Below are 72,089 nucleotides of genomic sequence, written 5' to 3'. Positions count from 1 at the left end.
ACTTCAAAACGCATCTCCTACACGTGACAAGCACATGTATACGACGTGCCTTGAAGTGGGGGCATTTGTAGACATCGAAATTTCGGTAAATAAATGTTGACCGATAAATCAAAGTGTCAACGCTCATGTATTACATAAATTTTACACGTAGCGTGTGACTCAACGAAAATTGAAATGAGTTGGAAAAGTCATCAAATAGGACACGTGTCAACACCTGGCAGAAACGACTTATTTCATCCGGGATATTATATTCAAAATTAGGCCTTGGAAAATTCTATAAATACAAGCCCATTTCATTCATTTAAGGGACCAATTCATATTACACCTTGAAGCCCTGAAGCTTTGAAACTCCGAAGCTCTCAAGCATCCAGGTTCCCGAAGAATCAAGAAAGCGTTCTTCGTTCATCGTTCATCGTTCTTCCAAGATCAAGCCCCGACGGCCCTTGGATCAACCATCCACCAATTCAAGATCAAGCCCCGACGGCCCTTGAAGAAAGCACCATCGTTCATCATCCGTTCATCCAAGATCAAGCCCCAACGGCCCTTTGGATCAACAACGTCGACAAATCCACACATCCAACCGTTCTTCAAGATCAAGCCCAAAAGCCCTTGAAGATTCGTTCATCACTGTTCTTCAAGATCAAGCCCAAAAGCCCTTGGAGATCCGTTCATCACTGTTCTTCAAAGATCAAGCCCAAAAGCCCCTTTGAAGATCCGCTCAAATCCACCTTCAAGATCAAGTCCACGGCCCTTGAAGAACGTTCATCCTTAGATCAAGCCCAACGGCTCTTTGGATCAATCACACATCCACAAATACACACCTTACGGAGATCGAATCAGAGGATCAAAATAGAGAGAGATTGTAACCCAAAATCATCAAATACCTAATATTTGTTTGTGCGCGTTCGTTCTTGTCTCTTTCGTTTCAGGAATTTTCCGTGTTCACAATAGGGTTTATATGGACAAAAAAAAAAGGATGAGGTTCTGGATAATGCCATGTGGCACTACGTAATTGGTTGAAAATCTTATTGAAATTTTGTCTAAATTATTATAAACCGGAAGTGACACGTGGCGCGTCGGGATTGGTCGAAAATATTATTGGAAATCTATCTACAAAATAGTACGTTCGGTTAATGACACGTGACATGACGTGATTGGTTGAAAATCTTATTGAAATCTTTGCTAAATTATTATAAAACAGAAGTGACACATGGCGCGTCGGGATTGGTTGAAAATCTTAGCGGAAATCTATTCACAAAATAGTACGTCCGAATAATGACACGTGACGTGACGAGATTAGTTAAAAATCCTATCCGAAGTTAAAACTATTTTATTTTTTTATTCTTTTAGAAAAAATTTAAAAGTATTTTAAATGGGCTGAATGTCAGCGCATTTTGTAGGGGTGGAGATCGTTTGTGCAAGCGCATTTTTTCATTGGGTGCCAGCGCATTTTTTTAGGGGTGAAGATGCATTGGCCTATTACTGTTCATTGGAATATGTTACTGTTCACTGGAGTGGATAAATGGGCTGGATGCTGACACAAAGTCCTTAGGGATGAACATGCTGTCAATGGAAATGGAAATAGGGAGAATCCGAATCCCAAAAAACACGAGGGTAAGGGTAAAAAATTAAAAGGAAATAATAAAACAGCTAGCTAGCCACTAGCCACTAGCCGCCGCTTGCATAGCATACGATAGCATCGCAACCCGTGGATCTGCTTCTTCTGCTCAAACCAGGAACCAACTTCAACCATGGCAACTGTCTGCACGCACCCTAAAATTTTACCAACACCGGCAGCCACCGTTTCCTCCATCAATATCCCCAAGAGCTCCCAATCCCAACTCCTCTTCCGCTCACATTTGCACAACCCCAAGACCCCCAATTTTCTAGTTTCCCCTCCCAATCTCCACACCACCTCTAACCCCCACCACCTCAAGCCCCACATTCTCTGCTCTCAAACTGACAACCCCAAACCTACTCGCCGCCCTGATTACATCCCTAACCGCATCTCCGACCCTAACTACGTCCGCATCTTCGACACCACTCTCCGCGACGGTGAGCAGTCCCCTGGTGCCTCCTTGACCTCGAAAGAGAAACTCGACATTGCTCGGCAGCTTGCAAAGCTTGGGGTTGACATAATCGAGGCGGGTTTCCCAGCCTCTTCCAAAGACGATGCCGAGGCTGTGAAGATGATTGCAAAGGAGGTTGGGAATGCAGTTGACAAGGACGGTTATGTTCCTGTCATTTGTGGATTGTCACGGTGCAATAAAAACGATATTCAGACGGCATGGGATGCTGTGAAGTACGCCAAAAGGCCAAGGATTCATACTTTTATTGCCACCAGTCCCATTCATTTGGAGTACAAACTGAGGAAGAGCAAGGAGCAGGTGATTGAAATTGCGAGGAACATGGTCAAGTTTGCCAGGGAGTTGGGATGCGATGATGTTGAGTTTAGCCCCGAAGATGCCGGGCGGTAAGCTTGTAACTTTGACTCAACCTTGGATGAGCTCATTTGAAAGTGCTTTTAAAATAGCTGAAAGCGCTTTTGGTGAAAATGTTTTTGAAACCAATTCTTAGTGTATATACAAGTTAGGTGGTTCATCACTTTAACTGCTTTTAGAACCCAAAAACGTTTTCAGTCATTTTGAACACTTCCAAATGAGCCTTATATCTTTGAGCATGTGTTTCTAGTGTATTGTAGTGTAGTTTTGGGATCTCTGTCGAGAAAGCCTACTTGGTTTGTTTGTTAGGAAAAGAAAATGGTTATATGCTTTCGTTTGCCCGTGTATGTTGATGGTATCATTTCTGCAAATTATTAAGCTTATATTTGTGTTTCTGAGTATGATTTTCCTCATCTTCCTTTTCCCATACCCTACCAGATCCGAAAGGGAATTTCTATATCAGATTTTGGGTGAAGTTATAAAGGCCGGGGCAACAACTTTGAACATTCCTGACACCGTAGGTTATAATGTGCCAGAAGAATATAGTCAGTTGATTGCTGACATAAAATCTAATACCCCTGGAATTGACAACGTTATCATTTCTACTCACTGCCAAAATGATCTTGGACTTTCTACTGCCAACACTTTAGCGGTATGCCTTTATTTATGTTTCGGTGTTCTTATTACGCTCCTAATTAATAACACAATGCACTCACATCTTATCTCATCCATGTCCAGGGGGCATGTGCAGGTGCTCGGCAATTGGAAGTAACAATCAATGGCATTGGTGAAAGGGCTGGGAATGCTTCATTAGAGGAGGTGAGGGTTACTTCTTCAGCAACATAAATTTGCATACTTTCCAGATTAATTTGTGTAGTTGAATTTGAAAATTTTATCAAATAAAGTGCTTTTGATGAACTTGATGCCAACAGTGTTCACTTAAATTTCATGTTGTTATTGGCAACAAATAACATCTCCAAGATGTCTTGCTAATTTCCTCCAAGATGTCTGGCTTAGAAATTATTGCTAAGTTGGAAGGTGGAATGTGCATCTTCATGTGGTCAGTGTATGGGAAGGAAACAGTGACTGTTTGGCAAAATGGGAAATTGGTGAGTAAAGCTAAAGAGGATGGAGGGATGGGTTTGGATTTAACGCTCAAAAATTAGTTGCTGCTTGCCAAATGGCTATGGAGAATTCCTGAGGAAAGGGATGGTTTGTGGCATAAGGTAAAAGTAAATATGGGATAGCAGAAATTGGTGGGATTTCTTATATCAAGTCTAATGGGAGCTGCCGGAATCCTTGGAAGCAACTGAAGGATATGAAGATTTTGTAGAAATTCTGAAAGTTGGCAGTTGAGAAGTCTTGGAACTGATGTTTTTGTGATTTTGGGTTTTAATTTTTATATTTTAACCTCATTTAGAAAGATTCAGATACGTGTTCGAAGATATTACAGAGTTATTCATGTCCTGTGCTGATACAATTTGAATAAGTCTTCGGGATAAGTTTCTGTGCTACATGTTTCTAGCATCTTACAACATTCTCATCCATCTTGTTACCCAACAGTATATAAGAATTCACTGATTAATTTGATGCTTTCCTATGTAAATTGGTGCCAAAACTATCTGCTTTGTGTCATTTGCATTCTTCGTTAGGAAATATGACTGGACCTTAAAATTTTCTTTCTGAATATGGCTTCTTCATGTTTCTGGGGCAACATGGATCATCTTCAAATGTATTACGTTGTTTTATACTGTTTGACTCGGTCCTTAAAACATTTATCTGCAGATGTTACTCTTCATATGCTCTTCTTGTTTTCCTTTATATTACAATTTTAATCGAATATATATGCAGGTTGTCTTGACCTTAAATTGCCGCGGGGAGCAAGTTCTTGGGGGCCTTTATACCGGAATCAATACTAAGCATATCTATGTAACAAGCAAGATGGTATCTCGTTAACTGCTTTTGGAACTTCAACCAGTTACTCCTCCATTACTATTAGTCCTTTTTTTAGAGTTTCTTACTGATTGATTTGCTTGTTTAGGTGGAAGAGTACACTGGGTTGCATGTGCAGCCACACAAGGCTATTGTTGGAGCTAATGCTTTTGCACATGAAAGTGGTATCCATCAGGTTTGTCGATTTGATGGCTTATCATCTACCTAACCCATATAACCTGCTGATTCTTTCTATGGCTGAAACAGACTTTGTCTATTTTAAAGGAGGTGTATTTAATTTGTAATTATACAGACTTTTGTAGACTTCACAAATTTTCTACTGCTGGTTTTTGTTGAAAAATAATTTTAATAGACTCCATAAAAGTTGTGATAGAATGACATAGAGTTTTATTAACTTTTACAGACATGTTTTCTACATTCATCTTTCCCATCTTCCCAAAACACAATCATGGCTTCTTTAGTTATCACCATCAAAGGTCTTTAAAGTCCACCAAAGTTCTAATTGAATACACCTCCCCTAAATGTCTTTGCTAATTTCCATGTTTCAGATTATACATTGAGTTTGTTAATATGTATTTGTAAAAGGCTTTCTGATCTGTAGGATGGAATGCTTAAGCACAAAGGTACATACGAAATTATATCTCCTGAAGATATTGGGTATGAACGGTCCAATGAAGCTGGTATTGTTCTTGGGAAACTCAGGTATTGTATTCCTGTTATGCTAATTCTAATATGTGGGCTTGAATACCTTTTTTTTTTTACCTGTATGGTATCTTGCATTGATAAACACAACATGCAACAAGTAAGCACTCTATTCCTCCTATTGGAATGATTAATAACCACGTTACTAAGGAATAGCTTCTTAATTTTCTACGTCCTTCTTGGTGGCTGGCTGAGGTGTTAACTAAACCTTGAGAATTGTGTGTTCTATCCGTATCGTAAGTGAACCATGGTTTGTGAAGCTGGCTATTGAATTACTATAAACAGGCAGTGAAGTTCATGTTAGAGCATCCCTCTCAGTTACTAGTATCTTATTTATGTGCACCAAGACCAATTTAGTGGCTTTTTCATCATGATCACACCAGAAGTTATGCAATTAATATTTGGGAGCTTTAATGAAAAGGGCTTAGGCTAAAGTTTATTTTAACCAAAAATCATCCTATAATTACGAAAAATTCTTAAATTTTAATGAAAGGACTTAAATTTTAATGAAAAGGTCAAAAGTTTAATATAATAAAAAGGTCGTACCCAGTGCACAAGGCTCCCGCTTTATGCAGGGTCTAATAAAAAATAAAATAGAAAAAGTAATAAAAAACCTACACGCACAAGCGTATATCACACACACTATTTCTGAAACTGAATGGTACTACACTTTTGTGAAACTTAATGGTACTGTACTATTTCTGAAACTAAATGGTAATACACTATTTGTGGAACTGAACACTATTTTGAAAACTGAACACTAATTATTTCTAAAACTGAATATGGGTACTACACTATTTCTGAAACTGAACACGGGTACTACACTATTTCAAAAATTGGACATGGGCACTATTTTTGAAACTGATCTTAGCTTGGCGTGGACTGACTATTTTTTAAACTGAATATGGCACTTCTCCACTTGAATTTTCTTGGCACTTTCTCACCTTCCAAACACCTTTTCTTCTTCATTTTTCTTCGATTCTCATTAAATTTTCTCTGAATATCTTCAATTTCTTAGCTTTCTACATCAATTACTTAATTTTCTTTCATTATACGCGCATATGCAGCTTCCTCTTCTCCTCCACCTACAATCTCACATTCTTCCTCTGCAAAATTGAAAAATAACACAAATCAAATCAATAAAATCAAATACAAAAATATCCATCAAATAATCAAATACCAAAATTGTCCAAATTCGTCAAAGTGCTCTGTAATATGCTCCTCCACCTACAATCTGCAGTAGCATTTTTCAGTTTTGTTGGGCTTGGGCCTCCGCCCAGCGTTCATCAGATTTCTAATTAATTTTGTACAGAAGGAATGAACAAAATTTGTGATGATGATGGTAGAAGTTTCAGAGCATAGAAATGTAAATTTGGGCCTCCGCCCAGTATATGTTAGAATGTGGGATGATATATGCTAGAATATGGTGATGATATATGAGCAACTAAAAGAAAGTATATTTCTGTTGATATATGTTAGAATCTGGTGGTGATATATGAGCAACTAGAATCTATGATGATGGTAGAATTTTCAGAGCATACTACAAAGTAAAGGGAGTGGGTGTGCGTGTTGCATGCGTTGGGCTATGTATTTTTTATTTATTTTTCTTTCTTTTGTCCTTATCATTAAGTAAAGTTATCAGATGGTTTTTTTGCTTAAAAATTAAAATGCAAAGTTTTGAAGTTTTCCTTTAATATTTTACTTTTTTATTACTAATCTTTATAATTCCTATAGAACTTTTTGATTTGGTTTAGATAGTTAATTGAATTTGCTAATCTTCGGAACTATTTAGCTTTGCAACTTTAACTGCTCTTCAACTTTTGACTTTCATAATCAAGTTAACTTTTTCCAACAAATTGCTTCTCTTCTGGTTTGTAAGATGCAACAAATTGTTTCTTTCAAGTCAAACTTTCAACATGTAATGGACTGTTTGATATTGTTTTCATTTTTTTGTTTCAGTTTTTATTTCATTTGAATTTTTTATTTAGGGCTGAAGAATATTTAATTTTCTTTTATTATTATCCTTTTTACAGGGGAGGTGTATATGCATGATTCCATATAAATTCCCTAATATCTTCTTTACATCCGACTCTTTTCAAAATCTTTGTTTATAATCCAAACAGATTCCAAAATTAAAATTTGTTACCAAATGAGCCTTGATCTTTTGTGTTTTATTTTGAGACTTTGGACCTTCTTCTTCCAACTATTTTCATATTTTTGTTATCACACTTTCACTTCAGTTTGAAGGAAAGATGAGAGAAAATCGGTTATGGTGGTTTGGACATGTGCAAAGAAGGCCTACTGACACTCCGGTTAGAAGATGTGACTACGGGACAGAGGTCCAGGGCCAAAGGGGTAGAGGAAGACCTAGGAAAACTTTGGAAGAGACTCTAAGAATAGACTTAGAGTACTTGGATCTAACGGAGGACATGACACAGAATCGAGGGCAATGGCATTCTAGGATTCATATAGCCGACCCCACTTAGTGGGAAAAGGCTGTGTTGTTGTTGTTGTTGTTGTACACTTTCACTTCAGTGTTGACCTAGACTGGATCAATACAATGCTTTCAGATTTAAAGACCTGGGGTTGGGAGGGAAGGATCTGAATAGTTGCAGTTTGGTAGATTGTTAAGTTGAATTTGTGAATCCATAAATACAAGTTCGTGGATGTAGACTCCATTGGCTTCTTAATGTGAGTTCTTATCGTATAATAATTAACCACTTTATGCATGTCATGCTACCATGATTGCGCTAACATGCCCTTTATTCTCTTAATGTACTGTTCTTCTATTTCTTGGGGAAATATTAGTGTAGCCAAAGCTCAAGATCTATCAAGAAAGAATGAGCTCATTAAGAATCTTGAAGCCTCTGCTAGTTATTCAATAAGACAAAAAGCATGATTTGGTTTTTTTTTTTTTTCACTTAAACATGGATGAACAGTCATTTACTTTATTGGAATTTACTTATTTTTACGTGTGACAACTCGTTTACTCCCTCAAAATAGTAAATTTTTGTTTCCTTTTTGTTCTGGGTGTAATGTTTTTTCTGCAGTGGACGTCATGCTTTGAGAAACCGACTTGCAGAGGTATGCAATGAGTCTCATTCTTTGCAACGTATATCTATTAAATTTGTTAGTTTCATTCATGCACCTCCCTTATGCTCTTCTTTACTATTGGTAGCTTGGCTATGAGCTTGAGAATGATCAACTTGCTACTATATTCGAGCGTTTCAAAGCTGTAGCCGAACAGAAAAAGGTAAATTTAAAGGTGTAACAGTATCCCCATGTTTACTTAATACGTATGCTTCTCTTATATGGTAACTTGTAAACTGCAAGGATGAAAATGTTGATCTTGTACAAATATTGGTAGTTGGGGTTTACTGTTCAGCCATGTTTAAGTGAATATTGGTAAATATTACAGAAACAACAGAAGATTGCTGTAAACTGAGAAAACTGTGAGTAAAGTCTTGGGAAATGCTGAATCAATAATAATGCATTGATCAAACCTGTAAGCTATTTAAGCTGTCCATCCATGATAAATATATAACATCTATAGGTGAAATTGTTTGTACCGTTGGCACCTAAGCAAGACCATCATATGGGAGAGTTTTGGGTTGATTGCTATTGGACACTGACAAATTCATCTCATTGTTGTAAAATTAAGGATATCGCTATATCATCTAATAAGCCCGTAGAGGAGAAAATCACCTTCACCATTTGCTTGCCTAACAAGTAATTTATACAATATCTAGTGCCTGTTTGCTCTGATGCTACCAATGCATTTCTTGCTATTGAAGATTTTGCGGTGAATATTGGGAAAACAAGGGTTACCTGTGTTTCAACTGGTACAATAGTAAACCTTAATTTTGAATAAGCTACTCTAATATTGGTTTGTCCTGCCCATAAACGAAAATATAGGCCAATATTTTGGTGGTATGGACCGGCATAGTAAAGAGTGGTCAAACCTCAAAAGATATTGCTTGTTATTTTAATTTTCCTAAAAAATCCTACGCAAACACCATTAAGACAGTAAACTTCTTGTCAGATGAGTTATTCCCTCTCCTGAATTCCTCTTTTGTCGACGTATGGTAATTTTTTTTCTTGAAAGACGAGACTCTGAAACATTGGAATCTGCATGGGAACTGTCGAATTGATTCAGATGCGCAGCGAAGATGGATTTTTGACCGAATAAACTCTGACACATATCAATATTTAACATATTTATATCCTGTTTTGGTGCATCAAGATATTCTTGTTTGAACTCATTTTTTGAACTGTTGGTATCCCAGAGTATAACTGATGCAGATCTCGGAGCATTGGTGCGAGATGAAGTTTTTCAGCCAGAAGTTGTCTGGAAGCTTCATGATCTACAGGTTTTTCGAGATAGTGTTTTTCCATGTTCATTTTCTGCCCCATGAGTTATAAAGAGTTAATCGTCTCTAATGTACTTGGACTGTGGATGGTCAGGTTACCTGTGGAACTCTTGGTCTGTCTACAGCAACTGTTAAACTAATTGATGCTGATGGGAGAGAACATGTGGCATGTTCAATTGGAACAGGTCCCGTAGATTCAGCTTACAAGGCTGTTGATCTGATTGTGAAGGTTTGATAAGACCATTAGTTTTCACCACTGCAATTTTATTTACTTTTTATGCTTGAAATTTTTTTGTTGCAATATACTTGTACTACTCTTGAAGACAATTTTCTAGCTTGCCGTGTCTGCTTCGATGAGTTTATGACTTAAAAATTTTTGTCACTGAAGATGAATGATGGACGATGATGATCACACAACTTATCGTTGAATTTGTTTATATTGTGAAACTTTATTTTCCCATAAGCTGTATATGTGCTACCACAACATTAACTGCCTGTGTGTTGTAAAACAGTTTGTTGACTCTTTGCATAGCAGGAACCGGTAACGCTGGTTGAGTACTCTATGAATGCGGTAACAGAAGGAATTGATGCAATTGCCACTACTCGTGTGGTAATCCGACTGGAAAACAGTCATACGGTTACTCATGCTCAAACTGGAGAATCAGTCCAGCGGACATTCAGGTTTGGTGTCTAGAAGTCAGCTGTTTTTTTCAAATACCTTCTTCTATTCGCCTAGCAACAGTATGAAATTCTGTATTGTCCTCTGGTGGCAGTGGAATTGGGGCAGGAATGGATATTGTTGTCTCTAGTGTCAAGGCCTACATCGGTGCATTGAATAAGATGATAGGTTTCAAGGAAAGGTCGCCGCCAAAGTTTCCAGCTGAACGAAACAAAGTGTCTGCATGAAGGGTGGTAGGTGCATTTTGCACGTGATGTGTGAGCTCTCAAATCATGGTTCCATTTGGTTTCTTGTAGAAAGATGTCGAGAAATTCACTTCAGGGACGGCATGGATTGGCTCTATTGTGTATGCGGTGTTTTGGAAGAGGAAGTGTTCATAGATTTTGTACCATGGAATTGAACTTGGGTGCACTTTGTTTTGAATTTATTTTAGTACTATCGAAACAGTTTTTTGTTATGAATTTTTAGGCATTCAATTGTGAAAACCAAAATAGGGCCTTATATCATTGTAGAACCATGGTAAAATGTTTTTTTTTTCTTTTTTTTTTTTGTATAATTAATTTAACCTTGGTTTGAAACTCCAGAAGTACAGCTGTTGGATTTGAATTTGATTAAAAAAACAGTGAGAGGAAATTGTTTGAGTGCCCTCTTTGCCGCTCCTTGCTCAAATTTTGGTGACTCTTCTGGTTGTTGTTACCGCTCTCTCAAATTTTATTAAACGATAGCGTTAGTGGAGCTAAATTGTTAAATGTTAGGAGGAGATGATTGGTGAGAATTGAACCCGCATCAAGGAGCATAGGCATTATTGTTTTCTGACATTGCGGTAAAGCACTATCTGCATTAAAGAAACAGCTTTTATTAAAAAAGTCATTATGCACTTATAACCTATTTACTGAAACATAAAAACAAGATATATTAGACCAATAGTAAGATGGAATTGGACCAATCACTTGTAAACATAAGCAAGATTCATTCTTTTTCCAATATTAGATTATCATTAAGAACGGGATGATTTGGAAGGTTGCATTTTTTTTTATATTTTAAATTGGAGAAAATCTGCACACCTAGGCTTAGTGTAGCTAGCTAGAGTATTGAGTTCTTCTTACTAATTCGAATCCCCGTGACCCCGTCTCCTCTGTTTAGAGAGATAAATGGTGAGGATTTGGAAGATTTGCCTTTTTTCCTGCAACAAAAGGTATCTCTCGTTTCTGTAATATTCTTCAATCTCAAGTTCTCTAAGAAGGAAGAAATGCAATGAGTTGCATCAATTTCACAACTTTCAAGCTTATACACATTTGCAATTTGATTTTGCATTACAAGGTGTTAAAATTTAAGTTTCACATTGGGAAATTGAGAAAATGAAATATATGTGTATGGTTTCACTCCTAATAACATTGAGGCCTTTTGTGGTAAAAATTCAATACCTAATAATAGGTGGTTAAGTTGGAGCAATAGCTCGTCTATCTTAATATCTGACATGGTATCAGAGCAGTTTAGATTGTGGGTCTTGTGGGTTCTAGTCGTGCCCGAGTTACTGATTTAATGTAACACCATGCTTCCACGCTTAATGGTCCGTTGTGGGATTGGTTGCACTTGTGGCCCACTATGTGGTGAAATCACGTGAAGGGAAGTGTTGAATATAAGTTCAACATTGGGGAATTGAGAAAATAAAATACAATATATAAGTGTGTGGTTCCATTCCTAACAACATCGGTTCTTTTGTGATAAAACCCTATCTTGCAATAGGTGGTTGTGAGGGGACAATATTAGTGTAGTCTAGACGTAGTTGTTTTGGCTTTCCTTGTCAATCTTGTAAGTATGTACCACATCTAGTATTTAGATCAATTTTCCTTAGAATATGCATTTGCATTTTACATCTAAATTTATTATGCATTCTAATTAGTGAAGTAGTCTAGCCAATTTATGCATACATTTTACATGCAAGATGGGAACAATTCAAGACAACCCACATAGGTTGTGTACTTGGCTACTACAGAAAAAATACATTTTACATGCAAGATGGGAACAATTTGGCACATGTCTTGTAGTGTACTTGGCTACTACAGAAAAAATATAGTTGTTTTAAAAGGGTTGTGGGTTTTTAATTTTGGGTTGGAAATCCATCTTCAAAAAGGGAGTGTCTTTGTTTTTCCTCTCCAACTCAAATCTCCTAGAAGCATCAAGCATTTTCTACGTAAAGTTGTCATACAATATTTATAAAACTATCCCTGAAAATACTTGCTTACATCTTCTTAGAAGCTCATTTGTTTTGGGCTCCCCGAGCCTCTCTTTGTTCTTCTAAAACCCTAGCTGCATACACCTTTTTTCATACATTAAGTCTTGTGCTAACTCACTGACATCATTCCTGGAAAAGGTTTACATTGCTCATAGTCTGGATCTTAGTTTCAATTCTTCATTTAGACCTTACTTTGGATTCTCATTTAGTTTCCTCCTTTAACTGTTTGTTGTAAAGGCTGAAGACTACTCCAGCTAAGTGAAATATAAGGTTGTACAATGGTACATACTAGTCAATCAAATTTATTTCTTGGAACTATGATTTTCATATCTGACAAACTCGTATCTTGTTGACTATTTCATCTTACTAGTTTACTGTGCAACATTTAACTTTGATTTTTGCAGAATATTCCGCCTAGTACCAATTTCAGATTGAGCCAATAGCTCGTCTCTCTGGATATCTGACATGATATCAGAGCGGGTTCGATTGTCTTGTGGGTCCATGTTGTGCCCAAGTTACTAATTTTAATGTAACACCACGTTTCTACGCTTAAAGTCTGATGTGGGATTGGTTGCAAGTGTTGCCCACTGAGTGATGGTCCCACGTGAGGGGTGTGTTGAATGTAAGTTCCCATCGGGCAATTGAGAAAATAAAATACAATATATGTGTATGATTCTACTCCTACAACACCGAGATTTTTGTGATAAAAACGCAACACATAGCAATAGGTGGTTAAGTTGGGGGAATATATGTGTGGTTAGGAATGAGCCCATCTCTCTGAATACATGACCGAAAGTAGATGTCATCTTGACCATCAGCACGAACTATTTGTGCAGTAATCTCACTCACTCAAGTTTGAACCTCATCTCCCAGATAAGCAAAATTCTTCAGATCAAGTTCCCTGCAATAATGTGCTTGACCAGCTTATTAAACGGGACTTGTGATCCAGCGTTTGCCTGCAAGCGGGTTGCTTCTTCCTTAATCCTGGTAGAAAACGAACCCGAATGCGCTGAGGCTTCAGATAGGCGTAGTTGTGAAAATACCTGCGGTGTGAGAAAAAAGGAGAAAAATTTCTGTTGGCATACCCATTCATTCATTACCAAAACCAACAGGAAATCCAATTGAACAATGTTAAAAACTTTGCGAATCAATGAAGCATACTATTGAACGAATCTCCTCCCTATAAAAGACGGTAAGAAAGACGAGAAAAATCCTTCATTATTGGTAATAGCACATGAATTAGTTAGTTAATCTATGAACAAGTACGAGAAAGAGTATTAGAACGTGAAAATTTGTCACCGCACAGCTTAACTATAAACCAACAAATTCTAACATAAACAATGCAAAACCATATGCCAATTCTAGCTGCGCCAGATATGAACTGTCCACACATACGAGCAGCTTTTGGAGCAGCACATTGCATCTGACAATGTAAAGTCTCAAGTACCAGCAATTACACATCCTTAAAGGCAAAGGACGTTCAAAATTCCTGTGAAATAAAATATTTATAGGACGAACTCTCTTCAAATTAAAATTTATCACAGATGAAGGGATTATGGGTTTTAATTTTATCCACAAACCTCGCGAGCACGAATGAAAGGTAAGAGAGAACATGAAGGAAGGAACCTTCCAAATGCCCTAAACAAGGGCAGAACAAGTGTTACTCGCAAACAACTGCAACCATCTTGGACAGCAAAGCAGACCCTTCCTCAGAATCACTTGAAACATTCATACTTTCACCAAGTTCTGCATTCCCCTTTAGACATAAGGCCCTGGGAATCAAATGTATATGGACACCCAAGAGAATTCAAAATATAAGAAACTGAAGCATCTGAGGGATCTCTTGGGATGGGTTTTAGAAGCCACCTTCATTTTGAATTTTGCTTACTGTAATTAAAAAAGGGTTTTACTTCCTGCTGCAGGGAATTAGTAGCTTCCACGGCCGCTCTAACATTTTCTGCAATTCTTGAAGCAATATCATTCACCTTAGTGGATGAAGTTTTCCTGAGGAGAATAAAGTTGCAATCAGATGCTTTGAAGTTTTGCAAAGTAAGGTATCGGAAATCACAACAGGAGAAATTGACATCACAAAAATATGTAAACCAAGAGTGAAGTCAATGAGTCTGAAAATAAAAATATTCATATAGATATAACGTCATTTGTATACACAATCCAGGAAGCATCACTTGTAAATGGAATATCAACAGTAACCTTGTTGCAGTAATTTCCAGCCAGTCTGTTATGCAAGATATGGGAGACACATCTGTAAAGCAAGATGCAATCACTGCAAAAATTGACCAAGGACAGCTCCGTTTCATCAAAATGGCATCGCAAGGAAATTTCTGCTTTTCACATTCTGATAAACTAGCCAATCAGAAGGAGCCCAAGATTTGCTCCCGTCAAGCTCAAGCTTCACTTCAAAAAGATGCACAGTGCAAATTTTCATTTCATGGTTTATCAAGAGCTCATAATGTCCGTTTCACTGAGCATTACCACACCATGTCTCATCTCAGTCATTCATCACAAGTGTCGTAATATCAGGCACATAACCAACACCCTTAATCTGCAGAATCAAATTGTCTAGAATTGAAAAAATTAGATCTGCCTCACGATGTGTTCTATCTCTTGCAGCAAATGTATGAACTTCATTATTCACTTCAACCCAACTACAGCCGGTTTCTTTCACCACCCCATCATTGTCCATTTTTTCCCTCACCGCCTTGACATCAGCCCACATACCTCTGGATGCATAAATATTTGAAAGTAAGATATATGATCCACTATCCACTGGATCATTCCAAATTGCCATCTCTGCTGCATATGTTCCCAATTCAACATTACCGGCAGCAGTGCACGCGCTGAGCAAGCTCCTCCATACAATTGCTGCTGGTTTTACCGGCATTTTCTCAATGAATTCCTTAGCTTCAAATAATTTGCCAGCACGACCGAGGAGAGTCACTATGCAAGCATAATGTTCAGTTCCTGGATCAATCCCAAACTGAGGCATTGATTCAAAGTGGCGAAGTCCATCTTCCACAAGGCCAGCATGGCTACAAGCTGATAACACACCCACAAATGTGATATAGTTGGGTTTTATTCCCTCCTTCATCATTCTTGCAAACATCAGAAGGGCTTCTTCTGCTTCTCCATGTTGAGCATATGTTGATATTATGGAATTCCAACAGGCAACGTCACTCCAAACTTTTGAATTAAATATTTTGCAAGCCTCTTCAATGCTTCCACACTTGGAATACATATCCACAAGGGCATTTGTGACGAACAGATCACTGTCAAGACCCATCTTAATGAGCTGGTTATGGAACTGTTGGCCATGCTGCATACTTGCCAGGTTACTGGCTGCTGAGATTAGGGCTGCAAAAGTAAATTCATTAGGATTTTGTCTCGATAATTGTAATTCTGTGTACAGTCTAAGAGCCTCTTCACTTTCCATCTGTTGCGTGTATCCGCAAAACATCGCATTCCACACTACAATGTCTTTCTCATACATCTCATCGAATACAAGTCTAGCATCTCTAATACCTGAGCACTTTGAATAAACATCTATCAGACCACTGCCAGAAAATACATCCAAACAGTACCCATATTTGGTGATCAAACCATGGATTTGCTTGCTCAACTGCAACGTGAATAAAGCAGCTGAGATACCAAGAAGGCTGACGAACGTCAAGAGACTCGGCTGGAACGATCTAAGTCTAAGCTCATTGAAAAGATGCAGCGCTTCAGACAGCTTATCCTGTCTTGAGTATCCTTCGATCATCGTATTGTAAGACACAACATTATGATCAGTCATTGAATCAAATACTCTTCTTGCATCAGTAAGGGAATCACATTTTGCATACATATCAATCAAACTATTCTTCACATAAGCTTCATAAACAAGATGGACTCTAATAGCATACGCATGGACTTCTCTCCCCTGATTAAGAGCGTCAAGTGAACCACACGAAGTAAGAATGCTACTGCATGCAAATCCATCCGGCTTCCAACCCAATCCGGCCATTTCAGAAAATAACTTAACAGCCTCCCGCTCAAATGAATTCTGCATGTACCCGGCTATCATCGTGGTCCACGAAATGAGGTCCTTGACTACAATCATATCGAATAACTTCTTTGCTGCCTCCACTTCACCGCACTTGGTATAAAAATCTACAAGCACATTAACCACTGAAACGTCCATTACGGTTCCCCTTCTAAGCACATAAGCATGGATTTGCTTGCCGCCTCCAATGAATTTGAGCGCAGAACATGCAGTCAGGACACTAGACAGAACATATTTGTCAGGAAGAACATCGGTGTCTCTCATTTGGTAAAACAATTTCAAGGACACTTCACTTTCTCCACATTTTGCATACCCTGCTATCATTATGGTCCAAGTAACTGCACTTTTCACGTTCAAACCCTCAAAAATCAGGTCAGCTTCATCTATATGGCCATTTTTGACGTAAAAATCGACTAAAGAAGTAGCCACATAAACATCCTGATAAAAACCAGTCTTGACAACAAAACCATGCACTTGGGCACCTTGATCAATCCCTCCCAACTGCGTACAAGCGCGGATAACACTGGCCAACGTATACTCATTCGGGTGCCCATCGGAATTCCTGCAGAAGTCCGAAAACATAAGCAATGCTTGTTCATAATTACCATGCTTGGTATACATAGAAACCATGGAAGACCAAGTAACCGAGTTCCTTTCAGGCATTTTATCAAACAGTTTCCGCGCGTAAATAACAGAGCCAGATTTGGCATAGGAGTGCAAGAGAAGATTAGCAAGAAAAACATCGTCTCGAAAGCCGGAGAGGAGAATCTGGGCATGAATTGCGTTGTAGTAGAAAATGGGTTTGTCGGAGTGGTCGCGTGGTTGTAAGAGGTCGAGTAAAGCGCGCCTTTTGGTTCGAATTGGAAAGGTAGGAGGAGGAGGAGGAGGAGGAGGAGGAGGAGGAGGAGGTACTGGTAATGCTGCTAAAGTGGATGCGTTGAGGGTTTTGTGAGAATTTCGTCGCCTACTTAGGTAGTGGTGAAGTGCAAAGTTTCTCATAATAATACACCGACAACAAGTATACGAATTTACCAGAATTGGGAGATAGAGGATGATGTCAACTCATTCAAATGCTGTGACTCTTGTGCTCTAGTGTTATAACATGACTAATCTAGTTGTAAACTTGTTTAGCAACACTTTACAAAATAATTTTTAAACAACTGTTTTGTAAAACGAAAACGACAATTTGTTTGTTTACTAGTATTCCTCTTCACTAGTAAGTAATAGCTATTAGGTTTAATTATCGTCAAAAGTAAAGTTAAATAACATTATTATGGCAAACCCATTGTAAGGCTTAACACTCCCCCCATACGCTTAGAGCACTTCCAATGTAGTAAGCCCCCTGGACAATAGGCAATTCAATCCCTTTAAATGAAAAGTAATTGCATATAATGAACACTCTACTTGCCCAAGTGAAAAGCTCAGGCAATTTGTATTAAAATATTTTTTTTTTTATTTTTATAAAATAATAAAAGATAACTTTATTTTTAATTTCATATAACAATAAACGCAGTATAATGTGGAAGAACATGGTTAGTTATTTATAAAAAAAAACTATAGTTTTTTCATTTTTTTAATTAGTTTTTTTATTTATAAATTATAATTTTAATGGTTAAATTGTGATTGACGTCATGATGCCTTCAGCCTTGCGTTACATGTAGGATGCTAGACCAGACGATTATTGCCTAACTTCTCCATCGGGCTCGCCTTGACCAAATTGCCCAAGTGGGCTGGAGTGTTTTGAGGAGGAATAAGTGGATTGAGTTGCCTATTCTCAAGGCAATAAGCAATGATGGAGTTGCTCTTAATGTAGATACTATCGTTTATTAAAAAAAATAAAAAAAACATTACTAATATAAATTTTAACAATGTGAAAATTGCGGTGGAGATGGTATTTTCAATAGCGGTTGATAAGGGGTGATGATAATGTAATTGGGTTGGTGGCGATAGTGGTGCTGGGGTATGGGTGGTGGCAACAGATAGGAGGAGCAATTAAAGGTGGTGGGAGTGATGGTGGTAATAAAAATAGTGATTGAGAGGTGGTGACAGAAATTGTTGAGGTGGTAGTGGCCGAAGGGTGGGCATATTTTGGATTCAACCGACCAAGCCATCCAACCCAATCCGCTTTAGGTGGTTTGGATCGTTTTTACCCAAGTTTCTTAGCAATCCATGTCATAACCGCCCACCCATGAAATGGAGTCATAATGTGGGCTTATCAAATACAAACCGGTCAAGAACCGACCCATACGCATATGGTAAAAATTTAGTCATTTTTTTTTAACAAACGCTATCATCTATATTATGGGGTGGGAGAGTAAGTAAGCTAAGTCTCACGATAGACTAACAATAATGTAATTCAATTTCTTCTTTGGCTATAATCGAACCCAAAACCTCTCACTTACAAGTGAAGAGAAATACAACTAGACGGTAGTACTAAATGGCTGATAAAAATTATTACATGATTTGTATTTCAAACCTATGAGCGCTATGGATTAAACTCATCCACATATGGTCAAAATAAATAAATATTTATAATAATTAATATATATATATATATATATATATGTGTGTGTGTGTGTGTGTGTGTGAAAAGTGTGAAAAAAAAAATACAAACGCTCGTGATTGCATTCTATACGCTTAAACGATAAGTACATCGTCATTTGGATTTTTAAAACCCTTCAAACCCTCATGAATAGTGTTTTTATTTTAGAGTCCAAAATTAATAAATATTCATAATAATTAATTTACAAGTGTGAAAAATGTAGAAAAGAACATATAAATGCTTGAAGTGACAAACTCTAAAACTTTAGCGAAGTATTCATGACACACCCCGACCGAGGCCAAGGCATGCTGGCCATCACGTGAGACAGACATAGCCATGTGCACAGTGCAGAAGCAATAAAGATAGCAATTATACGAATAATTAAAAACCACATTACTAGAGTGCACTTCTAAACAGAAAGTGATAGGAGTTAAGTACAACAGTAACACTCCTAGTCAGAGCATAATAAGTCTAGGTGCAGTCCAGTAGGACAAGTACTAGTTACATAGTACCAGGAATGTCCTACTATAATATAGAATAGTCAGAATAGTCGACGTCCTCGAGCCACCAACAACAACTTACTTAAAACCTGGAGGGGCGCAAAACAGAAAACGTGAGTGGGCAAAAACAAATGTTTTACAAAATCATTTCATTTATCAACATACTAACCCCTCGCTATAAAACATATAAGATTTTTCCAGAATCAAGATATAAGTATATACAAAAATATATCTAAAATCATATCAAGTCAATTCATGCTTCACATAATCATATTCATATGTATGCCATGCCAAAATATAACAAAGTAAACAGTTCAGGTAAGAATGATTTCATGGAAATACGATATGTTAGCCAGAACTCCTGTGGTAGTCTGTACGGCTGAATTCATAGCCCAAACTCAATCTAGCCGGAGTCACTACTATGACCTATACGGCATTATTCTGCACATAAGTCGGAACCACTAAAAAAGGGTATGTACGACAAGATTGGGTGTAATATAATTATGCTCAATTTTACTCTCTCAATGCTAGCTGTGCGATAATACGTTAGTCACTTACGAGTCGGAACCACCTATAGTGGTTTGTACGACAAGACTGTTCACCTAATTGGATCCCATGTGAGCATATGGTACGGGAGGTGACATAATATACAGGCCTATGCCAACTCTCTCTCTGGCTAAATCGCAATCACCCTGGTGCAGGTTATGACCTCAATGTTCATCAATGCATTTATAATCATTTTATTCACAACTAAGGCCTTTGCCTCAACTATTGTCTGACTGCATCTAACGTATCGTTAGACTACCTAGGTACCCTGAATAGGGATCAAGTCATTCGTAGTTCACATAATCAAACATAACTTACCTGAACTTACCTGTGCCTCCACAACACCACATTTATATATATATATATATATATATGCAACTATGAAATGTGTTTATACCATATTTAGGGCCTCGTATATTTGGGCCTTGGGCCTTGTATTTGGGCCTCACACTAAAGCCCATACTTTGTAAAAGAGGAGGAGCCCCTTATTCTATAAAAGGGGACTCCTTCCCTCATTCTAAGGGAGGCAAAAGAGCCAAGCCTAAGAAGGCTAAGAGAAGCTCTCATTACATTCAGGAGAGACCTCACACCACCGAGGCTCTCCTCTCCCTTCTCTTCTCTCTCTGGGGGACTTCCCCTCAAACACTTGTATCCATACAATTACAGAGAAACAGAATCAACTACAGTGTGGACGTAGCCCAAACATTGGGGTGAACCACGATAAAATCCTTGTGTTCTTTGTGTTCTTCGTGTTCTTGCAGATTCACGGTCGGATTTACGTTGTTCCAAGACCACTTCGGTTTTGTGCATCAACATTTGGCGCCGTCTGTGGGAATCGATACAAAAAGTTATGTCGGTTCTCTCTCAATTGTTCACCTTTATCGTGAATCTGCAAAATCACAAGAACCCAGAATCTCCCTCCTGGGGCTTTTCTAGAAAACCTTATTTTGTCTCTCTCTCTCCCTCTTTTCCCCTCTCTATAGCCAAACTTGAAACCCAACAGGCAAAGAGAGAAAGCAGAGGAATTTGAACGCTGGTGGAGTCAGATTTCCATCAATTTATTCTAGCTTTTCCTACAAACTAAAGAAGAAAACCTATATAAATATGGGAAGAGGATAGAAAACCGCCCCAACGCAAAACATCAAAAGCTGAAGGATGCAGTCGTCAGATCATCAAAAGCTTTTGTTGGCAGAATCAGTGCTTGTCGGGGTTGTTGGCAGAGTCACTACAGACATCAAAAGCTGGGACCGTTCAGGCAAGCTTTTCCGATATGCAGTCATCAGATCTAGACCCGGATCCGACCCGCCAGCGGAACGGCACTGACAGCTTTGACTATTGGGTAACCTCCAGATCTCCACAAACCGACGCAACCTTTCCCTCCATACCATCCTTTATTCCCGCAATTTGGGCTGTTTCGAAATGAGAAAATCGGACGGCTGTCGTCTCCAAATCGCCGAAGGTGACTATAGGGCAGACGTCTGTCGTCTCTGTCCCTCAAGCTCCAGCTTCAGTCCCATATTTCCACCAAGTTCTAGAATCCACACTCACAAACCCAAACAACTTCCCTCTCGTTCCTTACTAGTCAAAAGCCAAAAGCCAAAAGCTGTTTAATTAGTCACAGAAGCCATGGCAAAAGATATTGAGGGAGCTGAGCACGGTGAGTTTGCAACCAAAGAGCAGGCAGGAACTCCGAGTACTTCGCTGAGAACCCCGTCTCAGAGCAAGAAGAAAAAGAGAAATGGAAAGATCAATATCTTTTCGGGTTTTAGCTACGGCCGGATCAAATAAACCGACCCCGATCCTAAATGGGTCATGGAGAAAATGCCCATGCCCCGTGTCATGTCCGGTATGCTACTTTTGCCCACGGGTGACGTCCTCATAATCAACGGCGCATTGAACGGGACGGCAGAATGGGAGAACGCGAAAAATCCAGTTTTCAACCCGGTCTTGTACTGAACCTATGAATCCAACCCAGAACGGAGAATCGTGGTGCTGAAGCCAGCCGGCATTCCAAGAATGTACCACTCATCCGTTGTTCTTGTGCCAGATGGCAGAGTATTGGTAGGCGAGAGCAACCTACACGAGATGGACAACTTCAGGAGAACTTTCCCCACCGATCTCAACCTGGAGGTGTTTCATCCACCGTACCTGGCCCCACTCTTCGCTTCCCTACGACCGTCGATCCTGACCGTCGAAACGAGGGATGATACCGTATGTTGTCATCAGAGCCACCCAGGAAACGAGGGATGATACCGTATGTTGTCATTCAGCGTATCTTCCAAATCATCTATGTGAAGAGGCTCTGTTTGGGGAGAATGAACATGTAGTTGTGAGATTTCGTTACAACGACCGGTACAAATATTCACACCATTCGTTAATCATAATGCTTGGCTAGAATGATAGAAATCTTCGTTCAAAAGACAGAAAAAATTAGCAGCTCCGTATACAGTGGAAGTAGCTGCCAGAGCGAGGTGTCTATCGCCGGCGATTCGAGCTTGGAAACAAAGCGCGTCGGAGAAGAGATATCCGAGATGTTTCAGTGGCTTGCAGGGGTATGATTGGTAAATTCAATAAAAGGACTGCATCAGACAGGGATGGGGAACATGGGGGGCAGAGAAAGAGTGGAGAGATAAAGAAAGGCATATGGGTGGTGTCTGTCCAAGCAGCTGTCATCCTAGAGAAAAGCAAGGAAAGCAATGGCAATTAAAAACTTAAAATCAGATGGTCTCCAAAGGCCATAAAACATGGGTGGACAGATATAATTGCGAAAGACCAGAGATAATTGCGGGGGACTCAAGATCATGCAGAAAGGAAAAGAAAAAGTAAAAGCAAAAGCTTCTGCAGCCATCTGCCATTCCACTACCTAGCCTTCAATTATGCAAATACTATCTCATTATCAAACCATCTGCCATACTCACCTTCAAAAGCAGTATTTTTGAATGATGTAATTTATTTTTATTATCTTTCGGAGATATCTGTATAAACTCCATCAGAGGGTAATATGTATAAACCCCATCAGAGGGTAAAAAAAAAAAAAAAAAAAAAAAAGAACGGTAAAGCCCAAAATAAATGGGCTGGAATGTTGTGACGGGCAAAGACCCATAAGCCCAAAATAGCACCAACCAGGTGATCAAAAGTACGCCGAGTACTTCAAGTCATACATGAGCATTACTCATGTCAATCATACATAAACATTCATGAGCATCACTCATGTCAACATTCATGAGCATCACTCATGTCAACATCCATGAGCATCACTCATGTCAATCAACATAAACATCCATAAGCATTACTCATGTCAACATCCATGAGCATCACTCATGTCAATCAACATAAACATGCATGAGCATCACTCATGTCAAATCAGCTTCAAAGACTTCATTTACAGAGCTCTAGCTTCAAAAGCTTCATTTACAGAGCTCTAGCTTCAAAAGCTTCATTTACAAGAGCTCTAGCTTCAAAGACTTCATTTACAGAGCTCTAGCTTCAAAAGCTTCATTTACAAGAGCTCTAGCTTCAAAGACTTCATTTACAGAGCTCTAGCTTCAAAGCTTCACTTGCAAAGCTTCACCTACAAAGCTTCAGTGCAGGGTATACAAATACCGCCTCCGAACAACATGGATTCAATTTGGAGTCTCCAGCCAACAGACTCTATTGACTGAAGACTTAGGGGACTACATTATGTACCATATATTGGGCCTCAATTGGGCCTCATGAAAAATACTTGGGGGACTCTAGCCCATTATTTATGTATTAAGGAGTGAACCCTTATTCTATAAAAGGGACTCCCTCACTTTCATTGAAAGATCACCCATGATTTATGTATTGAGGAGCGAGCCCTTATTCTATAAAAGGGACTCCCTCACCACCATTAGAGAGCATCGCCGCCTACTGAGCAACCGGCTCGCCGTGAGCATCAACTCTAGCCCATCATTTATGTATTGAGGAGCGAGCCCTTATTTTATAAAAGGGACTCCTTCACCTTCAAACGCCACAAGCCAAGCCAACCAAGGCAACATAAGCTACAAGCAAAGCGGCCTCACAACATGTGACAGTTGAGCATCATTTCAGATTGAGCACCGCCTCATATCGAGCATCAGTTCAAGATAACATCTAGTTACTTCGGCCCACACATGGACTGAATTTCAAGTCTCCAGCCAAAAGACTCTCTTGACTGAAGACTTGGGGGACTACTGTTTATACCATATTTAGGGCCTCGTATATTTGGGCCTTGGGCCTTGTATTTGGGCCTCACACTAAAGCCCATACTTTGTAAAAGAGGAGGAGCCCCTTATTCTATAAAAGGGGACTCATTCCCTCATTCTAAGGGAGGCAAAAGAGCCAAGCCTAAGAAGGCTAAGAGAAGCTCTCATTACATTCAGGAGAGACCTCACACCACCGAGGCTCTCCTCTCCCTTCTCTTCTCTCTCTGGGGGACTTCCCCTCAAACACTTGTATCCATACAATTACAGAGAAACAGAATCAACTACAGTGTGGACGTAGCCCAAACATTGGGGTGAACCACGATAAAATCCTTGTGTTCTTTGTGTTCTTCGTGTTCTTGAGCGTTCTTGCAGATTCACGGTCGGATTTACGTTGTTCCAAGACCGCTCCGGTTTTGTGCATCAACAAAATGCATTACCAAAGTATAAAGGCATTTGGCATGGAAATTGAAGACATACTTTCATTTAAATGCATTTCTGGGAAATATATCAAGTATATAAATATATATTGAAAACCAAAAGCCCACTCACTGATATGTCGAAGGGTCGTAGCCTCCGAGTCGCCCGTGGATACGCTCGTCCTCAGGATAAGTCTCATCTATATGCGAATTAACTATAAAAACGTTATTTTAAAGCACATATACATAACTAGCTAATAAATTCTCATCCATTGCTCAATTTTGGTATTTAAATATACTAACGTGACCTACACAACCTCACGAACATCGTGATATTTTTTGATAAATTTTTAGGAGGCTCACGCGCCCCCACAAGTCGGGGAGGGCACGGCCTCACGCACCCAACACGTGCATCATCTTCAACCTCCAGACACCGGAACTGTTCACCAGCGCCGGATTCTGGGCAGACCTTCAAACTCACTATTCTCCTTCGTTTCTCAACCATTTTTCATGCAATTTGTACCAAAATGAAGCTAAGGACATCTACAATCACTTTATACTACTTTTAAGCCTTGAATTCCACTAGAATCTACCTGAGGAAACTCAATAATCTGGTCGACTTGAAAAGCTTCGATCTCGGCCCTCCGACGTCCAAACTCTTCCAACGAACTACCCCAAGGCTCATGAGGACCTCCTTAAGCCTTCTATGAGCTTCGAATTCCCTGAAAATCGAAGAATAAAAGTTGCATGAACAGTGCATGGAATCTGACTTTGTGGTTCTATGTGAAATCGAAGGTAACCTTACTTATTTTTGGTACCTTTGAACTCACGAGGACCTTAGGAACACAATGGTACCATTTTCAACCTCGATCTACTAGGTTTGGGGTGTTCTTGCCCTTGTCCGTACATAAGAAGGAAGAGAGAGAGAGTGAGAGTCCGAGAGATGTGAGAGGACACGGGGGAGAGGAGAGAGATGGAGAGTGTGTGTGGCCTAGGATTGGTCAACCACCAAAAGAAAACATAACTTAATCCTAATTGGTTCCAAACAATTAGGATTTAAGTGTATTAACCCAAAGCTACCCTTAAACCACATTACACAACTAACGTTCAGGGTATTTCCGTCAACTCACGCCGTCGATAAATATATACTTAGGACGGGCTATGACAATTCAACTCCGATTATATTTAACCATTGATTGTTGTTTAAGTTTACTCTTCATTATTCTCACTGGATTTCACTTTTTCAGATTTTCTTTTTTGAAAACATGATCTTGTAGCGGATGAAGAAAGATAAATGGTTTGGACATTAATATCACGTTCAAATTTTTACGGTTAGTGAAAATATTGCTCGGAGTTTATAAAGTCTCTATAAAATATATGATGACTACTCATATTTTAGTTAATTGTAAATGTCAGAACATGATATCAACAATCGGAACCATTCATCTTTCTGCATCCACAAAAAAAAAATCATGTTTTCAAAAAAAGAAAATCTAGAAAAAGGAAGTCCGTTGAGAAGAATGAAGTGTAAACGTAAACGACAATCTATGGTCAAATATAAATCTAGAGTTTATGGATTATGGTGTCAAATTTTGGAGTTGAGCTCTTCATGATAGTTGTAGATCTTGTCATTATGAGCGTTTGTATATTTTTGTAACATTTTTCACACTTGTTTCTTACATTAATTATTATAATTTTTTGTAAATTTGCACTCAAACATAAAACATTATTCATATGGGTTTGGAGGGTTTCATAATCTAAACGATGATGTAACCATTGTTTAAGCGTATATGATGTAATCACGAGCGCATGTATATTCTTTTCACATTTTATACACTTAACATTGATTATTATGAATTTTTATTTATTTTGAATGCCCCAAAATATTATTCACGAGGGTTTGGAGGGTGTAAAAATTCCAAACAATGATGTACCAATCGTCAAAACAGAGATGATGGGATCGCGTGTGTTTGCATATTTTTCACACTTGTAAATTAATTATTATGAATTTTTTTAATGTGCTTTGGTATTTTGTAGGAAAAATCAAATTACATTAAAAAAACTTCATAATGAGGGGTCCAAGTTCACTACCCTTGATTGTTGGCTGCCATACCATCGTTGACCGTTGACTAACATTGATCAACGGTAATGATTTAATATCACTTGTATGAAATTAAACCCTATGGCTATTGTAGTAAGGTTTTTTAAGTAGTTTAAAGTTACCAAACTATTTTTTTTCTTAATGGGTTAAAACGGATTACCAGCAGGTAAATCTGTTAAGAACCCATTAACAGGTGACTCGATTAGTCATCTCTCTCTCTCTCTCTCACCATATCGACTCATTCTCTCTCGTATCCTTATGATTTAAGTTTTTTTCTTAATGGGTTGAAACGGATTACCAGCGGGTAAATCTGTTAAGAACCCATTAACAGATGACTCGATTAGTCCTCTCTCTCTCTCTCTCTCTCTCTCTCTCTCTCTCTCTCTCTCTCTCTCTCTCTCATCCTTATGATTTTGGTTTTTTTTATGTAACTTTTTAAATTTCGCTAGTTGCTTTCCATTTCAACTTTTAACTTGAATTTAACTTATTTATTATGCCATTTAAATTTTGAAGTTACATAAAAATTTGTGACTCAAATTCAAATCATCGAACTCACATAAAAAAATTGTAGCAATGGTCCCTCAACTTTAACCCAATTGAAGCAATGGTCCCTCAACTAAAAATCTGACACACCTCGACTTAAATCAGGGCATGCTGGTCGTCATGTGGGAGTGACGTAACCATGTGCACAGTGCGGAAGCAATAGAGATAAAATGGAATTGCGAAGGAATAAAAACTAAACTACTAGCAGAATTAGTTAAGATAGAGTGTTAGTGAGAGATTAAGTGCGAAATACACAACTAGAGCATAAATAGTCTAAGTGCAGTCAAGCAGGACAAGTACTAATAGTACAACACCCGAGGGTGATCCTACATGGTGATGTTTTGTCAGAACCCCCGTCAAAATCCTCATGATCCACCAAAGCACTTCTACTTAAAACCTAGAGGGGCGCAAAACAGAAAGTGTAAGTGGGCAAAAACAAAGCTTTTCAAAATCATTTCATTTCTCAAAAGTTCTAACCCTTCGTCGTAAAACCTGTATAATTTTCCAGAAAATAATAATAATAATAAGCTGTATTCGAAATCATACTCAAGATGAAAATCCATAGAAGTATACCATGCTAAAATATCTCAATGCAATGCTATAGGTTAACCAGGCAAAATATATAAATGTCAAATATCGCATCAGCCAAATCTCTCTAATTCAAACTGCACTGCTGAATATATAGCTCATAACCAATCTCAATCATATCAAATCAAATCCTGCATACGAGTCGGAACCACCTACAGTGATCTGTATGACAAGACTAGGTGTAAAGTAAATATGCTTTAGTGCTACGATCACGTGAAGGTTGTGCGAATGATTGCGGGTCACCTATGAGTCGAAACCAAGTAAAGTGGTATGTACGACAAGCCTGTGCACCTAACTTGGATCCAAGGTGAGCATACGGTGCGGGAGGTGAACATCACGTGAAGGACTATGCCCTAACTCTAGGTGGGAGCACTAACACCGGGGTGCAGGTTTATGAGCTCTCAATACATCACATCATATTTCACATAACTGAAGTAATCTCAATCTTTAATTCATGAACTTACCTAGCACTTATCTGTGCGTCCGCAGCACCAATTATAAGTATATGCAACTACTAATGCATAAATAAAATAGGCAGATACTTTGCATGGTATTTCAAAGCGTATAATCATTCAAATTCATTTTCTGGGAAAAATCTCAAGTATATAGGTATATACGGAAAACCAAAAGCCCACTCACTGGTATGTCGAAGGGTCGTAGCCCCCGAGCCTCGATTGATGGCGCTCGTCCTCAGGATAGGTCTCACCTATATGCGAAATAACTCAATAAACGTTATTTAAAACACGTACACAAAACTAGGAAATAACTTCTCATACATTGCTCAAATGGGGTATTTGAATATACCACCATGATCTACTCAACCTCAGGAACATCTCTAAATTTTTAGAAAAAAATTTCAACCACCCACGCGCCCTCACGAGCCGGCCAAGGCACGGCCAGACGCGCCCCCACGCGCGGCCATGTGCCTGGCACACCAAACGGATTCCCTAACGGCGTTAGGGAATATTCCGTTAACTATAAGCATATACCGTTAAAATCAACCAACGCCGTTAGTCAGCGTTAGGAATATCTCGTCAATTTTGACGGAATATTCCGTCGTCTCCTACCTTCGAACTCCGGCGACCGTTGCCGTCACCGAAAACTAGAAAAACCTTAAAACCTTATAACTTCTTCATTTTTGTACCAAAATTCACCAAATTTATATCAAATTGAAGCCCTGAAGGAGTAGAATAAAACCTTACCACTTTTAGACCCTAAAACTCCGGGAACTCGCCGGAAAAAGCTCCGATAATCCGGCCAAACTTAAAACTCGCCAATCTCAAATTCCCGACGTCCAATTTACTTCTCCGAGCTTCGTAAGGATGTTCTAAAGCTTCCTACAAGCTTCAAATCTCCTGAAACATCCATAATTACGACCACATGAACAGTACCCCAAATCGGGGATTCTTAGTCCTTATGAAATCAAAGGTTTCATGTCTTAGTGTAAATGAAGTCAAAAGCTTGCAAGGAGTTCAAAAATTACCTTATTGACTCGATCCATGCATGAAAGCTTAAGTTCGAAGTTCGTTCGTACGACTTGTATGGAAAATGGAAAGAAGTCTGAGAGGGAGGAGAGAGAGAAAGCACGGGAGTGATGTGTATGTGTGTGAGTGAATGTGTGGTCCAAGTTGGCAACAACCACCAACCACAAACTAGGAAAGTTTAGTTCTAATTGGTCCAAAATAATTATAACTTAACATATTGGTCCACAACCTAAGTCTAAACCACACAACACAACTCAAAACGTCCAAGGGCATATTTGAAATTTCATGCCTAAAAATATAATATTTCCGGACGGGTTGTGACAAAATCCATTACCATTGGTTCCTCAACTCATCAAAACGTGCAACTATGATTATTTTCGTCAACTCTATTAGAACTTCTGTCAAAATGAGTCATGTGACATGCACGTGAGGCTAAATCAAGGGGCAAATTGTCTCTCAACTGGAGAAATTGTCTCTCAACTTTAATCCAATTAGAGCAATGGTCCCTCAACTTTAACTCAATTGTAGCAATGGTCCTTCAAACATAACTCATTTTGACAAAATTCTGAAGGAGTTGACAAAAAGGATCATAACTACACATTTTGATGAGTTGAGGGATTAATGGGAATGAATTTTTAGTTGAGGGACTATTGCTTCAATTTGATTAAAGTTGATGGATCATTGCTACAATTTACGTTACACTTAAAAATGAGCTAGAATTGGAAAAGCCCAAAAAATTTGCCCAACAAACGAAAGCCCAAACCAAATTTTGAGTTTACCAAACCATTCCAATTTTTTAGTTTACTGAAAATTTTGGTTTGGTTTTAGTTTGATTTATAAGTTAACCGAAACTTCGATTCAGTTTTTGGCTTGGTATTTTCGGTTTGGTTAGCAAACCGAAAACAAGCCCGAGGTTGCTTATATCGTTACATGTATTTTTGTCAGATTAAGTTGATAATCTATGTGACACGTTCTAATTAAATGTGGTTCATTTATATTATCACATGTAAGAATAGTTTTTATCTTTTTTTTTTGAACAAATAATATTACATACAATAAGAAAAATGGAATGAAATAGATTTTACTTTTACCTACTTTATAATATTAGGGGTCAACAATGGTAAGGTATTTCCCTGCCGCGGGTACGGTAGGATTACAAGTGTGAACATGTAAACCTGACCCGGATAGTTGCAGTGCATTGCTTCCAGTTTCAATACCTGGTTCCAAAATAAATCACTAGAAAATGGAAATTACAAAGCACTTCCAGTTTAGAAGAAATTTTTACTTTTGCCCCTGTAACACAGAATGATATATCATATGTTATTATATAAGTAGTAAAAAATTTTATTTTTTAACATAAAAATCTTACTACTTGTATAAAAATATGCGGTACAGTAGCTTATGTTTTGAGTACATTGAAAAATCTCTTCGTGCGTCGTCGTCGAGTCCACCCACCCACCAACCAGGGACCAGAGACCCGCGAGTAAGTTGACGCTTATGCAAAGCTACCAACCCTAACATCACCATTTGATAATGCCTACGCCTACGAGGGGTTGGTAGCATGCGGAGAAGTCACAGCCTCTTGCCAATCTTACCCGCATGCCACTGCCACGTACCCCATTAATTTTAAAATATAAAAGAAATAAAAAATACAAATGATTCAGTCCGTCAGATAGCACTACCATTACCACCAGTAGGACCAACCCCTCGGGGGCACAGAGATAGTGCGTACCCCCGCCGGTGTTGTAACAAAAACAAATGAAAAACCGAATTCTGATGACTAGGCTCAGCGAGAGGCACCAACGCTTTAAATAAACAACATGGTTGCAGAGAGGCATGAGCGAGCGCGAGAGAAACAGCATAGCGTGAAAAACGACTCACATCTCTGTGTCGTTGATTCTGCTTTTGGTAAGCCGTAGAGGTACGTGCCCCCGCTCGTCTTTCCGAAACTCCTCCAATCCAATTGTTGATATCAAATGTTTGTTTGTCTGTTTGTTGCGCCGCCGCTTTTCGTTTAGATTTGTATCACATTTTTCGAGATTGAATAGTTTTATCTGACTGCGGTGGCGGTGCAATCACAGCCGTTGAGCTGCTTGTTTGAGGGAGGATGAGTATGGAGGCGGCTACGGTTGCGCCGAGATTGCAAATTTCAACATGGATGGTGGATTCCGACAGGGTTGCGAGGAGGCGGCGGCCGAAGAGCACGTCGGCCGCCTTCTCTCGGAGATTAAAGGACCAAAACATGACCCAGGTGCTTGTTGCAGCTGCAGCCGCTCACCTACCAACCTCAAAAGTCTCTAATCGACAACTACATGTCGCTTTGGAGGTTTCGTGCTCTTACAACAACTTTCCAAGTAACTTGTTCAATTCAATTCAATTCAATATATATATGTATTGGATTTTTGGTAGTGTTTAACCGTGATTTGTAATGTTTATTTGGTGATTGAAAGTTGGTTAATTTCAATCTTGGTGTTGAAATTGCATAAGATGAAGGATTAAAGACACAAAATTTAATGAATATATCCAAGGAATAATTACTCTTTGGTAAAGGAAAAGTAATCAGATTTGTATTAGTTTTGTTGCATTGAGTCCCAAGTAAGTTGCTGTCCTAATCGTCTACCTAACTTATGTTAGGTGTGCCCCCATTGAGTTTAAGAAAACTAATAATATTTTTAACCCTAGTAATTTAGCCTCAGCCATGAGAAGCTTTACAACTGTGACGCGCATTCTTTTTTATCTCAACTTAAGTTCCTAACAGTAAAATTCTGCAACTTTGAACCCAAAATGGAATTAATTTGTTTTCAATATATTTATCGTATACAATTTCATATGCGTAACAGAATTGGTTATCTTTTGAGAATTCTGGAGTGTGATGACCTCAAGGCTTGAGAATCTGTTTTAATGAGGTTTCCGTTTCATGATAACAGAAAATCTTACTTGTAATCTGGAAAAATCTTTACGCAATTTATTTTCTTTCTGAGGTTTGACTTGTTATTTCAAATCTCACTTGTGTAGCTTCAACAGTGGAATCTGGAAACTTTCATACTTCTGATCAATCACTGGTTTTGAAGGTATGACACACCTTTTTCGAGTTTGTTTGGGCCATGAAATCCTGTAAATCAAACCCCCTTTGGTCTTGATAAATAACAGAATCTATCTCCTGTCAAATGAGAATGTGAACCCTGGTTCAAAGATAAAGCAAAACCATATACATTTACTTATTTATTCTTGTGTGGCACACACATGCATCTGTCTAACTAGAAGTTATAAAATTGCAGAATAAGGCACTAGCAATCGAGCCATATTTGAATCGACGTTGTATATATCTAGTTGGTAAATCTCTTTATAAGCCATTTATATTTAGTCTGGGATATAATTACTGTGCACTAATAAACTAATTCTGAGTTGCAGGTATGATGGGATCTGGGAAAACAACCGTTGGCAAGATTATGGCGCAATCACTTAGTTATTCGTTCATTGATAGGTATTTAATCTGCCTACTTTCGAGTTTGGTCTTTATAGAAAAAGTGCATGCTCTGTCAGGATTGCATAAAGAATGAAGGGAAGGACAAATAGTTCTTTTCTGTCAATTATCTCATTTTTCTAAGTCTATCTGCAGTGGCTTATTTAGGGTATCAGTTTATGTTACTTTTTACTAAACGGTTTTCTGTATTTTGGTATATTCTTGTGGATGCTTTAGTGATTCATTGGTGGAGCATGAAGTTGGTGGAACTTCCGTCGCTGAAATTTTCAAGCTCTATGGAGAGGGCTTTTTCAGAGATAAGGAGGTCAGTTGCAAACTATTTCCGTTGATTCATATTTTTGCAGATTTCATGTTTGGAGACTATCTGTTACCTAATGATTCATTATGTATTAATAGAAAAAATGTCTGATTATCAGTTAGAACTCAAAACTGCTTAATTTTTTATTATTATGAAACCATGTGTAGCCAACCCCACTTGCGAAAAAGGCTTTGTTGTTGTTGTTGTATGAAACCATGTGTAATCAGTTTGTAATTTTTAAATTTGGTGTCTCATGATTGGTGGTGTTATGGCATAGTTCGATGAAGTGTCGCTCGTAATAAAAAGTGGAAGTTGTAGGTCCTATACAATGCCGTACACCTCATGTACATGCATGCACATGTATAAAAAACTGAAACATTCTTAGTAGTTGTCCATTCAATATACATGAAGATAAAGAAGCAGCAGCGTATTAGTGTAGCTATGCACTGTAGGTTGATTATTTTTTCCCACTCTTCTCTCCCTTCCATTACTGCAATCATGGTTTATAATTGTATAATTGTACTTATTCCTTTTAGACTGAGGCGCTACGTAAACTATCTTTGATGAATCGTCTAGTTGTTTCTACGGGTGGAGGTGCAGTTGTACGCCCTGTCAACTGGTTAGTAGTAACACAAATTTCTATGCTTTTGAATTCTCTCAAATTGTATTAACTTTGTAATAACTTACTATACACATATTGGTGCATCAGGAAGTGTATGAAGAAGGGGATTAGTGTCTGGTTAGATGTTCCCTTGGAAGCCTTGGCTCAGAGAATTGCAGCTGTGGGAACTGGCTCTCGCCCCCTTTTGCATCACGGGTCAGGGGATGCATACAGAAAAGTAAGCCGTTTATGTTTAGCTGAAAATTGTCACTGAAATAATCATCATCTTTCTTATTGATCTATCAAATGAAAAGGATACCAACTCATTGGTATGTTGAAACTTTGCCTTCCATCCAGACTTATATGCGTCTGACTAGTCTTTTTGAAGAGAGAGGTGATTCATATGCCAATGCCAATGCTAGGGTTTCCTTGGAAAGTATGTCAGCCTTCCGACTTTAATTCTTCTCTTGACATAGTAAAATTAGTAAACGAAAGAGTTTCTCTTGTAAGATATTGATTCCTTACGTTATCTGTCGTGCAGATATTGCAGCCAAATTGGGCTGTAGAGATGTATCCAATCTCACACCTACTGCCATTGTGATTGAGGTTTCCTCTCTCTTTATGACTCTCAATATTGCATTCCCATGTAAAGGAATACTTGTTAATCATCCTTTTTAAAAACCAAAAACAGGGCTATGAGCCAATTTGGGAGTGCTTTTGTAACAATCACTTCTACTCATAAGCGCTTTTGTTAGAAGCAAATCAAACTTTTAATAAAACGAAGCAAGTCCTTGGGTGAATAAGCATTAAAAGTGGTTTTATAACCCATAGGGAGTTTGAATGTTCTCTTCATAGCGTCGGCCAGATCACTTTAGTTTTCTGGAAGCGCTTTTAGCCCTTCAATAAGCATTGCCAAATATCATTACTTGGTTACAAATTATGTGTTGTTTTGGTTGAAGTTATCTGTTACCTATTCTAATCTCTACTTTTACCGTACCCTTGGACAGGCGCTTGAACAAATTGAAGGCTATCTGAAGGAAGAACATAGACATGCACATATTACGTTCTAAGACGGAAAAAGCTTCCGTGTTGGATTCTGGTTATGGTAAATTTATTAATTTAGTTTGCAAACGTGCTAGGTTTAGGTTTCTACTTTTTAAATAACGAAAAATGGTGTGGTTTTATGCGTCCATTGTGTTAATCGGGGTTTGTCATGCAAAAGTTAGGAGAAATGAAGTATTATAAGATTTTGAATGTAATGTAATGTTGAGTACGCTGTAGCTGTATATATATTATATACCTTGTACCTGTATAACCTTTCTACGATATTTCCGTAAATCTGGGGAACAAGGTTTCTCCTCGAGCAATAAACTTGTCGTTTATTTTTTTTTGCAGATTAAACGTTTAATTGTTAGTTGAATTTTGAAATGGATGTGAATGTTCCCTAAGTTGCAATTGTTTCTTTCCTTGTGGACACATGATGATGATGATAATAATAAGTTGAAAACTGTCCAAAATAAGAAAGGAAAACTAATGAAAAATAGCTTGAAAACTTTGAGTTTTAATCAAAATGATAAAAAGACGTTGTAAGTGAATAGTATCATGAGTGATTTTTTAGAGTAAAAATTTATTTTTCATTAAAAATGAACAATAACGGGAGTATTTCGTTAAAATTTTCAAATAAGAAGGATTTAAGGCCACCTCAAGTCAACCAATGATGAAGTTTTAAAGTCATGACGATGCTTAATGTGCTCGAAAAAGAATGAGGATCCTCTTTGGATTCTCTTTGTGAGGATTTCAGGGATCTTCTAATTACATCCGTTCATCATATATCGTACGGTCTGAAATCATTGTAAATTTTTTTGTTTAAAATTAAATATAAGCAGTACCTATAAAAAATTAACCACACTATACACGATAAAAAATGTGATTAAAGAATCTTTGAAAGAGAATAAAAAAAAAGATCGTCATTCCTTGAGAAATTCTTGTGGTGTGTGGGTGGACAACAACTCACCTTTATATTTAGGTCCCACCACCCGCTAGATCGCGCAGTAAGGGCGCCGTACGTAGAACACTAACTCCATTTGGTCCATCACATTGCGTACCAACCCCATAAACCTCGAATTGCAACTAGCATCATCAAAGACCAAATTTAGTCCTTTTGTTTTTTTATTTTATTTTGGTAGGAAAACAAAGAAAAAGTTGGTTGGCGGTGTAGGGCCTACCTCTTATAATCTTGACAACAACAGGTATATGGGGGGGAGAGAGAGAGAGAGAGATGGTTGTTAAAAAGAAAAGGAGCACCTCACACCACTTGGATTGGAGTTGGAGGCTCCAACAAAGACCTTTGCATAGAAACAATATTTACCCTTAAGACTATCAATAAATATAAGTTTTGGAGCCATGTGAGATGGCACCTCTCGCCCTTGCTTTGTGTTTTGGTAGATTATTCGTCGAATATTATGAATAAATAAAAGTTTTTGAGCTCATGAACGACCCTAGGATGCCGTATAGTATGATTGCAAGTATTCGACAGATAATCTAACAAAGTATGAAGCAAAAACAACAAAAAAATGAACAGAAAAGAAATCCCCAACTTCTTGTCTAGCACTTTAAACAATGAGTATAATAATAAGTACAGGCCTCAAGTTGCCATGTGTTCGTGGCTAGAATTTCCGTCGGGGATGTTTCCTAGCCGACGAGCACACAGCTCCCCGAGAGGTTGGCGTCGGTTGATGCTTTCTGTCGGGCTTTTGCTTCACTGGCGGGCTTGTCGGGCAAGGCTGAAAGAGAATGACAGAGTTAACTTTGAAAGGTGCCTTTGTGGGGCCTTAGATGTAGGCCTTGAGGCTTACAATCAAGATTAACTTTTAAGTGTTCAGGCGTGCCACTGCCATCTTTAGCATGGCAGATGTAAAATGGATGTTGAGGTTTAGTTGCACATATATTCGAGAGGCCGTGTTAGTTATGACAAGTGCCTTTGTGGGGCCTTAGGTGTAGGCCTTGAGGCTTTCGATCAAGAACTAACCTAGTACTCGAATATATGATGTCTGTTTTATTGTTTGCAGAAGTGTTATAACCATTATACTTCTGATTATCCGAGCCCGCAGAGCAGAATGAACCCAAATAGGTGCCTTTGTAGGGCCTTAGATATAGGCCTTGAGGCTTCCCATTAGAATCCCTTCTATACTCAAACATTCTACTATAACATAATATAATAGAAATAAAACTAAGAAATAGATCAATTACTTGCGCCCCAAGTAACTTCAGACTTCTTGTTATCAAAGCTTGTAGTGGATGGGTTAAGTCCACATAAGGTTCTTTTTTATGCCTTGAGGCCAAGGACTTTTAAATGATCAATCTTACATGCCCGAGAGCTTAGAACTTAGATCTGGTTTGAACTATGAAGACATATTCGAATCAGATTCAAGAGCTGAGAGAGTCTTTTAATAGTCATCTTACTAGAAATAACCTGAATACAACTTGAAGTATACAACATATTGCTAGGCTAATGAATGAAAAGACAAAAACAAAGAGGGTCGGGCAAGGCTGATCGTCTTGCAACTTCCTATCTTTGTGGTTTATCAAGGGGTTTGAGAGCTTTTAGAAAGGGGGTAAAGAGATGAGTTTACAGAAAGAAATCGATACTACAGCAAGCCTAGGACAAGGTAGCAGAGCTATTACAAAGGCTTTTGGTGAGGGTTTATCCCGAAAGGGATGAAGGCTTGGGCTGACTACAGCTTCATTTGAAGGCAAATCTGGCTTTGAGCAGTTCTAGAGTGGCTAGAATACATGCATTTGCATTAATTTTTTTTATTTATAATAAAAACGTGATAGTATTATTCTAGGAATGTGATTATGTAAATTAGAAAGTACGAATCATATAGGATTTAGAAATTTCTTCTCTTGTATTACTTGTATAACTTGGAGGACAAGTAATAAATAAAGGCACAAGCTCAAGGTAAAAACACAATTTTAGAAACAATGAGTCATTTTTCTCTCTCTCTAGCTGACCCCTTCTCTCTACCTTCTCCCAAATATTCAAAACCATTCACAAGTAAAGATAATCTTTTCTTTTTGAGTCCAAAACGATTCAAAAGGGGTCATCTTTTTAGATATTATAATTTGGTGTCATTTTTCTAAGATTTGATTGTAGACTTGGAAAACGGGTTATGTTTGTTGTCGTGTTCATGTCCTTTTGATGTCATACTCATTATCTTAACGGATCATGTCCAAAACTATTCAAAATAGGTCAGTTTTTGGATATTATAATTTGGTATTATTTTTGTAAGATTTCATTGTAGACCAGGAAAACGGGTCATGTTTGTTGTATTTGTGTCGTTTTGATGTCATATTCGTTATCTTAATGGATTTTGTTGTATCAAACCCGATATTTTAATGAATTCTTAACAAGTAACCCAATAATTGTGTTGTAAAGCTCACTTCCCAAACTCTTCGGCTAAAGAAATAAAGCTAAGGGGATAAGAAGAATAACACAGTTGATATGGCCGAGTTGGTCTAAGGCGCCAGATTAAGGTTCTGGTCCGAAAGGGCGTGGGTTCAAATCCCACTGTCAACAAAAAACGTTTTTTTCCTTTTTCTTTTCTAGTCATTCCCTAGTTTCCATATAATTACGTGAGAGGGAGAGGCATGACGAGGTGCTGCTTCGACATGTCTATAAAGGCTGCTTCTGCTTCCAGTTTATTAGTAGCCTCCTCCTCCTCCACTGACTTTCGTCGTCTTCAGCGGTTGCGAATCAGTGCTTCTTCCTCAGCTGCTCCTTCTGGTGTCGACCTCAACACCCTCCAATCCGCCATTGCAAAGGTTCTTCTTCTTCCCTTTCGTTTATTTATTTTTCATTATTTGTTGCAATGCAGTTAGTAATTTCTCTGAAGAAAATCACTCGTTATATAAGCCTAAATAATTCATTAATGCATTTGAATCATTGATTTTTCTCCGAGGAAAATAAAACCATCCAACTCAAAATTTGCAATATTAATCTCATGGCCATTGGCATAATTGGCATTGCTATATATGTACGTGCGTGTGTCGACATATATATGTATCGGCAAGTAATGTATACGCATTTGGTTGCTGCAGAAAGATAGCAGTGCGGTTAAAGAGGCACTTGATCAGCTAGTGAAATTGACTGGGCCAAGAAATGGAGTTCTCAGCCACGTCTCGCGGCGTACGGTCAGTCTCCATCACAAGTACTATACTTGAATGAATGATCTGTAAGATCCATACATGCGGAATAAGTAAATCACAATACCAAATTAACCACTAACCTTGTGACGCCATTGCTGCATCTACTCTCAACGCAGACTGAATGCACTGCTACAATCAATGGGGCTTGATATCTTTTTGTGCGTAATTAGTGTGAGACCAGGGGACCCTATTATATATCCTAAATGGTGGTGTTTGATAAGGATACTTCCCATCATGTAATCCTTGTCAAACAATCAAACTGATAACCCTTATCACCACGAAACCATACTATTCATATCAGTATGGATATATCTACTCATATCAGAATTACTTTAGCTATATATCAGTCCACTTTCATTCCTTGATAGCTTACAAGTACAGTCAATCCTAATCTCTTATGATCTCAATCCCTTAAGCCACGTGTTAAACAAGTGAGCAGCTCTAACAAAGTTTACATGATCATCATCTTTTCAAAGTGTATTCTATCATGATTCTTAATTACTACACCATTTATTTACGTAATTGTTTTGATTTCGATTCCTAATTTCAAGTGGATTCAACATTTATGCATGCATTTGGACAATGGAGCTGACAACTCTAGGGATTAAAAATGCAGAAACTCCTGCAGTTGCCAGTGTCAGAAATGAAGCAAGTATTACTGGTTTGGGTTGCAATACTTGCATTCTTTCATCATGTGCCAAAATCTTTTAGCATTTTCATCACAGCTTCTTATTCTTATGGTCTTTTGTGCAAACATTGTCTTCTTTTCTGTCACTGCCTTTTTGTGAATCCGAAATTTCATGAAACACGGGATTTGTATCAGACCAGTTTTCTGTGAAGTGTTAATATTGTTCAGTGATACTTACAGGCGGCCTTTCTATTCACCGTAGTGGGGACAACAGGATTCTTAGGTCTTCTTCCTGGCCAACTTCCTGGGGTAAATTTGATTATATCTCCTTTTCTCTGTAAGTCCAGATATAAAGTATACATCAACTTGTTAGACGAAGTCAACCTCAGGATAATTCTACCGTGCCTTGAGGAGTCCAGCGTTCTTTCAGACGTTGTTTCGGTTTTGAACTCCTCACTGATTAGGTTTCCTTGTTTCTAGGATGTATATCTGTAATCTTGTAATCCCTAGTTTTCTGTTATGGATTCCTTGATGTTTTGAAACTCCTTGTAAATAGGGTTTTCCAACCCTCAGTTGTTATTATAAATACAGGCAACCCATAGTTGAATGGGTATGCAAACAAAGTGAAATACCTCTGATCTTAAGTTTTATATGGTCTCTAGAGCCTTTTTTGTCTAACGACAAAGATCCTAGTCCTGTTAGCTTTTCCAACACCGCTTCCATGGCTGAAAATAATGTTCCCGTTGTTCCTGTGGTTCACCCCAATCCCCAACCTCCTACCTTCCAGCCATTCTCCACGGTCGTCAATATCAAATTAGATAGGACCAACTACCCACTGTGGTTGGCACAAATTCTCCCTATTCTGAAAAGTAGGGATCTGATGGGCTACGTTGATGGCACGGTGCTATGCCCTGCGAAACATGTTGATGGTTCGGCTACTGTCAATCCTGCGTACACAACTTGGGTGCAGCAGGATCAAATGATTCTTAGCTGGATTAATGGCTCTCTCACTGCTTCTGTCTTGTCTGTGGTGGCAAGCAAACGAACGGCTCGAGCTACCTGGGAAGCTCTTGAGCAAAGGTATGCATCCACGTCTCAAAATCGAATTTTGTTTCTGAGAAATTCGTTGTTGCAGACAAAAAAAGGTGATCTATCTGTGGCGGATTACCTGGATCGAATGAATGCTCTCGCTGACAATCTTGCCCTAGCTGGGCAACCTGTGAGCGACGACGAACTGGTTCAGATTGTGTTGAACAATCTTGGGCCCGCGTTCGAGATGACTGTGAGTGCTGCACAAGCTCGTGACACTCCTATCACTTATCCAACTCTTGAGTCCTTGCTGCTGACTACGGAGAGGCGACTGGCCGAATACACCGTTCATTCGGTTGAAGGCACTGCTGTCAATGCCTTTGTGACTTCACGTGGACGTGGTGGTGGACGTTCTCGTGGTGGAGGACGCGGCAACTCCTCCCACCGTGGTGCTGCTCCGCGCGGAAATAACCTTCGCAACAACAATGCTCCGCAGCACAACCAAAGTAATGGAGACAGGTTTGTTTCTTGTGGAGACCGAATCGTGTGTCAAATCTGTGGTAAACCAGGCCATCCTGCTCTTGACTGCTACCAACGCATGAACACTGCATTCGAAGGCCGCATACCAGCGACACGTCTTTCCGCAATGACGTCCTCACCTATCACCCTGAACAAACAACAGAATGGCTCTTGGCTCCTTGACACTGGTGCCAATGCCCACATCACTCCTGATCTTCATAACTTGATCAATCCCAAAGCATACAATGGTAATGAAGGCGTGGGGGGTGTAGGTAATAATGCAGGTATCTCGATTGCACACTATGGTTCAAATAACCTTGAAACTAATGCTTGCTCTTTTGTTCTACGTGATGTCCTTCACTGTCCAAATGCATCCACTAATATACTATCTGCCCATAAGTTTACCCTAGATAATGACTGTTACCTACTCATTTTTCCCCATTTTTTTCTTGTCAAGGACCTAAAGACACGGAAGACGCTTTTCCGGGGGAGATGTGAGAATGGGTTGTACCCATTTTCAGATGGCAGTGGACATTTCAAGCATTCTGTATCTGCCTGTGTGGGCGTCCGGGCTTCGGCACAACAGTGGCATGCTCGTCTTGGTCACCCTGCCACACCAATCCTTAAATTTTTAGTTTCCAATAAAATGGTACCTCTTCATGGTGCCTGTGATGTAATCTTTTGTGAGTCCTGCCCTCTAGGTAAAAGCACTAGGTTACCTTTCAATATTTCCGAGTCTATGTCTGAATTTCCATTGCAACTTTTACATTCTGATGTGTGGTGTTCTCCAGTTATTTCTAATGAAGGTTTTCGTTATTATGTTTTGTTTGTTGATGATTTTTCGCGATATTCTTGGATTTTTCCCATGAAACAAAAATCTGAAGTGTTTGAAAATTTTGTCAAGTTTAAAGCCAAAGTTGAAAATATGTTTAACTGCAAAATAAAAACTTTTCAATGTGATGAAGGTGGTGAATACAAAAGCCATGCGTTCAAACAATTTCTTGCTGCTCATGGTATTTCACAACGATTTTCGTGCCCTAAACATCCTGAACAAAATGGTTTAGCAGAACGCAAACATCGTCACATTGTTGAAACTGCCATTGTCATGCTTTCCAAATCTTTCATGCCACATAAGTATTGGGTTGATGCTTGTTTCACTGCTACTTATTTAATCAATCGCTTACCAACGCGTGTGCTTTCAAACACTTCACCATTTGAGAAAATTTTTCAGAAGAAACCAACTTATGACATGTTGAAGGTTTTTGGGTGTCGTTGTTTTCCTTGGTTAACACCATACAATCAACATAAACTGCAACCTAAATCTACCCCATGTGTTTTTCTCGGGTACTCACTCAATCATCAAGGATACAAATGCTTGGATCTGTCCACGAGACGGGTTTATGTGTCTCGCCATGTCCTATTCGATGAGGACTTCTTCCCTTTTAAGGGACTCACATCTTCTTCGGCAAGTGTTGATCTTCCAGGTAACCATTCTGAACCCCCGTTATTTTTTACTTTTCCTTGTCCTAGTAACCCTACGCTATCTGCTTCGCCTAATCCTAGCCCAACTCTTTCTGGCTCTATCCCACACGTCACAACCACCAGTCCCGAACTTCCCACCACTGTGCCAAATCCAACCTTGTCCCCTGTTGAACCTAGTCGACCTTTAGAACTCACCCTTCCATCCAATGAGCAAGTATTAGTGGATTCTCGACCTGTGCATATTGATGAACCTCGTGATACGGGTCATTCCATGACTACTCGTTTCAAGTCAGGGGTTATCAAACCTAACCCTAAGTATGCTATGCATGTTGCTGTTGATTCTATTTCTGTTGAACCTACTTGTTACAGTCAGGCTGTTAAGCATGCGGAATGGCGCCATGCAATGGTCCAGGAGTTCAATGCTTTACAACGGTGTGGGACGTGGACTTTAGTTCCTTCTCATCATACCATGAATGTGCTTCCAAATAAGTGGGTGTTTAAGATTAAACGACGAGCCGATGGTACTATAGAGCGTCACAAAGCTCGGTTAGTAGCCAACGGATTTCACCAGAAAGCTGGAGTGGATTATAATGAGACATTCAGCCCTGTTGTTAAGCACACCACCATTCGGCTTGTGTTGAGTCTTGCCGTGTCCAAGAAATGGCCTGTGCGCCAACTCGACGTGCAAAATGCGTTTTTGCATGGCTATTTAACTGAAGATGTGTTCATGCGCCAACCATCGGGTTTCATTGATCAGCAGTTTCCAAACCATGTCTGTAAGTTGCAACGTTCCCTTTATGGTTTGAAACAAGCGCCTAGGGCTTGGTTTCAACGGTTTTCAGACTTCTTACTTCAACTCGGTTTTGAAGAATCCACCTGTGACTACAGTTTGTTTGTCTACAATAAACGAGGTGTCTATCTTATTCTGTTAGTCTATGTCGATGACATTTTGATTACCGGAAATAGTTCTACTCAAATGGCCCATTTGATCAAGAAACTTGGCAGTTTGTTTTCAATGAAGGACTTGGGGCCCTTGCATTATTTTCTGGGTATTGAGGTACAATATATTGCTGATTCCATGCATCTCAGTCAGTCTAAGTATGCCTTAGACTTACTAGCTAGAACAAAATTCACTGATGCCAAACCTATTTCTACTCCGGTGGTGACTGGTCAGAAATTAAGTGCCCATGTTGGTGATCCCCATGAGCATCCCGACTTATATCGTAGTGTCGTTGGTGCTCTACAGTACCTCACCCTCACTCGGCCTGATCTGTCGTATGCTGTAAATCAGGTGTGCCAGTTCATGCACTCACCAAAGAACACACATTGGGCCGCGGTTAAACGCATACTTCGTTACTTAAAGGCCACGTTTAATCATGGCTTAGTATATCGACCTGGTGATGCCCAGTTAACAGCTTACTCTGATGCAGATTATGCGGGTAACCCTGATACTCGTCATTCTACTGGAGGATTTTGTATATATTTGGGTTCAAATCTTGTTTCCTGGAGCTCGAAGAAGCAGAAGACTGTCTCAAGATCCAGTGCCGAGGCGGAGTATCGTCAATTGGCTTATACTGCTGCTGAGATCTCGTGGTTCCGGTCGTTATACCGTGATCTCCATTTGCCTATGGTTCGACCAGTTATCTGGTGTGACAATGTCTCCTCGATTGCCCTTGCTTCCAATCCCGTTTTCCATTCCCGAACCAAGCATTTGGAAGTTGATTTTCATTATGTTCGTGAGAAAGTTGTTCGTGGGCAGCTTTTGGTTCATTATGTTTGTTCTCAGGACCAACTGGCTGACATTTTCACTAAAGGGTTATCTTCGTCAAGGTTTAAATTTCTGGTTTCCAAGCTTCCGGTTGTTTCCCCACCCGTCAGCTTGCGGGGGGCTGTTAGACGAAGTCAACCTCAGGATAATTCTACCGTGCCTTGAGGAGTCCAGCGTTCTTTCAGACGTTGTTTCGGTTTTGAACTCCTCACTGATTAGGTTTCCTTGTTTCTAGGATGTATATTTGTAATCTTGTAATCCCTAGTTTTCTGTTATGGATTCCTTGATGTTTTGAAACTCCTTGTAAATAGGGTTTTCCAACCCTCAGTTGTTATTATAAATACAGGCAACCCATAGTTGAATGGGTATGCAAACAAAGTGAAATACCTCTGATCTTAAGTTTTATACAACTATCTCAACAGTGATTAAGTAGGAGCCATTTTCGTATTCCTATATATATACTTTTGCAATGATTCTTTTACGGAATTTTGTATAGTTCAGATGAAAGTATGCGTTTTGCTACTTGCAAGTCAATAGAGGAAAGTTGTCTTTGCAAACCTCCCTCTTTGATCTTGTGGAAGAGAGAGGAACATGGTGCGTCAGAATATTACTTGTCTCTCTTGCATCATCTTTCGTATTAGTAGAAGGCATTTTCTTAGTTCCTTTGCTTGTGAATGTGATCACATATTAAGCATGGATTGAATAGATGATCAGGTTATATGCCCGGGGTTGAGGAATCCAATTAATTATGTAGTCCTAGTCTATCCCTCTGCAAATATTTTTTAACTAGATATAGCTGCTCGACATTTTGTGAGAAGTATTAGAGTCGTACATTGACATTAGAGACAAACTTTCGCATACTTTACAGAGATTGTGGCTCGGGGTTCTTACTGACATGCATCTTGGTTTCACGCACGTAATACTGCTGCTGTAGGATTGGGGTTTTTTCGTGCCATCCATGCTTGGGAGCATCTCTTTAGTCAATATTGGGTGTTGGAAGCACTGCCCCTGGGTAAGAGTAAGACAAAGCTTTTTTTTTTGTATGGAATTGAATTGTAATTTTAATTCATGATATATATATATATAAGTTTGGCAGTATTTTCTTCCATAAAAGTTTATCTGTATTCTACTGCACTTTAGGCTTCTTCAAGCTGCCATATCTGGCTTTTCGTCATTTTTCCCGGATTATCAGAACAGAATTGCTAGTCATGAAGCTGCTCATTTTTTAGGTACTAAATTAACACCAGAGACTATAAAACTTGTTATGATTTGTGATTGATAAAATAATGCTTTGATTTTGTTGGTTGCTTTCTTGGCAATTTGCATGCTGATTAAGAATTCTCTCTTTGAATAGTTGCTTGTTTGCTGGGCCTTCCTATTCTGGGATATTCTCTCGATATTGGGAAGAGCATGTCAACCTTATTGACGAAAGGCTTGAAAATCTGATATACAGCAGGCAGCTCGATGCAAAGGAACTAGACAGGTATTTAATATATGAGGGTCGAGTCATAGCTACTGCAAGGTCTGGAACTTTAACATTTTCCTCAAGTAATATTCCACTTGTGAAGTGCAACAAATGAGCTCTTTGTTCGTTTGAGAATAGTGCAGCTGTTGTCTGTAAATCCGTTAAACATATCAATATTCCCTCATTTAATCTGATTCGGTTTCATGCACAAACAGTCGATTTGCATTAAGGTTACCTGTTCCGGAGTCTTCACTTCACATGAACTTTATCAATACAAATCCAATACGTAATTACACTCCAATTATGCGATAGACATCATGTTGAATCCATAAATTTTATGGCGTTTTAGGTTGGCGGTTGTAGCAATGGCTGGATTTGCAGCAGAAGGTCTGAAAGATGACAAAGTGACTGGCCAATCTGCTGATCTTTTCACTCTACAGGTTAACAACCATTTTCCTAAGATTAATTGTTTTCTTTCATGATAATATGTTTATGCTACCCCCAAGTTCCGAGACTTGCCTATTTATATCTCGTGTTCAGAGATTTATCAACAGAAGCAAGCCGCAGCTCAGCAAAATCTTACTAGATGGGCTGTAAGTTCATAACCATACAACCTCCTGTATACGTATACAATAAATGATGCGGAACACAAGTGGTGGCCTTCCTAAATCAATGGGTGTTTTAGTATTTTAATATTTAGAGCTTTCGTCTTTTGATTTGCTACTTTTATAAGAATTAAGATTCTTTCCAATTTGATTAGGATTAGATTTAGTTTCCTATAATAAGTTTACTTTCATGCAAAGTCCCTCCTTTCATCAACGTATAAGGAATTTTTCATCAATATGAGATTCATTCTCAACACGCCTTCTCACGTATAGCTTGAAAAACGCCCCCTCACGTATAGCTAATTTTCAAGCCTAACATGGTGGATAACACAACGGGGGGATATGCACCATAAAACCAATTGGCAATATGGAGAGTAGCCAAACCTCTTATAAGCCCATGCAATGTCCCTCCTTTCATCAATGTGAGATTCATTCTCAACACTTCTTAAGGTTTAAGGCATTATAAATGTCCTTGCAATCTAGTAATCAAAAGGGATGAAGAGTAGATGAATAGGAAAGCTTTGTTTTCCAGAGATAGGAATTCTTATCCTGCCATGGGATTATTGTGGTGAGAGGCCAAGAACTGGTGTGATGCCCCAGAAGTGATTCCAGTTAGACTTTTGTTATTGTTTAAGTTTCATGTGTTTTCGCTTCCGCTAAACTATTATAAGTTCCTCTGCCCAACTCTGTCCTACGCCAATTCAATTACGCCTTTCTTCTAGTAGCAAATAGTAGTGATAATCGAGGGAAATGTTTTGTGTATTTGCAGGCTTTGTTTGCCGGGTCACTCTTAAAAAACTACAAGGCGATTCATGAGGCCATAGTAACAGCTATGTCGAACAAGGCAACTGTTTTGGAATGCATTGAAGCAATTGAGAAAGCTGCTTGATTCAAACTACTTTGCTGTCACGAAATCTGACTTGCGTTTTCTGCTTGATCTTTTTGGTACACTCGGTCTTCTTATTTTGCAGGCTATGAAACCTGCGACTTACCTTTTCCCTACTTGATCACTAGGTACATTCATTCCATCTGTATCACATCCTTAAGGCTACAAAGATCACTATTTTATCCTTTGTATTCATGCATTTCCATTTACACGCCTAAGCCCGTGTGATCCAAAATTACTGTGTACATCACGAGAGCTAGGACTGTCGCCCGCGCTAGTGTGGCCAGGAATGTCCAGGATTCGTGCACACATGAGTGCATGCTCGCATGCACAATGGATCCTAGAATTTCCAGGTTGTATCATCTTCTCACTTTTGTACCAATTTAGCAGTGAAAATAGAGAATGTGGTGACTTGTTTTGTATAAGCTGCTGCATCAGCAACTATGTTACTGAACATCAGGGCTTGTGACTCAATTGATTTAGAATTAGAGCAATAACCAGGGACATAGTGGGTTGAAGACGAAGCCCTAATCACCATGGCAATCTACCACTAGAAAGATTTCCCTCCAGCGTTCATCTAAACGAAGAGAACAAAGAAATAAACAAAAATCGAGATGGCACTTTATTTTGAGGTCCCATTTTATTCAACTGAACTTTATATGATTCCAACGTTTTTATTCAACTAATTTGTTGGCTTTCATGATTAATATCTGCTCAAAGGTCTATCCTGAATTCGTCATATATATTTTGTGCTCTTCTAATGCGGCGCATCCACCATGAAAATCCTTCTTTCTCCATTGATTTAAAATCATACAGAGGGCTTTAATTCAAACATTAGGCTTACAGTAAGCTCAATGATATTCTATAGAATAGCACAACTGACCACAACATAAAATTGAAGGATTATGTATGAGTTGTATAAACCTGTTCCATAGCTGACCAGTTTCACTAAAAACATCAGGGGGAACGCCACTAACTTGAAGAGGAAAACCATTTCTGTTCTGCAAGACTAATATACGATCAGTAACAGTAATTGACACCTGGTACAGCATGTTGTGGCATGAACATGTTCCTTTACCTACTAAAAATTACTCACCAGCAAAAAATGTTTTCTATTGGCTCAAACATCTGCACTGTGATAACCCTACGTAAATAGGTATGTCTCCCATGATACTAATTCCCTTCATCTATGCATACTTGCGAACTTTCTGCCATTGCCTTTGGAACAAAAATTGTTCGGCGATGAAGATACTTATCTGCACAAACAAACGATGAGGGGAAATGGGCAATGAAGGAGTTCCTAACACTAAGTATATATAAATGTTTTAAAAGGCTCGCCTCAGGGTGCGCCTAGGTGCCCTCTGAGGCTGGGAGTGAGGGTTGCCGCCTCTGTTTTGGTATGTGGGACGGGACGGGACGGAACGGGACGAGGCGTTCCGTCCCGCGTTTGGTGCGCCAAAAATGGGTGGAACGGGCTGTTCCACGGGACAGATTTTAGGTGTTTTTGCGTTCCACCTCCCCCCCCGTGGAACGGGTTTGTTCCACGTCTGTGGAACACAATGTTTTACCATTTTAAGACAAATATACCCCATGTCTTTTTCAAAAATTACACCTTCGTTCCGTCCCGTCCCGTCCCGTTCCGTCCCGTCCCGTCCCGTCCCGTTCCGTCCCGTCTGCGTACCAAACGCACCCTAAACTCCCAAACCCAAATTTTGGATAGGGTTTTAAATGCCTCATACCCCTTCCTTGCACTATTGTCTCTCTGCCCTTTTTTTTTTATTTTTTTATTTTTTATAGGGTAATAATACAAAATGGTCTCTGAAATTTGCATGATCAATAGAAATGGTCCGTGAGATTTCAAAGCAATAGAAATGGTCCCTGAGATTATCCACCATCCATGATTTTGGTCATTCCGTTAAAAACTTCATTAAGTGTCTCGGAACTCTTGGCCGGAAGTTTGGGCAATTTTCAAAGCTTCGTAACACAATCGTTTCTTAACCAAATTCGACCCATAATATATCAAAATGAAGATAGGAAAGTGTAGAACAAGATTATACCTATTTAGAAGCCCAATGATTGCCGGAGATGACCGGAAAATAGTCTAAAATGTGAATGGTCCGTAGAAAAACTGGAAAACTCGCTGGAAACTGGGTAAACTTTAAACGTTCATAACTTCTTCAATACTCAACGAAATTGAGTGATTCAAAACGAAAATCATACTTCTCGACGAGAAAAAGAGAATGATATCTTTTTTTACTGCTAAATCGCCGTGGTTTGGCCAGAAAACGGCTCGAAAGTGGCTATCTTGGTCTCGAGTTAGCCACTTTCGAGCGGTTTTTCGGCCAAAATAGGGTGAGTTAGCCATTGGAAAAGGTACCATTCTCTTCGTATCATCAAGAAGTATGATTTTTATTTTTTGAATCACTTGATTTCGTTGAGTATTGAAGAAGTTATGAACGTTTAAAATTTACCCAGTTTTCGGCGAGTTTTCCAGTTTTCTCTCAGACCAGTCAACTTTGAGGCTATTTTCTAACCATCTCCAGCAACTATTGGGCTTCCAAATAGTATAATTTTATTATACACTTTCCTATCTTCATTTTGATATATTATGGGTTGAATTTGGTTAAGAAACGATTGATTTACGAAGCTTTGAAAATTGCCCAAATTTTCAGCCAAGAGCTCCGGGACACTTAACGAAGATTTTAACGGAATGACCAAAATCATGGATGGTAGACAATCTCAAGGACCATTTCTATTGCTTTGAAATCTCAGGGACCATTTCTATTGATCATGCAAATCTCAGAGACCATTATGAATAAAAAGCCTTTTTTATATAATGGATGTGTGTGTTGTCTGCGTGCATTGTTATATGTGTGCTCATTGTACTTTTCATCCTCTATTATATATAGGTTGACAATATGGCACCATGTTTTTTACACAATTTTTGACACAAGTATCTAGCCATTAGATTAGTCCTCTTTTAATGGTTGAGATGATAGGTTGACAATATGGCAATTAATTTTATTTCTATTTTCCCAAAAATACATATTAAATCTAAATAAAACTTTACAATTATAATTTTCTTTCTCTCTCATCTATCTTAATAGACTTTCACCAAATTGGCATAGTCTAATAATTATCTCTGAATTCTCGCTGTCATCTAATCCTATTTTTGAAGAAAGTATTTTAATCAAATCTCATAAAATTCTATGATTTTTTTGTCGTGACTTTCACCAAATATATTGGCATAGTCTAATAACGTATTTTAATCAAATTTATTCATGATAAAATTGGCATAGTCTAAAAAAAATCAAATCTCATAAAATTGGCATAGTCTAATAACGATATATTTCAAAAACTCCTTCCCTATTTTCTCCAGAATAGGTGAAGAACAAGAACAAAAATCCTAATTACGTTTCTCCTTCTTCCTATGCAAACCTAATAAGCTTTTCTTTTTCATCATCACTCAATTCATTTCTAATCTATTCTCGTTCAAAATGGTAGAGAGCGTGGCAGATTTTGCATCAAACTCTCCCTCCATGTCTCCAATATGTACTCAATTGTTAATTTAATATCCCTTAGTATTTATTTTAATAAAAGTTTATAGTTGCTTTTTCTAATAAGCGTTTATGTTCGTAGTTCATTAAGCATATATTTATCATGTATTTTTTTAACTTTGATCATTAAGCATGATTAATAAACGTTAATAGGTACAAGACACGGTTCAAGTCGAGAATGATGAAACATGTATTCCAAATGAGAATTCAAAAGGCTTGAAAACTCCATGTGTAGGGATGCTTTTTGACACAATGGAAGAGGCTAGAAACTATTATCAAGATTATGGCCGACAAAAGGGATTTTGGATTCGAACTCGATCTTCATCCAAGACAAGAAGCCGTTCAGACGATATAACAAGCAGACAATTTGTTTGTGCACATCAAGGGAAACATGTGAGACTGAGAATATGAAGAAAATGAATAAGAATTGTTCTACAGTGAAATGTGGGTGTAAAGCAAGTATGCGAATCGTACATGATAGATGGTCAAACAAATGGAAAATTTCAGTGTTCAAAGATGTTCACAACCACAAACCAGTTACACCAGAAAGAAGAATGAAAATGAAGTCAAATAAAGTTATGCCCAAAGCTGCTAGAGTTCTCACTGAAACATTTCATGAAGAAAATTTGCCAATTGCAAAAGTTTCTTCAATTTTTGGTGGCACGCATATTGGCTTTAACAAAAGAGATTGCTATAACCACTTGAGAAATGTCCGACATAGACAACTAGATGGAGGTGATGCTCAGTCAGTGCTTACTTATTTCAGGAAAAAACAAGCTGAAAATCCTCATTTTTTTTATGCAATCCAATGTGATGAAAACGGAAGAGCAACTAATTTCTTTTGGGTGGATGCTCGGTCTCGCATGGCTTATCACTATTTTGGTGATGTTGTTACATTCGATTCAACCTACAGGACAAACTAGTACGACATGCCTTTTGCACCATTCACTAGAGTAAACCATCACTGGCAGTCAATACAGTTTAGATGTGCACTTTTACAAGATGAGACAGAAGTTACCTTTTTATGGTTGTTTGAGACATGGCTTGAAGCAATGGGAGGACGTCATCCGATTACAATTATTACTGACCAAGACTTGGCAATGAAAGGAGCAATTGCGAAGGTTTTTCCAAACACTCATTATCGATTATGCCTATGGCATATCAAGAAGAAGTTTGCTGAAAAGTTATCACATGTGTACTTCAAGAAGTCCAAGTTCAAGATTGAGATGAAAAAATGTACTCGAAAGACATATAAGATTGATGATTTTGAAGTAAAGTGGAAGGCCTTGATGAAAGAATATGGGTTGGAGAATGATGAGTGGCTAAAAAGTTTATATGAGATGCGTTCTTCTTGGGTTCCTGTTTATAATCGTAGAATATTTTTTGCAGGAATGAATACTACTGGACGTAGTGAGGGTATTAATTCATTTTTTGATGGATTTGTCACACCAACAACAAATCTTAGAGAGTTTGTCGTCAAATATGAACAAGCACTGAAGAAGATTATGGAAAGAGAAAGTGATGAAGATTTTGAATCGGAACACAAGTATCGCATTGTCAATGAAGGAGAATTTCTTTTGCAGCATGCAGCAAGTTTGTATACTAGAAATGTATTCAATAAATTCAAAGATGAATGGAGTAAAGTCAATCGGTACAAAGTTGAAGAAATGCCACATGACAACGAAGATCACGCATACGTAGTGAAATCAAAACTCGGAGAGCAAGAAAAGTTTGTGGTGAAGCTAAATACGCAAACGCACAAAGGTACGTGTGAATGCCAAAATTTTGAGTTTGTTGGAATACTTTGCAGACACTTGTTGAAAGTATTTGTCCGTTTGAATGTTGATACAATACCTGAACATTTTATTTTGCCAAGATGGAAGCAAGAAGCAAACAAATTTAGGATAATGGATTTTAAAAGTTTGGTGACGAATAATGGTAAGGAAGAATCAGAAGCTTTGAGACTTAGCCATATGTGTCATCAAGCAACTAAGTTGGCTTGTACTGCAGCTTCTTCAAATGAGGCATACACAATTTTCATGGAAGCTATAGATGAACTATCCAAAAAGTTGTCAAAATATTCTTGTCAAGATGCAACCATTGCTTCTTCTACAAAAGGTGACACATGTACTTATATTGATTCTTCTATACCGGTACTATTGGACCCATATATCTCACAAACTAAGGGTAGAAAGAAAGATAATATTAGTAGTTCGAAAAGAAGGTTGGCGGAAAATTCTTGTCAAGATGAAAATGTTGCTTCCTCAACAAAAAGTGACTCTCTACTGCTACTTTTGGACCCTAATATCTCACAAACGGGTAAAAAGAAGGACAATATTAATAGTTCGAAAAGGATGAAAAGTGGTATTGAGTTGGCTCAACAAAAGAAGAAAAGAAAATGTCGTTCATGCAATAAGTTAGTATGACACGACACAAGAAATTGCCCATCAAATCCGAAAAGAAGTAAGATCGAATCAACTAATGAATGTAAGTCGAATTAACTTTTTTTATTGATATTTTTCAATATTCGGTTACCTATTTATGTTTTTTTTTTTTTGTTATTTTATAATCTATCAGGGAATGAGGAACAAGAAGACCTGGGCGAATATGTGGAGAGTGATGACCAAGAATATTTGGAGAGTGATGATGTTTAAATTTTGTAGGATAGATTAGTCACTTAATTGTGCTATTTTGTTGCAGTTTTCATAGTTTGGAAAATTGGGTGTATTTTGTTAATATGCCAACAATGTTTTGAAATTAGTTGTGTTTTATTAACGTTATTGAGACTTCACAAATTTGATTTCCGTCAAGCTTTATGAGAGAGAAATTTGATTTTTTTATAGCTTGACAGAAATCGAATTTCTAAAGAAAATAGGGAAGGAGTTTTTGAAATATATCGTTATTAGACTATGCCAATTTTATGAGATTTGATTTTTTTTAGACTATGCCAATTTTATCGTGAAGAAATTTGATTAAAATACGTTATTAGACTATGCCAATATATTTGGTGAAAGTCACGACAAAAAAATCATAGAATTTTATGAGATTTGATTAAAATACTTTCTTCAAAAATAGGATTAGATAACAGCGAGAATTCAGAGATAATTATTAGACTATGCCAATTTGGTGAAAGTCTATTAAGATAGATGAGAGAGAAAGAAAATTATAATTGTAAAGTTTTATTTAGATTTAATATGTATTTTTGGGAAAATAGAAATAAAATTAATTGTCATATTGTCAACCTATCATCTCAACCATTAAAAGAGGACTAATCTAATGGCTAGATACTTGTGTCAAAAATTGTGTAAAAAACATGGTGCCACGGATCCGCTCCCTATATATATATAAAATATAATATATGTATATATATGTGTGTGTGTATTTATAATATATGCGTGCTCAAAGTGATTATTGATTAATAATTTTTTTTTAATATGGTATATGTGTACGCTTAGTGTATATATTAAAAAATTTATATCCCGTGAGGCTTCGCCCTTACGCCTAAGCCGGGTTATCCCTTGGACACCTCGCCCACGCCTCACACTTTTAATACATTGGTGTATATATACAATAGCAAACTATTAATCAATAAGTAATAGTCAGTCACCCAGATCTCACAAAATGCTGTTTGCTCTGGTAAATTTCTTCCGGTGCTGCGAGATGGCGATTTTTTAAAGGTTCAGGCCACTCGTACCAACTGAAAGCAGTGAAACTGCTGTCAATTGCTGCAAAATATGCCTGTATCCTCGAGCCAGCCTACAAAATTATGAAACAAGAATCACAACTGAAAGGGATACAAATCTCCACACAAGCAGCACCCTGGTTCTGCATTCTTAATCTCTTAGTGCAAAGTAACTGCACCAGGGACCACTTAGTTCAAGAAATTGAAAAACGGGATAGCTTTTCACCAAGTTTGAAACCAAAAATTAAATACTTTCTTGAAGTAAAATAAAGAAACTAGTGGCAACCCAGCACCATCCATGGTATTTCTCTGTGTGTCTGCACACACTCACCTGTATCCTTTTGTGTGTGATTATATATGTCTGCATGTATTGATGTATGTGCATGGATTCAAACTGAAAGAATCCAGAACAATTAGAATTATGCCAATCTGAAGATTGTCCAGAACTAAGTTTAATGTAATTTTACTACCACTTGTTTCAAATCATAACACATACAAAATTGTCAGCAACAGTATAAAATATATGATACAATTAGTGCACAAGAAGAAAGAAAATCCCACTTCATATATCAGTGAAAATGTAAGATACAATTATTCGTGCGCAAGATGGAAATCTCACTTGATATATCAGGGTCAGTACGGAAAGCTTCAAGCTGACTTTTAAGTTCACCTTCACTCCTAATAAGCCTCTCTGCAGCCTGAGAATGAACTCAACTAAGAAATTTTCTCTTGGTATATAAAAAGGATCAACTACATTTTAGCCCCCAAGATTTGGGGATGGTTTCCAAATCTGGTCATGAGATTTCAATTTTAGCAATTTACACCTTGAGGTTTTAAATTACATAAATTTAAACCTTTCATCCGAAAAACAGTTTAGTATGCTGTTAAATTGGGGATATGGCGACTACATAACCCACATCACTTATCCTGAAACGTGGATAGAGAGGGGCTATACAACTGGTTGCATGGTAGAATACGCCCAGTAGTGGTGGCCATGCTGGAATGAAGAAGAGCTGGGGATGAGCTTGTTCCACACATCAGCACAAAAATAGGCCCCGCAGTTGCCACGTCATCAATTTAAGAACAGATCTAATGGTCAATTAGAGAGAAGATTTACACTGATGCAATGTTTAAGTTAATAAAATGGACACCTCTTGACAATCAAAGTCTCATGGTGTTCGTCGCAGGAATCTCCTGGCGGACGAGCACACAGCTCCCCTGGGAGAATGGCGTCGGTTGAGGGTATCTGTCGTACTTCTGCTTTCTTCTCGGGCTCGCTCGGGCAAGCCTTTGTCAGGCAGATCTTGGTCGGGCAAGACACACTTCGGGCAAGGCTCGTCGGGCAGTTCTGAAAGAGAAGGACAGAGTTAATTTGAAAGGGTGCCTTTGTGGGGCCTTAGGTGTAGGCCTTAAGGCTCACAATCAAGATTAACTTTGTCGTGCTCAGGCGTGCCACTGCCATCTTCAGTATGGCAGATGTTGAATGGATGTTAAGCTTTGATTGAATATGTATACGCCCGAGAAACCAAGTTAGATATAACAGGTGCCTTTGTGGGGCCTTAGGTATAGGCCTTGAGGCTTCCTGTCAAACTAAACTAGCGCTTGGATGTATCATATTTGGTCTTTTATGGTTGCCAGAGTTTTATCACTATTATACCTTTGATTATCTGAATCCAAGAGGTAGGACGAACCCAAATGAGTGCCTTTGTAGGGCCTTAGGTATAGGTCTTGAGGCTTCCCATCAGAGTTAATCCTTATACTCGGACCAACTAGACCGCAACATGAAATGAAGCTAAATAGATGCCTTCGTGGGGCCTTAGGTGTAGGCCTTGAGGCTTTCTATCAGAATTCACTCCATGCTTAAGCCTTTTCTACGAATCAAGATATAATAGCAACAAAACGGAGAAATAGATTGATTACTTGCGCCCCAAGTAACTTCGGACTTCTCGCTTATCAAGGATTGTCGTGGATGGGTTGAGTCCACATAGAGTTCTTTTTTATGCCTTGAGGCCAAGGACTTTTAAACTGATCTTTAAATTACATGCCCGCCGGGCTTAAGACTTAGATCTGATTTGAACTCTGACGCGATTCAGATCGGATTCAAGTGCTGAAGACTCATTTTCATTATGACTTTGCTAGAAATAACTTGTATATAACTGGGAATATATAACATGTTATTGTGCTTTTAAAAGAAAGAAAAGACAAAGACAGAGCAAAGATAGTCGGGTAAGTTTGAACCTTATCGGCCAAGGCTGAACTTCTTACAAAATCTATCTTTGTGGCTCTGTCAGAGGTCTAAAAGCTTTTAGAGGGGTTGACGGGGGAGAAGAGGATACAAAATGAATCGATACCACCATGAACAAGGTAGCAGAGCTATTACAGGGGTTTGGGAAGGTTTATCCCGAATGGGATGAAGGCTTGTGCTGACTACAGCTTCGTTGAAGGCAAATCTGGCTTGAGCAGAGTTTTGGCTTTTGTTTGTTTGTTTGAGTGTCCTTAATTCTGTCTTCTCTTCCTCCTTTTATACACGACTTCAGCTTGGGTTCTTGTAGCAATAGCGGTGCCCGAATGCGGTTTGGTGATGACTCACTAGCTTTTTTACATGAATGCCACCAATAAAGTACTTTATTGGGCTGTGTAGTGACTGAATAGCCTACCCCCTGTGGTCTTTGAGCAGGTAAGCAGGTGGCCTTTGTAACTTGTGCCCAGCCGAAAGCCTCTTTCCTGCCTCCTAAGTTTTCCTCTGGGCCTTGGGTTTGGGCCGACTTTCTCTCTGGCCCAAAGTTCAGATTTTATCCCAAACAGTGCCCCCTTCAATTGATGTTAAGGTTGGGATCCCAAGCGCCAACATTAAATGAATAACAACATGCGTGCCCTTTGAGCTTCTTGCGACCTTTAAACTGCCTTCTGGTTCTCTATAAATTCTGGCTTTGGAAACCCTTTTCAAATCATCACCTCTTCTTCATTTTGGTCTTCACCCTTCATCCACCTTGAATCCTTCCGTCTCCCCACTGAGAAATGGGTTCCTCAGGTTTTGAGTGGAGTTTCCTGAAACTCCCCTTTCGTGAGAAAAAAGAAAGTTTTCACCTGATGATTGCTACCTCCAACACCTTTGGTCGATCACCCCTCTACCTCCAACACCCTTGGTCAGGCGGTCTCCTCTTGATGACTGATCTTCCCACAACTTGTGGTGATAAGTCGGGCTTCATCATCATACATGGTGAAGATCTTGTGGGAGGGTCCTCTACCAAGCTCATGTTGGCCGCACAACCCGATCACCTGATTGGGTTTCAACCAAGAAGATAGCGGGAAACCAGTTGAAGACACCAACACTTTCAGAGAGGATCAAATGTAATACATAAGATTTGGTATCTTGTAATCTCATCAATTTGTCGACATGAAATAAGTATTTTTATCTATTTCTGCATCTCTGCCTTCTTTAAATGTTTGGATGAACAAAATACCGTATGTGAATTTCTAAGGTCCGTCTCACTCTGTTCCCTCTTCGATATAGCAATCCCTAACATCCCATAATGTAGGACAATATTTCTTCAAGAATTTTGCATTAATAGGGTGTTTATGCTCATTGCCTTCGAGGTCTGCTAGATAATATCCTCCTTTGTTCAAAACCCGACTAATAATAAAAGGACCTTCCCATGTCGGGCTCCATTTCCCGAAGCCACGCAGCTGAGCGCCTAGCGGGAGGACCGCTTTCCACGCTAAATCTCCTTCCTTGAAAGACTTTAACTTCACCCTTTTGTTATAAGCTCGGGCAACAACAATCTTTCCTTCTTGAATCTGGTTCAAGGCTTCAATTCGGGCTGCATCCAGATCTTCAATACCTTGACACATGGCTTCGATATATTCTGCACTATGCAACCCAAATTGGTTTTGAATTCTTACGGAACTGACGTTGATTTCCATAGGAAGCACTGCATCTTGCCCGAAAGTCAAGGCATAAGGAGTCGTGCCTGTCCCTGCTCTTTTAGAAGTCCGGTATGCCCACAACGTGTTCCCTAGCATCTCATGCCACCTTTCTGGACTATCAATCACCATCCTTTTAATAATGTTGACCAAGATCTTGTTGCTAGCCTCTGCTTGCCCATTTGACTGAGGGTAGTATGGACTGGATTGGATCATCTTTATTTTGTACTTGCTTGCAAACTCTTCAACCTCCTTTGAAATAAAAGATGGCCCACGATCCGTTACTATAGTTTCAGGCACCCCATACCTGTGCAGGATCTTGGTCTCAATAAAATTCTTGACCACGGCTGAAGTTATGGATTTTACTGCCGATGCTTCTACCCATTTGGTGAAGTAATCCGTTGCCACAATTATGAAAGTATGTCCCTTACTAGAGGCTGGATAAATCTGCCCGATGAAGTCCATTGCCCATCCTCGGAACGGCCAAGGCTTGACCACTGGATTGAGAGGTACTGATGGTACGTGCTGGAGAGGTCCATGTCTCTGACATTCTTCACATCCGCGGGCATAGGACTTACAATCTTTTTCCATGTCGGGCAAAAAATAACCATACCTTCTGAGTAGCCATCTCATCTTTGTTCCCGCTTGATGTGCTCCACATATTCCCTCATGTACTTCGGCCATTACTCTCATGGATTCCTCTAGGCCTAAGCATTTTAATAGCAACCCATCTGGGGTCTTTCTCAACAGATTTTTTGTCCACAAGACATACTTGGTTGCTTGCTGCCTGTTCTTCTTACTTGTGGGTGAAGAAGGATCTTTCAGATACTGAGTAATAGGTGTCCTCCAATCTTCCACCTCGGTCTCTAGAACCATTACATCCAGACTGAACCTCCAATCTAAGATAGAGGGAAGGTTTCTTGTTTGGATCTCAACATCAACACCATACTTCCTTTCTTGCATTGGCACTCCTGAAGCTAGTTGCGCCATTTCATTGGCTGCCAAGTTAGATCCCCTAGGAATGTGATTGACTGATATCTCAGACTCCCACAAACTCAGCAGTTGTGTTGCTGCCATATAGTACCCTGCCATAGTGATATGTCTGCATTTGAACTCGACATTTAGTTGATTTATCACTAACTCTGAATCACCAAAGATCTCTACTTCAGTTGCCCCCAAGTCCATCAGGATTTCCAGGCCGATAATCAATGCCTCATACTCTGCCCGATTATTGGTATTTTCTTGATAATCAAGTAGGAAGGAATAGTAATGATAAACCCCTTGAGGGTTTATAATCACAATTCCAGCTCCTGCTGCCTTCTGAGTGTAGGATCCATCGAAATATAGCTTCCAAGGTGTAATCCAAAGACCTGCTACTCTCCTTATCTCTTGCTGGATCCAATCTTCTTTGCCCGAAACATCACTTCTTGGTGGGATCCATACATTAGCAACTTCTAAACTTCCCGGGATATCGATTTCCTCGCTTTGAGACTCCTGATGTTCGGTCAGGAAGTCAGCAGTTGCCTGGCCTTTGACTGCCCTCTGGGGTATGTACTGAAAACTGAATTCTGATAATGCTAGAATCCACTTCCCAATCCTCCCTGCTAGCATAGGTCTTGACAACATATACTTTATCACATCTGTTTTGGCGATAATGTGCACATGACAAGGTAGCATGTAATGCCTTAGCTTGCTGGCAGTAAAATATAGAGCCAAACATAGTTTTTCCACCGGAGAATATCTTGTTTCTACCTCGGTCAGAATTCTGCTGAGGTAATACACAGCCTGCTCTTTTCCTCCTTCATTATTCTGGGCTAGTAGACTCCCAATTGATCTTTCCGATGCAGAAATATATAGTTTCAATGGCTTTCCCCTTTGAGGTGGCACCAGCACTGGTGGGGAAGTTAAGTAAGCCTTAATGCTATCAAATGCCTGCTGGTGGGTTGGCCCCCACTCAAAATTCTCCCTATCCTTCAATCTCAGTAGCGGAGTTAGTGGCTGGATTTTGCCCGCCAAATTGGCAATGAATCTCCTTAAGAAGTTGATTTTACCTAGCAATCTCTGAAGCTGTACTTTGTTGGTAGGTGGAAGTGACTCTAATATTGCTCGAGACTTATTTTTGTCCACCTCCACACCTCTCTGATGCACCAAGAATCCCAAAAAATTGCCCGCTCTTACTCCAAAAGCGCATTTCTTTGGATTCATCTTCAACTTGTGGATCCGCATCCTCATCAATGCTTGCTTGAGGTCCACGAGATGCTGCTCTTCTGTCTTAGATTTCACCACAATGTCATCGATATACACCTCCATGCTTTGGCCAATTAAATCATGAAAAATGGCATTCATTGCCCTTTGATACGTGGCGCCTGCATTTTTGAGCCCGAATGGCATGACCAGATATTCATATGCCCCCACATGACCAGGACATCTAAAAGCTGTCTTATGAATATCCTCTGGCGCCATCTTTATTTGATTGTAACCGGCATTTCCATCCATAAACGATAAAACTTTATGCTTTGCTACAGCATCTATGGATAAGTCAGCCATGGGCATGGGATATTCATCCTTTGGTGTGGCGCTATTAATATTCCTATAATCAACACAACACCGTACTGCTTTTGTTATAGCTTTTAAAACGGGTACAATGTTGGCTAGCCACTCTACATATTTGGCTGGTCTAATAAAGCCATCTTTCACCAGCCTTTCAATTTCTTCTTTGACTTTTTCTTCTATCTCCTTTGACATCCTTCGTGGTGCCTGCTTGACAGGTTTATATCCTTCCTTGATGGGCATTTTATGTTCCACCAAGGCTGGGTCTAATCCTGGCATCTCGGTGTAATGCCAAGCAAAACAATCTTTGAATTCTTGTAAAAGAGAGATAATCTTGGCCCGATCCTCAATCCTTAATAAACCGCTGATTTGAATTGGTCTCGGATCCTCTTCTGTGCCTAGATCAATAACTTCCAATGGATCCTGGACTTCTGGAGGTGGCTTATCAGGTTCTGCACACAAAAATTCAACTAACTCCGGGTTCTCGGGCAGACCGTCTGGCTCGTCTATATCGTAGACGCATTCGGCCATTTGAATGGCCTTATCTAACTCCTCTGTGCAAGATTCTTCCTCATTTTCCTGCTGGCTGGTAGAAACTTTCCCCTGCCACTCCTGTTCTTCTTTATCCAAGAGCTTTTCTTCCTGTCTTCTTCCCTTTCCATACACCAACAGTCTTTTAATCAGGGATCTGACTGCCATGACCTGATCTTTCTTCTTTTGTTCGATCATTGATGGTATAGAGAGTTTGGTATAAGATAGGGTCTCTCCCACTCCTCCTTGGTAAGGAGCATCCCTTGTTCTAGAAGCTTTCGGGCTGTCACCTTGGTAGGGCGGCCGTTCTCATCAGCTCCTAAACATTTCAAAATTCCCACGTTGGGATTGTAGAAATTTGCTTCTGCAACATTAGCTGAGGGGAGGAACGGCCGTGATTCGGCCTCTACCAACTCCCAAAAGCTTGATCCTTCAGTACTTGCCTCGTGGTATACAGCCACTTGTTGATGAAGAGTAGAAGGTATGGCTAAACTTTGATGAATCCAATCTCTTCCAAGTAGGGCCCCGTAAGTGGAAGTGCAGTCTACTACAAAGAACGCCAACATTATTTTCTTGGACCCCAGATCTACCTCCAAAGGTAATATCCCATGAGTCCTGGTGATGGCACCTGAAAAGCTCGAGACTGTAAGGTTTGTGGGAATAAGATCTTCAGTGCTTCTCCCCATCCTCTTCATCTGCTTGGCTGGCAATATGTTAACAGCCGCTCCTCCATCAATCAAAATTCTTTTGAAAGGTACACCTTCCAGATGAGCTGAAACGTATATAGGCTTCAGGTGGTTGGCCAACGAAATACTTGGGCGGCTGAACACCATTTTATCTGTGTAAATCCGTAAGGGACCACCTTTAGGTACTTTTGAGGATTCAACCTTGCCTGAGTCTTCCTCTGTAACTACCTCCACATTGACGTGAGCCATCATCGGCTCAGTTGTTAAATAATCACCTTCCATGGTAGTGGGCTGGTCAGGCCTGGCGCCAAACATGGCGGATAATACATACGTCATGTTGATGTGGAAGTTGCTGGGTTCGAGCAAGTCCTCCTTTTTGCTCCCAATGTGATCCATGAACTCGTCTAACCAGGCCATTGCATCGGCTGGTAGTAAGGGCTCTGGTATCCCTTCCTGTTGTGGTTGATTCATGTCTCCGTACAGCGCTTGCTTTGGAACTTCACCAAACGGATCCAAAGGCAAAAAGGTTGGTCTCCTCTCAGATGCAACAGTTTCCTCATGGGTGGGCCCTGGCCTCCAACCAGGTGTTGGCATCATAGTCAGATCTTCCTGAGCCCTTCTTAAGATCCTATACTTGCCAGGATGTTGGCTTTGTGGCACATGATTCCCCATACCCTCCGTCTTGCCGTTGGCCCTTTCTACTTCCTTCTTACTTCGCCAACGAAGCTGACTACTACTTCCAGATGTTGCCCTCTCTGGCTTTTGATTTTTTGAGGCTTCAGAGGTGATGGGGGTCATCAGGGAATTCATGTAGGCTTTGTGTTGCCTTTGAACCCTTCTGACCATGGATGCTCCCATTGGTCTGGTGGGCTGCCCATCTTTTCCAACTACATACCATTTCCGCCCACGATATGCAGGAGTTGCTTTCTTAACAGGATTAGCTATCCCATCAGTTCTTCTGACTTCCTTCCCCTTTTGGCCATTTTGAAGTTGCTCTGTACTTTTTTGGAGTTTGGCTTCCATGTCCTCTGCCTCGTCAGAAACTTCATAGTTTCGAAACTCGTCAGAAACTTCATAGTTTCGAAATACTTCTGACAACGCCTTGGGTTGGGAATCACCTCCTAAACGTTGAAAAACGCTTCGGGAAGTATTTTTTCTTGTTGCCTGCTTAAGCCTTTCGCGGGCTTCTCTTTTAATTAACTCGTGATCAATAAGGACTCCAGCTGGGGGAATCTCGAGTTCACATTCACACTGGCATTTACTACACATAACCAGCCCTTTGATTATGGCAGCCTTTGGGTACTCGGATGGTTTGCCTATCCCTTCCGTAGGTCGTTTGGCTAGTTTCCCTTCTTCTTCTTCCCTTATAATTTTCCCTTTTCCTTTCTCTGCCCAGGTCATGTTGAGCATGTTTACCGGGGCTTCAGAAAAGGGCAACACAGGGTTGACTATGACTACCTCATCTGGTTGGGTAGTCCTGTGTCTTTCTCCTTTGGGAGGAGCCAAACCTGTCTCATTTCTAGAGCCTAGGGAGGCTTCATTCAGTCTCTGTAGCATTTGAAACAATGTATTCTGTAAATCTTCTGGCATGTTTATCTTTATCTTCAGATCAGAGGATCCCACCGGGCGTGCCAAAACTATGTTCGTCACAGGAATCTCCTGGCGGACGAGCACACAGCTCCCCTGGGAGAATGGCGTCGGTTGAGGGTATCTGTCGTACTTCTGCTTTCTTCTCGGGCTCGCTCGGGCAAGCCTTTGTCGGGCAGATCTTGGTCGGGCAAGACACACTTCGGGCAAGGCTTGTCGGGCAGTTCTGAAAGAGAAGGACAAAGTTAATTTGAAAGGGTGCCTTTGTGGGGCCTTAGGTGTAGGCCTTAAGGCTCACAATCAAGATTAACTTTGTCGTGCTCAGGCGTGCCACTGCCATCTTCAGTATGGCAGATGTTGAATGGATGTTAAGCTTTGATTGAATATGTATACGCCCGAGAAACCAAGTTAGATATAACAGGTGCCTTTGTGGGGCCTTAGGTATAGGCCTTGAGGCTTCCTGTCAAACTAAACCAGCGCTTGGATGTATCATATTTGGTCTTTTATGGTTGCCAAAGTTTTATCACTATTATACCTTTGATTATCTGAATCCAAGAGGTAGGACGAACCCAAATGAGTGCCTTTGTAGGGCCTTAGGTATAGGCCTTGAGGCTTCCCATCAGAGTTAATCCTTATACTCGGACCAACTAGACCGCAACATGAAATGAAGCTAAATAGATGCCTTCGTGGGGCCTTAGGTATAGGCCTTGAGGCTTTCTATCAGAATTCACTCCATGCTTAAGCCTTTTCTACGAATCAAGATATAATAGCAACAAAACGGAGAAATAGATTGATTACTTGCGCCCCAAGTAACTTCGGACTTCTCGCTTATCAAGGATTGTCGTGGATGGGTTGAGTCCACATAGAGTTCTTTTTTATGCCTTGAGGCCAAGGACTTTTAAACTGATCTTTAAATTACATGCCCGCCGGGCTTAAGACTTAGATCTGATTTGAACTCTGACGCGATTCAGATCGGATTCAAGTGCTGAAGACTCATTTTCATTATGACTTTGCTACAAATAACTTGTATATAACTGGGAATATATAACATGTTATTGTGCTTTTAAAAGAAAGAAAAGACAAAGACAGAGCAAAGATAGTCGGGTAAGTTTGAACCTTATCGGCCAAGGCTGAACTTCTTACAAAATCTATCTTTGTGGCTCTGTCAGAGGTCTGAAAGCTTTTAGAGGGGTTGACGGGGGAGAAGAGGATACAAAATGAATCGATACCACCATGAACAAGGTAGCAGAGCTATTACAGGGGTTTGGGAAGGTTTATCCCGAATGGGATGAAGGCTTGTGTTGACTACAGCTTCGTTGAAGGCAAATCTGGCTTGAGCAGAGTTTTGGCTTTTGTTTGTTTGTTTGAGTGTCCTTAATTCTGTCTTCTCTTCCTCCTTTTATAGACGACTTCAGCTTGGGTTCCTGTAGCAATAGCGGTGCCCGAATGCGGTTTGGTGATGACTCACTAGCTTTTTTACATGAATGCCACCAATAAAGTACTTTATTGGGCTGTGTAGTGACTGAATAGCCTACCCCCTGTGGTCTTTGAGCAGGTAAGCAGGTGGCCTTTGTAACTTGTGCCCAGCCGAAAGCCTCTTTCCTGCCTCCTAAGTTTTCCTCTGGGCCTTGGGTTTGGGCCGACTTTCTCTCTGGCCCAAAGTTCAGATTTTATCCCAAACACATGGAAAGTACATCCAACTGGCTCAATGGCCTTCATAGAAACCCGGCCATGAAAAAAGAAGAAAACGAAAAAATCAAGAAAGGTACCTTGAGAAACTGTAAGAATTATGTTGGTGATAATATTGGTAGACAACACTTGCTAGTTTCACCAAATGGCAAAGACACAATCAAGATTGGTATGTCGTAATTTTAGTAGAGTTAACAAAGGGGTTGTATTCAATTTGAAAACAATTTATAGTTTTCAAAATTGATGAATGTAACTAAATTACACAATAATACTAAACAGCTGCTAAATTTTTTGCTCTTCTTTTGGAATTTATGGGTACTTATCCAGGCTGCTTTCGTCTAACCACAATACCAACTTCAGTTTCACCGTCCGACATAAAAAATTGTTCATTAGGCAGTCTGAAGTGAAAGTCATGGATCGGAATCGCATAAACTCTAGTAGTAGCAATATTGTTTACCTTAGTTATTAGAGGATCCTTAATGTCAGCAACAGTAGAGTAGTTCACACGCTCAGAATCACTGCATTGAATTGAATGAGTGTCACACTACCATCTGAGAGAGACAGAGAGAGTGTTGACCCTAAAAACTACCAAGCCTACGTGGCGCGCAGGCCGAGTAACTAATAAGCTAACTACGTCATTCGGTTGATGTGGGGCGTGCCAACTCGTCGGCCGAGTTCGGCCGAGGAGTAAAATGTGTTGATGTTGCGTTGAGTGCGCGGCTGACTTCTCGATCTTGCGACTGCGGTCGAGGAAGGAACACGTCCCGACCTTTGGGTTCTAGAGCCTAAAGACAAGGCTACTAGTTCTGCGAAGTTCACAAATCGTCGGCGCCGGATTCGGTCACAGTGATTATATTTGTAAGAGTATAAGCACGCCGAATCGACACCAGAGTATAGGGGCACATATACTCAAAACAGATATATGTCTTGATGGTAAATGTGGTTCGGCCGTCAGAATGCCGAACTCTAAAGCCTACTTATGAGTAGCCAATCATAAAACAACTCGGCTCTCAATGTGTCGAGCCCTAGTAACACCTCAGTTCGCCGAGAAGTCTGATGAGATGACCTCTGCCAATAAGGATTCGAAAATCGTTCTTGACCAAGACTTAGATAGATAACCAGTCGGCACTGTCGCAATGCTGTTTATCCAAATTGAAGGTGCTTCACGATCGGCTAATTCTACGGCAACAGTGTTGTTTATCCAAACTGAAGATGTTCGCCGGTTGCCTCCACAGTGCCGTTTATCCAAACTGAAGATGTGTCAGTGAAAAAGGAAAGTAAAAATCTCAAGGTTGTTGAGAGGTTTCGCGTGGAGCGAGAGTTTGCGCATGGCAGTTTTTGTGTTGAATTGGAGAGGCCTGATTGATGTCCTCCTCCCCCTATTTATAGTAGCTAACCTGCTTCCGATCGAATCATAACCATTCTCGGATTGGGACTCCTTTCCTCGATCTCCCCTTATCTCGGCCAGTCTTACTCCTACTAGGACTTTGAACTCAAGCCGTTATCAAACCGGATTCAATCCTAAACTCCAATATCCTTATCTTATCGAAACTCTTTCTCGTATCAGGATTCAACTATCCATGGATTCCTAATAGGACACGGCAGGCCTTGGCTATGTGGCCTATAAACCGTATAACCCCCAATGACTCCTAAGTATGGCCTCTGGGCTGAGAGCAATCTAGTGCTCGGCCCAAACCAATATTTTAGGCCTAAACAAAGAGTAATACTGAAAGCGAAGGGCAGGCTCACACTGGTTTTGGAAGCTCTTCCTTTGTCAACAAACCATCTTTAACAAGCTCCTCCACAGATATCAACAAAGTCTTGCCACAGTTTACATCCTGAAAAAGTCACCATCCATCCATCCATCCATCCATCCTTCCATCAACCACAATTAACTTAAGGGGACGTTTGATAACCATTTCGTTTTCAATTGTTTTTTATTTCACTTTTTTCAAAAACTGAAAACTAAAAGCTGAAAAGTGAAAACGAAATGGAATCAAACGGCCCTTTAATTACCTAAAATTTGCAATTTCGAATCATCAAATATCGGCTTCCATTTTTATCATAATTTAATTTATTTTGCGTCCAAGAGTAATGAAATGAATCGAAGCTAATAAGCTTAGCGATTGGGTTGTTAGGTTGAATATTTATACCTGACCAGAGTAAGGGGATCCCTCCACATTGGCGTTCCGACCAGGAGGGACAAGCGGAAGCACCTGCCAAAGGGAGCACCCGACCTCATGAAGCCAATCTATGAACCGAAACGCCTTTTCTCCGAGATCGCCAATGTCGTGGGGCCCACAGAACAAGGTCGGGTGTAGCATCACGCCCGCTCTTCTGCGCTCGCTTAGATCGGCCTTGGGGAAGATGTCATTATAGTCGAAGGGCAGGTCATCTCCGATGTCGACTTCTGCGGCATGAGTCGAAAGGGCGGCGGATTTCATTGGGCAATTGTTTTGGAGGAATGGAATAATTTTGGTTTTGCTTTGGAAGTGGGTGGGGGAGAAGAGGAAGGGAGAGAAGGAGGAGGAGTTGGAAGAGAGGTTGGGAGAGAGAGTGGAGATGAGGAGTGAGAGAGAACTATTCAATTTCAAGGCCATTGGTTTTCAGACTTCACATTAGAGATAGAGAGGAAATGTGGATGATGAATCAATGAAGGCATTAGAGATAGAAAGCTGGAGTATGTATAGTTGTTGTCTCCTTCCAAATATTGTATGAATCTTGACTGTGAGGCTAAGCGCTTTTTTATTTTATTTTTATAAATAGATAAAATCATTTGTTCAAAATAAAAAATAACAAAAAAATAAAAATATTTTTAAGTTTCAACAGTATTTGAAAGTACTTATTTTTTCCTGCCAAAAAAAATTAATTAAATCTAAGTGTTTTTTATGATTCAATTGTTGTAAAATTTTCTAGTTTAAGTGTGATTGTGTAAATCCTAGATTAGATTTGATTCTAGTTATCATTTCCTATTACAACTTGTATTCCTTGGGGATGAAGGAATTCCTTCTCTCCTTTTACTACTATAAATAAAGACATTGTGTAGGAGGGATAACCCACACATTCCCCTACAATTCTACAAAACACATCTTTCTCAATTTCTCTACCCTTGTCGTCTGGTCCTATTCCCATTGTCAGATAAAATAGGCTACAACACGTTATCAGCACGCTCCTACCACTGCGCTTAGGAATCTGACGTTGAAGTTTTTTCTGCATCAAATCAGTTCATCCATATCATCACGCAATCAAGTTCTTTCAAAACAACGGTTTTTATCTCGATATTTTTGTAGCCCTGATAGTAAGAACATTCACCATAATGCATGACCTAACTTTACATTTTTCTAATTTTAGATTCTACATAAATTGTGTATGCATTATATTCATAATTGTTAAATTATGTGAATTTGATATTTTTCATGAATTGCATTAAATACATGTACATGCATTAAAATATTATTGATTTGAATATGCATATAATTGAAAAAATAAAAAATAAAAAATCACCGCCTGGGTTCTTCGAACCCGTGACCCTGAGCAAGCATGGAGCATCAAGCTCCTTTGAAACCCAACGTGTAGCGACCCGTCCCCAAAAGGTACAGTCTTTATAATTTTTAAACGTGAAATTTCGAAAATGCCATTCAAGGCAAATGCATTGACTTTTGTTGACCATCGTGTCGAGTTATGTAAGATTTATTTTCTTGGTGTATCCTCATAGTACTCGTCGTTATGGACGCGTGGGCTCAAACAGAGCGCAATTTGGAGTTATAACGAAGGAGATATTAATGTTTTAAGTTGGGGGTATTTTAGTAAATTAATAAAGTTCAAGAAAGCTCCAGATTTTTGGAGCAAAATCTGGAAAGCCACGTGTGTGGCCCAGATTAAAAGAAAAGAGAGATGGTCGGTGCAGATGGAAGATAAAGGAGAGAAAGGAGGGGGAACCAAACCAATGAGGAAACGAGAGATGAGAGAGTAACCAATCAAAAAGGTGAGAAAGGAAGGAAAGGAGAAAGGAGGAGGACGAGGGGAACCAAACCGGATTCCCCTTAACCCGCAAACCCGGTTGTGACCCATAGGTTTCTCTGGCGAAATTCATCATTTTTCCAATGGATTGGGCAGATTAACCACTACCAATCATCATATAGACCTTTCTTCTACCATTTTTATATCAAATTTGAGGAGATTAAGTTCGGAATTGGGAATAAAGGAGCCCGTGGGTGCCGTGAGACCCGTGGCCGAGATCCACCAAATCTGAAATATGTTCTTCCAATTATTACCACCATTAGACTCCTCCTGAGGTCTAGAACAAAGCCCATGCATTGGTTAAGGTGTCAGAGCTTGTTTGGAGTTGAACCAAGAACCACCCATTTCTAGGGTGCCGATGGGTTTTCGTGAAATTGGGGTTTTTCCCGGCCAAATTGGCCTTAGTCACAGGTATGAAAGTTGCTCTACTCACTGAGATCTTCATTTCTGTGAAGTTTGAGAATTTTTAGAAATAATTGAATTTTCCGGCGAGTCAGGGCGACCGATAGCCACCTGCGGCGGCAGGTGGGCCGAGGCATCCCCTGACCTTCCTAAGCTAAATTTGATTCTCCAATTTTGTATGTGAAGTCTGATTGACGAATTTCCTTCGTTTGAACCTAGTTCCACTAAGGTCCGCCACTCGATTATTATAGCAATCGATGATCCGACCGTTAGAGCGTCACTAAACTTTGATACGTTATAGTACATAATATTTGAGGATATTAGAAACTTACGGATCGGGAATCCGACTTACGGATCTTCCCCAATAGGATATGTAAGTTACATGTTCTATTGATAAGAATTCTAAGACATGATTTGATAATTGTTCTAGGCGCCGATCGTTCATGACGCCTTGATGTTTGTGCTAGGGAGTTGTACCGGAGACTCTAGGTGAGTGGGCTTTTAGGTTTTCTATATATACGTGTATATATATATATATATATATATATATATATATATATATATATATATATATATATATGTTTTCCATTTTCCCATAAATTGTTTTAAATGGATTTACGTTTTTAAATGTCATGTCAATTGCATTACATTTTAGTATATGCATTAGTATGGATATACATATTATTGCATGACGCTGCAGATGCCCAGGTAAGCTTCAGGTGAGTGCATATTGATGATAGTGATTGCAGTGTGTATGGTTATGTTTAGATGCATTTAGTGCTCATTATCCTGCACCCCGGTGTTAGTGCTCCGCCCGAGGCTAAAGCCTAACCTTCACATGATCGTTCACCTCCCGTACCACACTCTCACCTTGGATCTAAGGCAGGTGCCAGCCTGTCGTACAAACCACATTAGGTGGTTCCGACTTGTAGATGACATGCAATACTTCACATAGTCTTCATGTGATCGTAGCACTTGAGGGTATCTATTTACACCAGTCTGTCGTACAAACCACATTAGATGGTTCAAACTCATGTGCAGGAATTGGTTAATGAGCTATAGGTTCAACCGTACAGGTCACATTAGGTGACTCCGGCTGACATATCATTTTATATTGATTCACAACACCTGGCTTACATATTTATTACTAAGATACTTGACATGGCACATATTTTGGTTTTCATTGCTCTCAAGCCTGATTTTTATATATGCATGTATTATTATTTTATGGGAAATTATATGGGTTTTACAGTGAGGGGTTATAACGTTTTCAAAAGGTTTTTATTAAAACTTTATTTTCAGGCCCACTCACCCTTGTTTTTCGCCCCACTAGGTTTTAGCTGCTGAAAGTTTGTATCGACGAGAATTCTTGGCAAATCTTAGTATATGTGGCTACCTTTGAGGGTATGATCCTTACCCATACTACTGTACTTTACTTATGCTCTGACATCGCGTGTGAAATGGGTTCATTCCCGCTCATAGGGCACTTTTGTCTTTAGTTACTTTTAGGTTTAGATTTATTCACATTTTCCACATCACTATACTTTATGGCTTTGTCACCTTCCAGGTGTTGGCCAACACAGCTCGATTCGGAGTCCTAGTGGACATTCCGGGTCGGGGTGTGTCATGACGCCTATAGCGTCCAAACCCAGAAAATCCACATCACCTATAGTGTGCAATTTTCTGACCAAATCCGATATGGTATCGTAATTTTGATTCGATAGCATTGAAATTCCCGAAGAAATTTCATCGAATTTGGGTGAAATTCCAGTTTGAATTCTTAGGTTTTTTTTCCCTGATGTCGAGGTACTCTATCCATCGCCCAGAACTTGCTCACCATCGAACCTATGACCTTGCACCGAGAAATTTTTCCCAAAACACGGCCGCCTGCAGCGGTGGCATTGGCCTTAGTCCCCGGTGACTGCACCCAGCTCCGGCTGGGGTCTTTTTTTTTTTTGTTGAAACTCTAAGCCCCAAATCTTTGGGCTGACCTTCTCGGCCGGCGGAAAAAAAAGAATTTTTTTTTAAGAATAGGGCTCGCATGATGTGGCCCAAGCCTTGGCTCAACCCAACACTGGCCCGAAGGGCCATGGTGTCCTGACGGTATGTGCCACACCAAATC

At 39.5% G+C, this 72,089-nt stretch overlaps 3 protein-coding genes, 1 non-coding gene and 2 pseudogenes across 7 annotated transcripts; 4 read left to right on the top strand and 2 right to left on the bottom strand.

Annotated features, from left to right (window-relative positions):
• The first annotated feature begins 1,653 nt into the window (after positions 1-1,653).
• On the top strand, positions 1,654-10,786 carry LOC126631364 (2-isopropylmalate synthase 1, chloroplastic-like). Of its 2 annotated transcripts, none has more exons than XM_050301535.1 (12): positions 1,654-2,473; positions 2,880-3,093; positions 3,180-3,260; positions 4,293-4,385; positions 4,483-4,569; positions 4,996-5,096; positions 8,147-8,180; positions 8,275-8,361; positions 9,383-9,466; positions 9,561-9,695; positions 10,002-10,147; positions 10,240-10,786. In XM_050301535.1, exons 1-12 carry the CDS (start codon positions 1,752-1,754, stop codon positions 10,370-10,372), a joined length of 1,917 nt encoding a protein of 638 aa, XP_050157492.1. In that variant the 5' UTR covers positions 1,654-1,751; the 3' UTR covers positions 10,373-10,786. The 2 variants fall into 2 exon arrangements, with proteins under 2 accessions (XP_050157492.1, XP_050157521.1); XM_050301564.1 differs by having other exon boundaries at positions 1,655-2,473; positions 8,275-8,349.
• A 2,211-nt stretch (positions 10,787-12,997) lies between these two features.
• Positions 12,998-17,537, bottom strand: LOC126631176 (pentatricopeptide repeat-containing protein At4g39530). Of its 3 annotated transcripts, none has more exons than XM_050301482.1 (3): positions 14,593-17,537; positions 13,962-14,385; positions 12,998-13,424 (listed from the first exon to the last, which is right to left on the bottom strand). In XM_050301482.1, exon 1 carries the CDS (start codon positions 17,438-17,440, stop codon positions 14,891-14,893), a length of 2,550 nt encoding a protein of 849 aa, XP_050157439.1. In that variant the 5' UTR covers positions 17,441-17,537; the 3' UTR covers positions 12,998-13,424; positions 13,962-14,385; positions 14,593-14,890. The 3 variants fall into 3 exon arrangements, with proteins under 3 accessions (XP_050157439.1, XP_050157387.1, XP_050157319.1); XM_050301430.1 differs by having other exon boundaries at positions 13,023-13,870; XM_050301362.1 differs by having other exon boundaries at positions 13,023-14,385.
• Positions 17,538-31,065: 13,528 nt separating this feature from the next.
• Positions 31,066-35,136, top strand: LOC126631087 (shikimate kinase, chloroplastic-like). The gene is made up of 11 exons (XM_050301276.1): positions 31,066-31,287; positions 31,448-31,720; positions 32,382-32,437; positions 32,645-32,699; positions 32,778-32,850; positions 33,067-33,154; positions 33,685-33,767; positions 33,858-33,987; positions 34,107-34,185; positions 34,291-34,355; positions 34,757-35,136. The coding sequence occupies exons 2-11, from the start codon at positions 31,474-31,476 to the stop codon at positions 34,817-34,819; spliced, it is 939 nt and encodes a 312-aa protein (XP_050157233.1). The 5' UTR covers positions 31,066-31,287; positions 31,448-31,473; the 3' UTR covers positions 34,820-35,136.
• Positions 35,137-37,717: 2,581 nt separating this feature from the next.
• On the top strand, positions 37,718-47,342 carry LOC126631001 (uncharacterized; annotated as a pseudogene).
• TRNAL-AAG (transfer RNA leucine (anticodon AAG)) lies at positions 38,248-38,328 on the top strand. Its single transcript has one exon. It is a non-coding gene; the product is annotated as a tRNA-Leu (tRNA).
• A 711-nt stretch (positions 47,343-48,053) lies between the features above and the next one.
• LOC126629846 (4-alpha-glucanotransferase, chloroplastic/amyloplastic-like) lies at positions 48,054-68,145 on the bottom strand (annotated as a pseudogene).
• Positions 68,146-72,089: the final 3,944 nt, after the last annotated feature.

The sequence above is a fragment of the Malus sylvestris genome, chromosome 1, assembly GCF_916048215.2.
Source record: "Malus sylvestris chromosome 1, drMalSylv7.2, whole genome shotgun sequence".
Lineage (NCBI taxonomy): Eukaryota > Viridiplantae > Streptophyta > Magnoliopsida > Rosales > Rosaceae > Malus > Malus sylvestris.
Note: the sequence above shows the minus strand (reverse complement) of the source record. Positions and strands in the feature narration are given on the sequence as shown.

What these genes read in the sequence shown, in the direction of transcription:
- LOC126631364 (XM_050301535.1), top strand. Translation starts at nt 1,752, where the DNA reads ATGGCAACTGTCTGCACGCACCCTAAAATTTTACCAACACCGGCAGCC. An exon ending in CTGTTGATCTGATTGTGAAG is followed by an intron (nt 9,696 to 10,001) that starts GTTTGATAAGAC and finishes TTTGCATAGCAG; the next exon opens with GAACCGGTAACGCTGGTTGA. An exon ending in TCAGTCCAGCGGACATTCAG is followed by an intron (nt 10,148 to 10,239) that starts GTTTGGTGTCTA and finishes CTCTGGTGGCAG; the next exon opens with TGGAATTGGGGCAGGAATGG.
- LOC126631176 (XM_050301482.1), bottom strand. Translation starts at nt 17,440, where the DNA reads ATGAGAAACTTTGCACTTCACCACTACCTAAGTAGGCGACGAAATTCT.
- LOC126631087 (XM_050301276.1), top strand. Translation starts at nt 31,474, where the DNA reads ATGAGTATGGAGGCGGCTACGGTTGCGCCGAGATTGCAAATTTCAACA. An exon ending in GCTTTTTCAGAGATAAGGAG is followed by an intron (nt 33,155 to 33,684) that starts GTCAGTTGCAAA and finishes TATTCCTTTTAG; the next exon opens with ACTGAGGCGCTACGTAAACT. An exon ending in TGCTAGGGTTTCCTTGGAAA is followed by an intron (nt 34,186 to 34,290) that starts GTATGTCAGCCT and finishes TCTGTCGTGCAG; the next exon opens with ATATTGCAGCCAAATTGGGC.